The 61,308-nt window shown below is 38.1% G+C and overlaps 2 protein-coding genes across 6 annotated transcripts; both read left to right on the forward strand.

Moving 5' to 3' along the window:
• Window positions 1-464: 464 nt before the first annotated feature.
• Window positions 465-55,842, forward strand: LOC120412867 (tyrosine 3-monooxygenase). 5 transcript variants are annotated; one of them, XM_039573494.2, is made up of 8 exons: window positions 465-833; window positions 46,362-46,473; window positions 46,661-46,708; window positions 47,262-47,327; window positions 49,287-49,776; window positions 49,854-50,186; window positions 51,537-51,663; window positions 53,949-55,842. In XM_039573494.2, the coding sequence occupies exons 1-8, from the start codon at window positions 732-734 to the stop codon at window positions 54,348-54,350; spliced, it is 1,680 nt and encodes a 559-aa protein (XP_039429428.1). In that variant the 5' UTR covers window positions 465-731; the 3' UTR covers window positions 54,351-55,842. The 5 variants fall into 5 exon arrangements, with proteins under 5 accessions (XP_039429428.1, XP_039429429.1, XP_039429431.1 ...); XM_039573495.2 differs by having other exon boundaries at window positions 47,265-47,327; XM_039573496.2 differs by lacking the exon at window positions 465-833 and adding an exon at window positions 40,863-41,456.
• LOC120412868 (uncharacterized) lies at window positions 19,315-21,010 on the forward strand. The gene is made up of 2 exons (XM_052710826.1): window positions 19,315-20,665; window positions 20,724-21,010. Exon 1 carries the CDS (start codon window positions 19,395-19,397, stop codon window positions 20,568-20,570), a length of 1,176 nt encoding a protein of 391 aa, XP_052566786.1. The 5' UTR covers window positions 19,315-19,394; the 3' UTR covers window positions 20,571-20,665; window positions 20,724-21,010.
• Window positions 55,843-61,308: the final 5,466 nt, after the last annotated feature.

Below are 61,308 nucleotides of genomic sequence, written 5' to 3' on the forward strand. Positions count from 1 at the left end.
ATTCAACTGATTTTTTAATGAACCCAAACATGTTAAAAATAATTTTAATCGCAGGGGAATGCATTTTAAACTGATTTCAACTGATTGTAAGTGCATTGCCATTGAAATTTTGAAGTTTTATGTAAAAATATTTTTCTTTTGTAATCAATAATAATAATTACTTATTAAAAATATCTTAATTGCATTTATTTAATCGCAATCTCAAATTGCATCGAATAAAGAGTAGTAATTTTAGTAATTTTAAAATTGTAATTTTTATAATAAGTTTTTTTTAAATAATTTGATGTTAATTTATTTATTCGCTGTTTTTAATTTGCTTCTGTGCCCTTTTTGGATGTGCCTATACTGAAAGCAATCTGCCATAAAACCTATCGTTCCCCCTGAAACAAAAGAATCCAATCAAACAATGCCGCTGTTGAGGTCATCCCAACTCTCAAGGCGCTGACCTCTTATCTCCGCGTCGAAGGCCACGGTCACTTGCGTTCCTCGTTGCAACCGGAAAAGACGTGCGTGCGTTGGTCATCCACCCCGACCAGTGAGTCTGTGTGTGTGTTTGTGTGTGTCCCCGAACTTGTAGCCGATCCCTTTCGTGTGTCGTGTGGTGCCCGCAAGTCCCGATCCTGGTGATCTACATTGGTGCTGGTTCCTCGGACAACTGACGATACTTCCCGACTGTCAACCAAAGGTCTCCTCGCGGTACCCGTTGCGTGCAGATTAATAACCAGCGTTTCATGGAAGCCAAGCTGAACCTGTTCAGTGTCCTGAAAACCATCTTCAAAATGCACACCGAGCCGCAACAGGTCATCCAGATCTTGCTGAACTGCGAGGAAGAGGTAAGTTGCATGCGCTTTTTTAAAAAAAATGGCGATGACGCCATCTTGTTGGTCTTGAACTCGATCAAGGTCATGCCTTAGAACGCGTTCTTTTACGCTTGAAATCGCTTGCATTCGTTTCGAACTGGCATAAAATTGTGTCGTCCAGCTCTAGATCCGCATACAACGCTTGATTTTGCCTCTTTTTCACACTCATAAACGTACTCCACCTGTCAGCGCCAGACGGAACCGTTCTCCACATGGAAGAACCGGTCCAGTGGTGCGATATGGAAATCGATATCCGGAATGACACTTGACCTCACGTGCGGAACAAACTCCCCTCTCGCTTACCAGTGCCAGTTCTCCGGTCGACAGTAATTGATGACCATTAACGGGGTGTGCAAAAAGCACTCCGTTCAGACGTTCCCTCTTCTCCCCCCCTCTGCTTTTGACTCCGATTTTGAGTCGGATTGCTCGGTCACCACATGTGAACCGGAAAACAATGCAGTAGGCAGCGGCTTTCCTTTTGTTCTGGGATCGACGCAGAGTCCCGTGCATGTGTGTGATGTGGTACTCGAGTCGATGATGGTTCGGTAAGCGGTTTAGCTGTCGATTTCTAACATCAACTGCATCGGCCAAATTGAATCTCGAGATTTAAAATATTAACAAAATTTGCGTATTTCAATTACAAAAATTTTGGTCATCGCTGAAATTATTAAGTTATCGCAGTTTTAGTGAAAAAAGTCGATTTTTCCCGTTTTCGTCATTTTCCCATCTTTGCGCGTGGCGCGTCAAAAAACCCAGTTTTTATTTTCAAAAAATCGTATATCAGAGTATTGAAAACATAACTTCACCATTCTTTGATATGTCATGTAAAACTTTACGAGGAATCTGATAACAATATTTTCAGACATAGGCTCTTTAGTCCCGAGACCTTCAAAACAGCATTTTAAGTTTTCATACGACCTTTTCAAATGTTAAGCTAGATTTTTGGAACTTCTTACTATTTTTCACAAATAGCCAAACTAATCACCTTTCTTTTGCACTTAAGACAGCTAAAATCGGATGAAATGGCGCGGAGTTATGATTTTTTGAAAAAAGTGTTTTTTTGCGAAAATCGACGAAAATTGCCATTTTTCGGACCACCCTAACACGGCGTAGGTCACCCTAATGGCCAAACAAAAAAATACGGGTCTAATTATTTCGGCCAAGAAAACCCCAGAAAAATGTTTAGCCCGATCGGAGAACTCTTTTTTTCGAATCATGCTGTTTTCGTGGGGAATTGCTGCATTTCTAGATTTTTTTTAATGCGGTGCTATAAACATATGAAACACAATAGCTTATAGGGCATTTAAAAAATTTCTAGATTTCATCAATTGCTAAACCACAAACAAATTTTTATTTACATTCAGTCTGCCAATTTTTTTTTTGTTATTGAGCTTAAATGAGCTTTGACATAGATTATCATTGAATATTTAAAACTACATGTAAAACATGTAGTAAAAGGAGGGCTGAGAAAAGTTGCTCCTATGGTTTTGGGAATAACTTAGCTAACTAACTCTATTTATTACTTTTCAAAAAAGCAACATTATCTAGAGATCTGTCCACATTAGAGGGTGACGAGCGGGAATTTCCGGGAAAAATTTACCGGGAAATCGACCATTTTTTGACCTCTCAATTCCCGGGAAATTCGGTCGAGACTCCCGGGAAATTTTAAACATATAAACATCGAAGCAAAATCATATAAACTATAGTCAAGATCAAGATCAAGAATAAAAAAGTTTAAATCATGTTTTATTGCGGCTACCAAGAGATCTTCAATAAAGCTACAAATTTGATTAGCTTTAGAATAAGTTCTATTAGATCTCTTGAGAGTATCTGGAGAGTCCGTTAAAAATCAACAGCAATTCTGTTTGGCTCTAGAACTCTCCTGAAATACGCTCTTGACAACCTCCTAAAATGGTCCATTTTACACTTATTGCTGCTTTAACTCTTCTTTATTGCTGCTTTCAGGATAAAGCGGTTTTTTGCTCGAATCTTTCCAGAGACTTTTAAAATATTCTTCCAGAGTGCATTAAAACGTAAATTGTTACTTGGGTAATCAGAAAAACATTTGAAAAATTCAAAAATGTTTAGAACATTAAATGTTCAATCTTCGATGTTCAAGTTCGAATAAACCAATGCCTCTCTTATCTTCTCATTCACACAGTGTAAATTTTAACTTGTCAAAAATTCCAATAACTATTATTGAGAGAAAAAAATGTGGACCCCAAAATTTACCAAACAAATATTAGGCAGTTACACCCAGAAATGACATCAAATGTTTAGTTTTCAAATATTTTATCTTTTTTAAATTATTTCTAAGAGGAAAAAGCTTGTTCAAGTTCGATTTCCATATCATCTCTCGAGCATATCAATCCGCATAATCTATTTCCTGATAACTGAAATATCAATGAATATTTACAGTCAACCTTAAAAATTACAAAAAAAAAAAATCAGTTTAATTTGCTGTTTTGAGTCGTTGTTTTTCATTTTGCTGAATTCCCGATACTGGGAAATTATATACAGTCATGCCTCGGTTTAGCACCGCATATGGGGGATGCAAAACCGAGGCGTGCATAACCGAGGCACAGAGCTTATGGGATTTTGGCTATATGGGAGACATTGGCTTTAATCGTACGAAAAATCATGCAAACATCAAAAAATTATAGTGTTTTGAAATCGGGATGATGTCAGCTATCCATTAAAATTATTATTCAATGAAAATTATCACAAAAATACGTATTTTTCCTGTATTTCGAAAATGTATTTTTTTCTCTAAAGAAACCAAAAATAAATTGTTATTGCAATATGGGTATCAAATGATCAGGTTTTTTTTTACATTTTGGATGTAATAACAACATTTTTAGAAAATACTCCAAATTTTCACAAAACTACGTCTTTTTGAAAAAAAACTCCAAATTTCAATTTTTACAATATGGGTATCAAACGATCGGGATTTTTTCAAACATTTCGAATGTAATAACAACATTTTTAGAAAATACTCTAATTTTTCACAAAACTACGTATTTTCGAATAAAATACTGAAAATTTCCGTTTTTACAATGTGGTATCAAACGTTTGGGATTTTTTCATACATTTCGAAAGTTATTAAAAAAATGAAAATACTCAAAATTTTCACAAAACTACGTATTTTTGAAAAAAAAATGATTTGATTATTTGATACCCATATTGTAAAAACTGAAATTTTGAAAAGTTTTACAAAAATACGTAGTTTTGTGAAAATTTTGAGTATTTTCAAAAAATATTGGTATTACATTCGAAATGTTTGAAAAAATCCCGATCGTTTGATACCCACATTGTAAAAACGGAAATTTTGAGTATTTTATTCGAAAATACGTAGTTTTGTGAAAAATTTGAGTATTTCTAAAAATGTTGTCATTATATTTGAAATGTATGCAAAAATCCTGATCGTTTGATACCCATATTGTAAAAATTGAAATTTTGAGTATTTTTTCGAAAAAACGTAGTTTTGTGAAAATTTGGAGTATTTTCTAAAAATGTTGTTATTATATCCGAAACGTATGAAAAAAACTGATCATTTGATACCCATATTCCAACAACAATATATTTTTGGATTCTTTAGAGAAAACAATGCATTTTCAAAATACAGGAAAAATACGTATTTTTGTGAAAATTTTCATGAAATTATAATTTTAATGGATAACTGACATCATCCCGATTCCAAAACACTATAATTTTTTGATGTTTGCATGATTTTTATATGATTAAAGCCAATGTCTCCCATATAACCAAAACCCCATAAGCTCTGTGCTTCAGTTAAGCACTGGGCCGTGCTTAACCGAGGCAGCTGAACGGTGCCAAACCGGGGCAGTGCAAAACCGAGGCGTGCAAAACCGAGGCATGACTGTATAAGCTGTATTAGCTGCATTAGTTTTTTTTTACAAAAATCTAATAATAAGTTTGTGCAAATTTTGAAAAATCACTAAGTGCGAATGAAGATTCGTAAACATTTTAAACTACAATTTTGCTCAAGAAACGATTTTTTATTTGCAAATTCAGAAAAAAACAAAAGGTAACCATAAGTTACCAAATTGTGCAAATACTTACTAAAAAGTTCAAGTCTTGAGTTTTCTTTTGAAAAAGTCCTATTAACAAAATTTGAATTTTTTGCTTTTTGGATGTTTTTGAATACCCCTGGCTCAAGGTGGTTCTAAAAACACCCAAAAAGCAAAAAAAAAAAAATAAAAAAAAATGTTTATAGGACCTTTTCAAAAAAAATCTAGAAGTGCATCTTAGATCATCCGCATTAAAAATTCCACCCAAGCTCCTAGTGAGTGTACGAAAAAACCAAACCGCATTGATTTTCCGCCAAACTGAGCAGACAGCGCAGTGCAGTGTGTGTGTGTGTGTCTGTGGCAGTATGTTTTGAGGTTAAGTTCAATGCAATGCAATGCATTTGCACTTGCCGGACGGTGGCACTACATGCCCGCGCCGGTACAAGTTGGACGTGCTATGTTCCGGTGGCTAACGTCTGCGTTGTAGCTTTTTTCATTCATTGATGCTATCGGCTGATAGTTGAAATTTAAGCTGGCTTTTGTCTGGTTTGTTAGACGATGTTCCAAGAAGAAACATGTGATGTTGAAGAAGTCATGTGTTGTTGAACAATTTTTGACATAAGAACAGTAACATTTCGTAGAAACGTGACTCAAAAAATGGGTTTAATCCCGCTTGATTAAAACTCTTCTTCCAAAAACAGGCATCAGCTCAACTTGGACACTGACCTTCCTCAGGCATCGCACGTCAGGCTCAGATCTCTCGGCCATGCAAATGGTGTCTTTTCCGCAAAACTTCCCACTTGACCCCCGGTGCACAGACTGCGCGTGTATCACTGTCTAGCCTGCACGTTAGGGTGTCTAAGCGAAAAACGATCCCAAACTAGAGTTGAATCGGTTAGAATTAACTTTTTGGTGTTCAAGGATGAAATTGGTGAACATTTCTATTCTATACAAACTTTGACCTCGAGCATCATTGGGGTTGTTTTGATCAATTTTGCTCATATCTGGCCCAGAAACCTATAGAATTATTTTTCCGTAATCTGGTCACCCTAATGCACGTTTACCGGACAGGTGCAGCGATTCTCATATTTAAACACACCTTTTCAACGTTTTCTTATTACTCTCATTACAATTATCATGCGATCGCTTTAAAAAGTATTGGGGCTGTTGAAAAAAATTAAATTCTTCCTGAACTCCGCTCCCCTTCTCCAACTGCACCGGTAATTGTCCCACTTTACCCCAACCAATCAACCAGCCGAGCCCACCGTGGCGGGTCAATCGTGAACCGCTCGAAAACCATTTTTCAATTAATTGCGAACCGATCTTTTTTGGCGACCGGTCTAACACATTTCAGTCTGCTCCGTTTTTTTTTGCCTCAAATTGCGGCGTTTATTGATGAGCCCGTTTGTTGTTGATGCTCACACAAATGAACGCAACATTTGTACACACACGCACACGTCGGCGTTTACGGTTTGGCAAAATCTTTCCGCAAAACAACGGATTTGACCGGTTTGACCACCAGTTCAATCGTTGTGACGGAAGAGTTAAATGGTAAATATTGATCTTTAATAAATTTAAAAGAAATCAGAAAAAATGTAACGAATATGAACATTCAAATAAAATGATTGATATTTGAGTCAAATACATCAAGAAATATCCAATAAATTCTGCAAACATTCTAAAACGCAAACCCCACCGTGCACACATCAAGCTCTGTCGGCTTGATCGCACAAATCAGCTAATAAAGACCTGTCATACCAACCAAAGAAGAAACAGTAAACGAAGAAAAAGAACAAAAGTATAGGAAATCAAAAAAAAAAAAAAAGAACATCGCCATCAAATCGCGCAGCAGTGTCTTTGTGGCTCCGCTCGGCAAAGTGATTCCATTTCAGAGAATTGACTTTGAAATTTGACTTCAGTGCGCGGAGCTTAGCGGCAGTGAAGGTCTCCTTCGGTTGGCAGTACAAAGAAACAGGTAGCGGATCAGTAATATTGCTCGCGTTTTTCAAAGTGATCACCGTGAGTCAGCTAGAACTGAGCGCCTCGCCAGGACCAGGATGGGTTCTTACGTTAATTTACACATTATTGGCGGAGGAAAAACGTTCTTTTTTTTGGTAGATTTTTGCAGGGGAATATTGACATATTTGTACCAGATTTAGATATAACTACAGTTACACGGAGAAAAATGAGTTCCGTTAATCGTGAATAAGCATTCATGAAAATGGGAACCACGAACAAAGTGTTCAAATACCATGGTACGTTTTTGAAAAAGGTTTTTTCTCCGTTTAGGTGCAATTAGAATCAATTATTTTTTAAGGCCATTGACCAGATTTCAATATAAGATTTTTTTTATGTGGGAAATAACATTGTTGTTTTGTTGATCTCTCCGTTTTTTTATATGGATGAAACTCCTGCAAAAAAAACATTTTGCATCATTTTTTTCCTTACAAGTCTCCAAACAGTTCTCAGGGGTATGTAAATTTATGAAAATCTGTATCTTGAGAAGCGATTTGGTGTCTTAAACGAAGCAGAAATGATTAGGACCTTTCGGAAAGCAATAGCTGCACTGGAAAAAAAACCGTTTTTTATTACTTAAAGTTGAATTTCCAAAATAAGTATTTTATAATTTTTGAAACTTTTTGATATGTCTAGTTCCCGAGATGGGAATTTTTGAATAAATTGTGCTTTTTTAATGTTGAGAAAATCATTTTCAAAACACGTATCGAATTTGCAATCAAAAAATACCCTAATTGAACTTAGAAAAATTGGCCCTTTTGAAATGTTAGTCTTGATTTAAAAAAATATTGTTTTCAAAAAGATCGGACAATTTCACGAATGTTTCATATTTTTACATTGAAAATCGGACCATTAGTTGCTGAGATATCGACATTAGAAAAAAAGTGGGTTGTTTGGGTGAGACTTAGAAGACATCAACTTTCCTGTAACTAAAGGTCATATCAACAATGTTCAAAAAAATAATAAAATAAAGAGCATTGTCTCAGCCTTTCAAAAAAAAATTTTTTTTTTCAAAATTGGCCAAATATGGACACTAATTTTAAAAAATGAATAGTTGCGACTATTTTCACAAAAGTTAGCTAAAAATGGATTTAACTTGAAAACGGTGCACTTTATCATTTATCTTTTTTTGATAGCAAATTCAACTTTACTTCAAATAATGTAGTTTACAAATTTTTGCGACCAATATTTCGATTTTTTGAAATTATTAGTAGTGATTAAAAAAATCATAGCTGAGTCAAAGATTTTCTAAACATCCTCGAAATTTCTCATAAAAAAAACAAAAAGTGTTTTTTTTTTTTGCAAATCAAGTTTTAGTGACAAAAAAAGAGAAATAAAAATCACCAAAAATTGTTAACAGTGTTTTTTTTTCAGTGTAGTCCTTATTCTTACCTGCAACTTTCCCCAAGACAGCTGCCAATTGGTATGGAAAAATATATGCACAAACAAATGATGCAAAATGGCTTCTTTGGGCATACAGAAGGCACCAACAAAGTTTCAGCCAAATTAAAAATACAAAAAAAACGGATGACCGAAATCCCAGTGAATTTCTCAGAAGAGTTATACATAGATAGTTTTCCTCAGTTCATACTTTGAAAATATTTTTATTGAAAAGATCAGAAAATTTCACATTTTTCAGTATTGAAAGTCAAAACAATAGTTTTCAATATATCGTCAGTTAAAAACTTCAGACTTGACACTTAGACTTAGAGAAACTTATTTTAATTGATTAAAAAAATTGAGAGGCTTTATTTTAGAAACTGAATATCCGAATTTCAAAGTCTCCAAATTTTCTCAGTTTTTGAAAAACATTGTTCAGGGTAAGCTTTTATTTCATAAAGTATTTTTCAAGAAACAAAAAACTAAATTTCTAAAACTTGTTATAAGTTTAACGTTACTTTAATTCAAAAATGATGAACGTTATCAAAAATTCGGTTAAAGTACTTTTCGATTGCAAATTTGAATAAGCCTTTAAAACAAATTAAATTGAATCTTTTTCAAAAATTCTCTGGAACAAGATTTTGCACAATCATGGACTATGGCTCAACAGATGTTTAAAAAATCTAAATTAGAAAATATGTACTTTTAAAATCCAACTATGTGACAAATGAGCAGTTCTCTCAGATTTCGGTCATTAGATATTTTTTGTTTTTTTTTAATCCGACTGAAACTTTTATGGTGCCTTCGGTATGCCCAAAGAAGCCATTTTGCATCATTAATTTGTCCATATAATTTTCCATACAAATTTGGCAGCTGGCCATACAAAAATGATGTATGAACATTAAAAAATCTGTATCTTTTGAAGGAATTTTTGATCGATTTTGTATCTTCGGCAATGTTGTAGGCATGGATATGGACTACACTGGAAAAAAATGATACACGGTAAAAAAATGTTGGTGATTTTTTATTTAACTTTTTGTCACTAAAACTTAATTTGCAAAAAAAACTCTATTTTTAATATTTTTTATTTTTTGATATGTTTTAGAGAACATCAAATGCCAACTTTTCAGAAATTTCCAGGTTGTGCAAAAAATCTTTGAGCGAGTTATAAATTTTTTAATTAATCGTGATTTTTTCAAAAAATCGAAAAATTGATCGCAAAAATGTTTTATTTCTTTTTTCGATGTAAATCCAAATTTGCAATGAAAAAGTACTTTAGTGAAATTTTGATAAAGTGCACCGTTTTCAAGTAAAATTCATTTTTAGGTGACTTTTTTAAAAATAGTCGCAGTTTTTAATTTTTTAAAATTAATGCACATGTTTGCCCACTTTTGAAAAAAAATATTTTTGGAAAGCTGAGAAAATTTTCTATAGTTTGCACTTTTGAACTTTGTTGATACGACCCTTAGTTGCTGAGATATTGCCATGCAAAGGTTTAAAAACAGGAAAATTGATGCTTTCTAAGTCCCACCCAAACAACACACCATTTTCTGATGTCGATATCTCAGCAACTAATGGTCCGATATTCAATGTTAAAATATGAAACATTCGTGAATTTTTTTTTAAACCAAGACTAACGTTTCAAATGGGCCAAACATTCAATATTACGCCCTTTAAAAATGTTAGTCTTGGTTTAAAAATTTTGAAAATATTTTTTTCGAAAAGATCGGAAAATTTCACGAATGTTTTATATTTTAACTAGAGGTGGGCAAAACCGCTCTGTTTTAGGAGCCGCTCATTTTCGTTTGCTCTTTAAAAAGAGCCGCTCTTTTGAACGGCTCTTTTGCTCTTTTTGAAAATTTGAATGAAAATGTCTTTTTTTTTTCAAGAATCGTGTGATTTTATAAGTTATTTCACATTGGACTTTTATAAACTAGGCCGTACCAAATATTTTTTAAAGTTTAAGTCCCTCAACTCTGGCTAAAGTCGCAAAAAAAAAAATGAATAACAAGGCATGGTATAAACATTTTAATAAAAAAAAGATTTTTAAAATGCATTTAAACATTCCCAGTTGTATTAAAATCATAAGTTTTCAAAATAATATATATTTTTTTTAAGCCGAAAAAAATTGCATTACTGTGCAACGGAATTTCACAAAAATTCAAAAAAAATTTATCGATCCCAAAATGCTTTTAAATTTGTTTTCAGTTGATAAGACTTCTATTTCCATGAAAATTTGGAAGTTTTTTGAAAAAAATATTGTTTTGCCCCCTGATTTTGTGGACCCATTTTGAAGGGGAGGGGTGACATAAACTTTGAAAATTATTTGTAACGGCCATATTTGATAAAAAATAAAACTGAAAAAAGAAGATGCCCTTGAAAACCATAGGTCTTGGTGGTCTCTATGCTAAGATTTCTACTCAAAACTAATAATTCGAGTAATTGAATGTTATCCAAACTTAAATCTTGGATGCTGGAAAAAATGCTTGTAATTTTAAAATTGCGTTTATTTCTGCAACAATGCACAAATGCTGTTATTTTATTTGGAGAAAATATTCTGTGAACTCTTATCTACATTCTGATTTAATAAATAAAGTCAATAAACGCTAAAGTTTAATAAGACAAAATGATTATTTTTTTCCAAAATCTCTCAAATGTTCAGTAGATTTTTGGTAATATTCGACAAATCATGCTATATGAAGTGCTAAAATTTGTATTCCGGTATTATTTTAATGTACACTCAGTTAAACAATGAAAAGTTGATTTTATTTTGTAAATAAAATTATTAATCATTTGGGATTAATTTTAATAAATTCTCAAAAACAAATTTAAAACAACATTTTTTAGAAATTATATAAATTATATTTAAAACAAAAATCATGCCATGTTGAAACGGTTTTTCAAAAGACCGGAGTTTAAAAAATAACCGTGGTTCTTTTTTGTGAGTCACGGTTCGTTCGCTCTTTTCAGTGAACCGGCTCTTTGAGCGGTTCGCTCTTTTTTTGCCCACCTCTAATTTTAACATTGAAAATCGGACCATTAGTTGCTGAGATATCGACATCAGAAAATGGCGTGTTGTTTGGGTGGGACTAAGAAAACATCAATTTTCCCGAATTTTCCTGTTTTTAAACCTTTGCATGGCAATTTCTCAGCAACTAAGGGTCGTATCAACAAAGCAAAATATAATGAATTTTCTCAGCTTTTCAAAAATATTTTTTCCAAAGGTGGGCAAACATGTGCACTAATTTAAAAAAAATGAAAAACTGCGACTCTTTTCAAAAAAGTCACCTAAAAATTGATTTAACTTGAAAACGGTGCACTTTATCAAAATTTCACTGAAGTACTTTTTTATTGCAAATTTGATTTTACATCGAAAAATGAAGTTAAAAAATTTTGCCGATCAATTTTTCGATTTTTTGAAAAAATCAGTATTGATGCAAACATTCATAACTCGCTCAAAGAATTTTTGCACAACCTGGAAATTTTTGAAAAGTTGGCATTTGATGTTTAAAATTTATATGTTTTAAAGAAAATTAATAATAGCGTTTTTTTTTTGCAAATCAAGTTTAAGTAACAAAAAGTGAAATAAAAAATCACCAAAATTTTCTTTACCGTGTATCTTTTTTTTCAGTGTAGTCCATATCCATACCTACAACTTTGCCGAAGACACCAAATCGATCAATAAATTCCTTCAAAAGGTACAGATTTTTGAATGTTCATACATCATTTTTGTATGGCCAGCTGCCAAATTTGTATGGAAAATTATATGGACAAATTAATGATTCAAAATGGCTTCTTTGGGCATACCGAAGGTGCCAAAAAAGTTTCAGTTTCGGATTAAAAAATACAAAAAATAAAATTTAAGAAAAAAACTAACTTAATCCACCTATGTGGTTGGAGCCTTCCTCACAACAATGGCTGTACACAAGTTTCATCTATTTTTTAGATCCGGCTTCAAAAAAGTACATCAATATCACTTAAGAGGCCATAACCAACGATGGGTCGGATGATGGATCCGGACATAGTTTACATACAGTTAAGTGAGATCCAAATATATGTGAAAACACATTTTTATACATAACTTTTGAACTACTTATCGAAACTTCAATCTGTATAAAACTCGATCTATGGGACCCTAAACCAAGTCGAATGCAACAAGTTCGGGTCAAATCGGTTCAGCCAGTGCCGAGAAACATGAGCTAGTTTGTTGGTCACATACATACATACACACACACATACACACAGACATTTGTTGAGTTTTCGATTCTGTGTCGATATGTATACATAAAGGTGGGTCTACGACGTTTTTATACGAAGTTCATTTTTAGAGCAGGATTATAGCCTTAACTCAGTGAGGAAGGCAAAAGACCGATTTTGTAGAGAATTGCTCAAATGATTAATAAAGGGAAGTAAATTTTATTTTAAGTTTTTTTCAGTTTTCTTTCCGAGTCGAGTCGCGGAACGGCTGGATCAATTTTGACTTGAATTAAAATTTATAATTTTTTGGTGCAATCATTGATGTCCTACACCGCAAAAAAAAGAGTTAAAAGGCCTGGATGTATATCATATTGGTTCATATATGCATTTATCCTTTCCATTCTTCATCAGACTGACGGCCGAGTGGGCTAAGGCGCCAGTCCTAAATGTTGGTGATGGGGTTGGCAATAATTGATAAATTAAGATTTCCATAACTTTACAAAGAATAAGAAAAAAATATCATGACGTGTACTAAACTATTTTTGTCAACATGTAGAAGGAATTTTTGTAACAAAATTTTATATCTTTGAAGGAAAAACCATGTCACCGATGGCCGACGTCTCGTTTAAGGTCTTTTTGTAAACGATTGATTATCATCGATCTTCGGACAGTGTATCAACGATGCTTAGTTACACCAAATGAACAATAAAAAGTCAATTCAAACCATTTGGCAAAGTATTCAAAATAGCTTCTGCTTCACTATCTGTTGCTGAAGCAGATGACCATACGAGCAAGCCCCCCGGTGAGCTAGATCGTTCGTTGATCTCTCCCCCGGGCCAGAACGTGTCAGCGCTGATGACACAACCGAAGAAAGGAGAAACTGTCAAGAATTAGGAGCACGGCAAGTCATTCCCGTTCAGTGAGACTAGAGTGCGGTTTAGAAATTGTTAAATTGATGCCTATTAAAGCGACCTGTACTGGTCGACTTGGTAAGAATTTGAGCTAGATTAGGAACCTTTAAATAGTCTAATATTGTTGTCCTAATAGCTTCTTTAGCCACCCCCCACAAAGATTAATTCGAAGAATTGCGGCTTTAGAACATAGAACACAACTGTAAGTAGTTTAAAAACTAATTAGTCCAAAAATCGACTGAAATTGAACTCCTACAGGCATTTCCCACAATTAAATAAACTGTGCCACACAGTGAACCCTACACAAGATCAAGGACTAAATATGTAAGTTCACCAACATAATCATTTGAACTCAAACTTTAATAAATCTTGATAGCTTTTAGCTAATTCCGTCAAAAGCGAGTTTGCTTAAAAGGGTCCGAACAGATCTGGGTTCACACCTGTTGCAACACAACTAAAAGATATTTATCGCGATGTCTGACCTACCGAGGAAGAGTGAGGTCAAGATCCTCACTATAATTGACCCGCAATTTGGCCAACGCTGTTCTTTATGCCCCCAAGTAATCGCCACTGACGTCCATGTGGTCATGTGCCAGGAGTGCAAGCACTGGATTCACTTCAGTTGTGCGCAGGTCGACATGAGCGTTACCGGACGAAACTTCGTATGCGTTCTTTGCAACCTGGACGATACCAAGTCAACATCGGCGATTTCTGTTTGCACTACGACCTCTTCAACAAAGGCCCGAGCCGCACTGCAACTCCGTCGTCTAGAAGAAGAGAAGGAGATACAGGAACGCCTGCTGAAGGAAAGGCATGAGATGAACAAACGATTGCAGGACAAAGCGAATCAAGAGGAAAGGGAAAGGGAGTTTCAGGTGCTTCAAGAGAAGGCACGGCTAGAAAGTGACTTCCTCGAGAAAAAATACGCTGTCTTGGAAGAAGGAGCCAGTATCAGCGGTGGCAAAAGCGTGCGCAGCGGCCGCACCGGCATAAGTAATCGAAGTCTTCCTAGCTCAGTTGGCCAATGGTTGGCGAACCAGACTCAAGAAGAGGGCGCCGTGGGAGGAATCAATACAGTAACATCCACGTCGAGTAATGGCACCGTGCCTAAGCTACCAACTTCGGAGGCTACTGCAGATGCGCTGACCAACGTGACAGCGGTTCCCCGTATTCCGTCCTATGAGTTTCCGCCAACAAGTACTTCCCTGGTACCCAAGCTTGAAGCAGATACGCCTCCCTCCACAATTACCCAAGAAAACCTGGAGGCCAGGAAACAACAAATTCAGCAGCATTTGGACGAGTACCTAGCACTTCTTGATTGCTTTCAGCAGCAGAAAATAAACAACTCTGCAACAGAAAAACTAACGGACGCAGCTGCCAAGACGCCTGCTCTTGCGCCGGTTGTATCTGTCACAGCGGCTGCGTCGTCGAGCCACCAACTTCCGCCTGCTCCTGCGCCATTCACGGCTGTCACAGCGGCGGCATCGTCGAGCCAACAACTCCCGCCTGCTCCTGCGCCGTCCGCGGCTGTCACAGCGGCTGCGTCGTCGAGCCACCAACTTCCGCCTGCTCCTGCGCCATTCACGGCTGTCACAGCGGCGGCATCGTCGAGCCAACAACTCCCGCCTGCTCCTGCGCCGTCCGCGGCTGTCACAGCGGCTGCGTCGTCGAGCCACCAACTTCCGCCTGCTCCTGCGCCATTCACGGCTGTCACAGCGGCGGCATCGTCGAGCCAACAACTCCCGCCTGCTCCTGCGCCGTCCGCGGCTGTCACAGCGGCTGCATCGTCGAGCCACCAACTTCCGCCTGCTCCTGCGCCATTTGCGGCTGTCACAGCGGCTGCATCAATTCCACCTCCTACGTCTTTGCGTTTTTCGGCACCACTCTTGGATTTCATGACCACCTCGCATGGATCCGCACCGATTTCGAACGGATACTCACCATTCCTTACAACACCACCAGCTGTAACACTCCCATCCCTGTCGGGAGGTGTACATGTACATTCGCTGACCCGCGGTTTCACCATTCCCGATGTTACGAGCGTGTCCAGCCACCAAGGATCGATTACTACACCTGTGGTTACGCAGGTGCCGCCGAGTGGGACCCAAGGTTTCGTGTACGGACCAAACAGTCAGCAACTCGCTGCTCGACACGTTGTACCGAAAGAACTCCCTAAGTTTAGTGGTGATCCCCTTGACTGGCCCGTATTCTACAGCAGCTATTGTAATTCGACCCAGATGTGTGGATTCTCCGAGGCAGAAAATTTGATGCGACTGGAACGTTGTCTGATAGGCCGTGCTAGGGAGATGGTTCACAGCTGTCTTCTTCACCCGTCCCTCGTACCACAACTCTTGGCCACATTGTACACACTCTATGGTCGACCTGAACTGATCGTGAACTGCCTTTTGGACAAAGTACGTGCCACCCCCGCTCCGAAGGCGGAACGCTTGGAAAGTCTGATCGGGTTTGGACTTGCTGTTCAAAACATGTGTGCTCAATTGATGTCACTCGGATTGGAATCTCATCTTTGCAATCCAACTTTGTTGAGCGAATTAGAAGCCAAGTTGCCAGCAGGAGTGGCGCTAGATTGGGCGCTCCATCAGCGACATTTGAAGACCGTAGATTTACGGACGTTTGGAGACTACATGAGCACCATCGTCGTAGCAGCGAGCAAGGTTGTGCCCTACGGAAGCACTTGTCTGAAGTTCGAGAAGTTGAAGCCCAAGGATAAAGCCTACATCAATACCCACAGCCGAGATGAAGGTTACGACCAATCCGCCGAAAAGGGTACCGAGACTGGGAACAACCCTGTCGCCCATCCGAGGACTTGCCTGATGTGTAAAAAAGTGGGACACAGGCTGAAAGACTGCCGCGTGTTTAGTGGACTCGAATTGGCCGAACGCTGGCGGCAAATTCAAGAGACGAACCTTTGTCGACGGTGCCTATCGGGACACGGCAAATGGCCATGCAAAGCAACGGTTTGCGGATTTGAGGGGTGCGAAGGACGCCATCACAAGCTACTACATCCTGGAAATCCACAGTTACCAGCTAAAAACGAGGAATTTTCAACAAACCCAGCAACATTGGCAGTTCACCGGAGCGGACGGTCTACGCTGTTTCGCGTTTTGCCGATTATGCTGCACGGACCGGAAACATCTGTTGAAGCTCTAGCGTTTCTCGACGATGGCTCGGGCTTGACACTCGTTGAAGCTGACTTGGTGAGGCAACTGGGGATCACCGGCGAAACCAACCCGCTGTGTCTACAGTGGACAAGCAACATAACGAGATCGGAAGCGGATTCACAACGGGTTGACCTGAACATCTCAAACGCCAGCGGAAAGAAGTTCAAACTGGAAGGCGCTCAAACCGTGTCCAGTCTCAACCTTCCTCGCCAATCACTGGACTTCAAAGAAATGGCCAAAAAGTACCCACATCTCCAAAATCTGCCCGTAAAAAGCTACCAGAATGAACTTCCACGCGTTCTGATCGGTTTGGATAACACGCACTTGCTGACGACCCTGAAACGACGAGAAGGACAACCACAAGAACCAGTGGCCACCAAGACTAGGCTGGGGTGGACGATTTACGGTTCCGTGGAGGGCTGGCACGAATCACAAACGCACCGCCTTCTGCATATTTGTGCGGAACAAACCGATCAGGATTTACACGACGCAGTTAACGATTTCTTCTCCTTGGAAAACGTCGGCGTGGCTGCTGTACCTAACTTGGAGTCATCAGAAGACCGACGCGCTCGAGACATCATGCTGGAGACAACGAAGCGTACGCCGTCGGGGAGGTTCGAGACAGGCTTGTTGTGGCGGTTCGATAATTTCGAGTTCCCGGACAGTCGCCCTATGGCTGAGCGACGTTTGAAATGTTTGGAACGACGTTTAAGTACCAAACCAGAACTGTACGCGAACGTGAAGCAACAGATCATCGACTATCAGACGAAAGGGTATGCCCACAAAGCAACGGAGGATGAACTAAGTTCGGCAGACCCTCGGCGAGTCTGGTATCTGCCCTTAGGAGTGGTCCTCAACCCGAATAAGCCAGGAAAAGTTCGTTTGGTTTGGGACGCCGCCGCCAAAGTACGCGGTGTGTCATTAAACTCCATGCTTCTCAAAGGCCCGGACCTTTTGATTCCTCTTTTTGCTGCATTGTTCCGTTTTCGGCAGTTCCAGTTCGCCGTAACGGCGGACATTAAAGAGATGTTCCACCAGGTTTTGATCCGTCCGCAAGATCGATCGGCTCAGAGATTCCTTTTCCGTGACGATCCCGCAAAGCCGATGGATACGTATGTAATGGACGTGGCGACTTTCGGAGCAACGTGCTCACCAAGCTCAGTGCAGAACGTCAAAAATCTAAACGCCGAGGAGTGGAGTCTGGAATATCCGGAAGCTGCAAAAGCCATCACCGACGGTCACTATATGGACGATTATCTGGACAGCCTGCACACAGAGAATGAAACCGTTCAACTCGCACAAGAAGTAAAAGCGCTACACGCCAAGGCTGGGTTTGAACTTCGAAACTGGCTCTCAAACTCAGAGGCGGTTCTTCGACGGGTCGGGGAACCCGGTACGCAGATGCCAAAAAACTTTTTTGATGACAAGGTAAACGGCAGCGAAAGAGTGTTGGGAATGATCTGGGTGCCAAGAGAAGACGTTTTCACCTTTAAGGGCAAGTTCCAAGGCGCACTCCTACCTCTGATCAGCGGCCAAGTCGTCCCCACCAAACGAGAGGCGCTACGACTGGTGATGAGCATTTTCGATCCCCACGGCCTCGTGGCAAATATTGTTGTCCATGGAAAAGTCTTGCTACAAGATATGTGGAGAGAAAAAATCGGCTGGGACGAAAAGATTTCGTCGGAACTGTTCGATAAATGGCAACGGTGGGTCAAAGAGGTTCGTAATCTTGACAAGGTCAAGATCCCCAGGTGCTACTTTTCGGGCTACTCTGCTAAAAGCTTGAAAACACTTGAAATGCACACCTTCGTCGATGCCAGCGAGACAGCCTGCGCCGCCACCGTCTATTTTCGGATCGTTGACCGTAGCCAGGTGCGTTGTATTCTGGTGACCGCAAAGACCAAAGTGGCACCCCTGAAAGCCCTCACCGTACCCCGTCTGGAGATACAAGCTGGTGTTCTTGGGACAAGGTTGATGAGAGCAGTGGAGGAGCACCACTCCTTGAACATTCGCAGTCGTACCATTCACACTGACTCGTCTACTGCGCTCTCCTGGATACAATCAGACCAACGAAGATACTCGCGTTTCGTCGCGTTTCGGGTTAGCGAGATTCTCAACGACAGCGAGATAAGTGAATGGCGATGGGTTCCTTCTCGCATGAATGTAGCAGATGACGCGACAAAATGGGGAACTGGACCGAACCTCAGCGGCAACGGTAGGTGGTTCCGCGGCCCAGCGTTCCTGTATGAAGCAGAGGGGGATTGGCCATGCGCACCGCTACCTCCTCCTAACACCCAAGAAGAACAACGCGCCAGCTTCCTGCATCATCGGGTGTCGTTGGGACCAATGATCAAGTACGAAAGGTTCTCCGACTGGCGGAAACTACTCAAGGCGATGGCGTACGTTTTACGATTCGTGAAAAGGTGCAGAACGAAATGTGTGGTGGAGAACCGCGGTATCGTTTCCCGAGAAGAACTTCAACAAGCTGAATTAGTTGTCCTGAAAGCGGTCCAGTTGGAAGTATATCCCGACGAAGTCGTCACCCTGGAGCGCGACGATCCAAACTTGCAAGTGGAGAAAAGCAGCCAAATCTGGAAGCTGACACCTTTCATCGATGAGTTCGGCCTGTTGAGAATGGATGGACGCGTTGGAGCTGCTTCGGTACCCTACGATGCGAAATACCCGATCATCCTGCCCAAATCACATCACGTTACGGAGCTGTTACTGACACGATATCACCAACGATTCGGCCACGGAAATGGGGAAACCGTTGTCAATGAAGTCCGGCAGAAATTCTGCATCTCAAATTTACGTAGCATGGTTCAAAAGACGGCAAGAAAGTGTCAGTGGTGCAAAGTGTACAAGGCATCCCCGTCGGCACCTCGCATGGCTCCTCTACCGGTGGCTCGACTAACCTCTCACGTCCGCCCTTTCACATTTGCTGGCGTCGATCTTTGCGGACCCTTCCTAATTCGACACGGCCGTAGTTTGGTGAAGCGATGGGTCATGCTATTTACTTGTCTGACTGTGCGAGCCGTTCACCTGGAAATAGTGTACACTTTGTCCGCCGAGTCGTGCAAGCTGGGTTTCCGACGGTTCATCGCCCTACGGGGTTCCCCTCAAGAAATATACAGCGATTGCGGAACTAACTTTCAAGGACTGAGCAATGAACTGAAGGCGGAAATTGCAGCGATCGATCAAGAACTTGCGACAACATTTACGAACACCAACACGAAGTGGCACTTCAACCCCCCAGCAGCGCCCCATATGGGTGGCGTGTGGGAACGCATGGTGCGTTCGGTAAAGACGGCTTTGTCCACTATTTCTACTTGCAGGAACCCAGATGGCGAAACATTCGAGACGTTTCTAGCGGAGGCGATGGCCATCGTCAATTCCAGGCCGTTGACACACGTTCCGCTTCAAGCTGTTGACGAAGAGGCCTTAACCCCCAACCACTTTTTGATGCTCAGCTCGACCGGCGTTTCGCAACCAACTCAACCAACCACAGATTTACAATCGTCATTGAGGTCAAACTGGAATCATCTTCAGTTCCTGCTGGACCACTACTGGGCGAGATGGATCAAGGAATATCTCCCGGCTATCAACCAACGTCGAAAGTGGTTTGCTGAGTCGAGACCGATATCCGTTGGAGACTTGGTCATGGTCGTGAACGAAGGAATCCGTAACAGCTGGACCAGAGGAAGGGTGGTGGCAGTGCTTCCTGGAAAAGACGGTAGGATTCGCAGCGCGAGAGTTCAGACATCGGCTGGAGTGCTGACACGCCCGGTGGTTCGATTGGCATTGCTCGAGGTACGAAATGGAGGTACAGCTGGACCAGGTGACCAGCAATACGGGTCGGGGATTGTTGCTGAAGCAGATGACCATACGAGCAAGCCCCCCGGTGAGCTAGATCGTTCGTTGATCTCTCCCCCGGGCCAGAACGTGTCAGCGCTGATGACACAACCGAAGAAAGGAGAAACTGTCAAGAATTAGGAGCACGGCAAGTCATTCCCGTTCAGTGAGACTAGAGTGCGGTTTAGAAATTGTTAAATTGATGCCTATTAAAGCGACCTGTACTGGTCGACTTGGTAAGAATTTGAGCTAGATTAGGAACCTTTAAATAGTCTAATATTGTTGTCCTAATAGCTTCTTTAGCCACCCCCCACAAAGATTAATTCGAAGAATTGCGGCTTTAGAACATAGAACACAACTGTAAGTAGTTTAAAAACTAATTAGTCCAAAAATCGACTGAAATTGAACTCCTACAGGCATTTCCCACAATTAAATAAACTGTGCCACACAGTGAACCCTACACAAGATCAAGGACTAAATATGTAAGTTCACCAACATAATCATTTGAACTCAAACTTTAATAAATCTTGATAGCTTTTAGCTAATTCCGTCAAAAGCGAGTTTGCTTAAAAGAGTCCGAACAGATCTGGGTTCACACCTGTTGCAACACTATCCTTTACGGATTGTTGTTCACAACTTTGTAGCCAAGAACTTTGGCGCCTCCTTCGCCACAGATTTCGGTCTCGTTACGTGAATTACCACGCACCGTTGGGCACGTGTCTGCGGGTTCCGGCAGATCCGGTAGCTTGAGCCCGCTGAGAACCCTTCATTAAATCCGTGTGTGCGCATTATGAACCCTTCAACGCTAAATGAAGCGTATCAAGCTTCCATTCTTGTGGAATTGTGGTTGCAGAAAATGTTGTGTCATCTTTTCCGGTAAACATTGCTTAGCTTTGGGAATTTCTTGGGAAATAGTTTGTAATAATTTGACTGTTTAAAGGAAAAGAACCGATGATCTCGATTGGACATTCCCTACCAAACTCAGACGTCCCAAACTCGATCAAACTGCCTCGAATTGGACGGAACTTCCCAGCCGTTTATCTGCGGCAAAAAAATCCACTTGACTGCTTAATCACCATGCCGATTGGTCATTTCACGTGATGTTTATAGCACTTTTTTTTGCTGTTGTTGTTACTTAAGCTCTCTTGAAAGACGCGACACCGGCTCCGATGTGGGATGGCCTGCCAGCAATGTGACGCTGCACTTATCAACCGGTGTAAATCAGTGCGAAAAATTCCGGCGCGGGACAGGGTCGGCACAAGTCACTGAAAAGACTCGAACCTTCCCAAGCGACGAACCCGTCAAATAGTTGCGGGGATTTGCGTTCGGCTTCGTCTGGGCGGCGGGCAGTACATACTGAGGGTGTAAGTTTCATTTAATTTTTCAAACTGTTTTTTTTTTCTAACAAACGCGTTTTGCTATAAACTGTTTTCGGCTTTGAACTTTCAGCATGTTGTGAAATTCGATTTTCACTGTGCCGGTTTTAATTTCGGGTGGCGCCTCGGGGCTGAATCTGATAAGGCGCAAGACTCGTCTGAATTTGTTTTGATTGGGTGATAAAGCTTGCGAAATACACGTAAAAAGTGGGTAAAGCTCAAGAATACTAATTTAGTTGAAGTCAACAACTGAAGATTTTTTTTGTTGTTAAACATTAAAGATATTTTTAAGCCCGAGATCAAACGCTTCTTCGTGGTACACCTTTTAGTCCAAAGTCCTGAAGAGATGGATAATCCGAAAGTGGCGTTAATTACACTGCAAAACCACCGGCCGGCTGGGAACTCCCCAAGAGTCCAAAGAGCCCAGCCCGCAGCAGCGTCCAACGGTCATGTGACGTGCGGCCCCAAAACCAGTTTTGCGATTCGCACAGTCCAACGCAGTAATGCACACCCGCGATCAACATGATGTTGAAGGAACCAAAAAAAACATGTTAGCCGGGGGGTTTCTAGAGCCAAGTGACTCATCGTAAGCTATTTTTACAAAGATAATGAAAAAATCTTTTAGATTTGACCAATTCTATTCTGAATTTAAAAATGTTGTAAATATATTCAATTGGCTGAAACAAGTCATGGAACAAGCCTTGATGTTTCCTCTACACTGAAATTCAATTTCAGTTGATAAATATTCAGATCAAATTCAAATGTCTACGCAATAATAACCTTAAAATATCCCCGTCATAACTCGAGTTAAATTTCCTCAATTAAATTGATAAATGGAAAGGTTATTTCAACCGCAAAAAAAACAAACACTCACTAAACGACATTCTAGAGAAGGCTTCCCACGTGCAAATCTAAACCCGATGCTCTCCATCTGTTAGTTTAGTGACTGACCGTATAGTTAATTTCCACTCCACGCACTGCGAACCCCGTCGAGCGAGTGTCAAAACAATTTGACTCATTCATTGAAACTCATTGACAAGGAAAAGTACTACTGTGGAAAAATTTCTCCTTGCGCGTTTCATTGATAAACGCGTGGTTACTAATTCAGTTTAACTTTCAGCAAAGTCACACCGTAACCCGCGCGGCAACAATTATTATAATTTGACGTAATTTAGTACCCAATTATGCCAGGGAAAAACGGAAAACCGACGAATGGGAAAAGCTTTGAGAACATTCGATCCTTTGCCTTAAATGAATGGCGAGCTCAATGGTGAATGAAAATGAATCTGGCGATCGATATCGCAGCGGGCTGATTATGAAACTTTTGTTTTCCGTTAACATTTGTGAACGATCTTTGTACACATGTGAAGCACGCGATTTTTCTCTGAATGGCGTTGTTTACTGGAAAGATTGTTGAGAAAAAAAAGCATGGTTGTTAAGGTTGAGTTTGTTTTGATCGATATTTCAAGCATTTGTTTTAAATTTGAGTTTACGTTGAACTAAACTCCTACCAAAACAAAACTCTTCAACACAACAAAATTATTTTATCATTTTTTTTATTATTTTACAACAAATCTAATTTTTGGATTTTTTCTTCTAATCTTTCTTGCTTAAAATGGTAATATTTTAATCTTAAGGCATTCCAATTTTAAATTTTAAAAGTTTCTCATCTTTAAATCATTACATTTCTTATCCTCGAATTTCAAGATCTCAAATCTTCTTATCGTCAATTCTCAATTTTTCAAATCATCAAATATTAAAATCTTCAAATCTTCAAATCTTCAAATCTTCAAATCTTCAAATCTTCAAATCTTCAAATCTTCAAATCTTCAAATCTTCAAATCTTCAAATCTTCAAATCTTCAAATCTTCAAATCTTCAAATCTTCAAATCTTCAAATTTTCAAATCTTCAAATCTTCAAATCTTCAAATCTTCAAATCTTCAAATCTTCAAATCTTCAAATCTTCAAATCTTCAAATCTTCAAATCTTCAAATCTTCAAATCTTCAAATCTTCAAATCTTCAAATCTTCAAATCTTCAAATCTTCAAATCTTCAAATCATCAAATATTAAAATCTTCAAATCTTCAAATCTTCAAATCTTCAAATCTTCAAATCTTCAAATCTTCAAATCTTCAAATCTTCAAATCTTCAAATCTTCAAATCTTCAAATCTTCAAATCTTCAAATCTTCAAATCTTCAAATCTTCAAATCTTCAAATCTTCAAATCTTCAAATCTTCAAATCTTCAAATCTTCAAATCTTCAAATCTTCAAATCTTCAAATCTTCAAATCTTCAAATCTTCAAATCTTCAAATCTTCAAATCTTCAAATCTTCAAATCTTCAAATCTTCAAATCTTCAAATCTTCAAATCTTCAAATCTTCAAATCTTCAAATCTTCAAATCTTCAAATCTTCAAATCTTCAAATCTTCAAATCTTCAAATCTTCAAATCTTCAAATCTTCAAATCTTCAAATCTTCAAATCTTCAAATCTTCAAATCTTCAAATCTTCAAATTTTCAAATCTTCAAATTTTCAAATCTTCAAATCTTCTTTTTCGAAGCCTCGAGTATCCGATGTTTCGATTATCCGAAGATTTGTATGGGGCTCTGGATAATCAAATCATCAAAAAAAAAAACGTTACTTAATCCACCTTTAGGTGGTTGGTGCCTTCCTCATATTCATAAAGTCAATACATTCAGTAAAAATAGCAACATTCCCCCTTAACATGTTTAACAAATCAACTTTATTACTGATTTCTTTTGATATGGTTCGCAGACCATCAATATTTCTGGCTCATCGGCAAGGTCTGATAAAAAAAAAACCTATCCAACGATAGTTCGCATGGAAGATTCAGACAATATTTACATCACAATATCTGAAATCAACCCTCTAAAAAGTGTATAAATAACACTTAAGTGCCAATAACTTTTAATAGGGTTGTCAGATCCTTGATGTTTTAAGCTCATTTGAAAGCTCTTTCGATTATCTAACTAACGATGTGTCGCATGATGGACCCGGACATCATTTTCATTGAAATATCTGAGATCCGGCCTCCAAAAAGTGTATAAATAACACTTAAGTGCTAATAACTTTTGATAGGGTTATCAGATCTTCAATGTTTTGGGCTCATTGGAAAGGTCTTTTTAATACCTTTCTGAAAATGTATAACATGACAGGGTTTCTTACAAAAACCACCCTTTTTACAATCTTCCGGACATACGCCAAAATCGTTTTTTTAGCATAACTTTTGAAGTACTTTGGGAGTCTCGTGGCGCAGGGGTAGCGGCTTCGGCTGCCGATCCCGATGATGCTATGAGACGCGGGTTCGATTCCCGCCTTATCCACTGAGCTTCTATCGGATGGTGAAGTAAAACGTCGGTCCCGGTTTCTCCTGTCTCGTCAGAGGCGCTGGAGCAGAAATCCCACGTTAGAGGAAGGCCATGCCCCGGGGGGCGTAGTGCCAATAGTTTCGTTTTTTTTTTTTTGAAGTACTTTACTAAACTTCATAATTTTCAATAGGGACTTATGGTACCCCAAAACGAATCGAATGAGACCAAAACGGTCCAAATCGGTTAAGCCAGTGCTGAGATAATCGAGTGCATATTTTTTGGTGCACAGACCCACATCCCTACACACACACACACACACACACACAGACATTTGCTCAGAATTTGATTCTGAGTCGATACACCCAAAGTTAAAGAACGAGGGGATTGTCCTCACGAAAAGAAACGTGAGGAAAGTGCTATATTGCAAGAGTATAGTCCTCTCGCGTGTTCATTCGTTCATTGGAACAGTTCATCCTATGTGTGGCTTATATGGACAAAAGACCGCCACGTAGTCACCGAACCATGGTGACCCATACGGCAAAGGCACGGTTCAATATGCCGAAGGTCTTGGGTTCGAGTCTCGGTACCGGTACTTTTTTTTTTATAGATGAACTTTTTTGGAAAATGAACCATGAGTAAAGTACTCTCGGTAATGTCGGGATTTATCCTCTCAGTCCGCACACAGTACCATTTTACTACCGAATCGTGCTCTTTATCCTCTTGCATGCCGATGCCCAGTTCTGGGTGTAGGTATACGTGAAGGTGGGTCTACGAGGTCAAATTAAGAAGTTCATTTTTCGAGTGATTTTATAGCCTTTCCTCAGTAAGGTGAGGAAGGCAAAACGTATTTTTTTTATTTTATGCATTTACCATCAAATTTGAGTTAAGCGAATCAATTTTGGTCATATTCGAATAGTTGATTGCCTATTTAATTCAAAAAAAGCATTTTTTTTTTCAATGTTTCATCACTGTTATTTTGGGATTTAAAAATTCAAATCAAAGCTGAAAAAAATCAAAATCACGTAGTTAACAAAAACATTTTTTTGTGATTCAAATGTTCGAAGTTTCGATATACTTCTTTTTTGAACTCAACTCATTAAATTTGTAAATCTTTAAATTTCAAGTCTTGAAATCGCTAAATTCACAAATTAGTTTTCAAAATTGCAAATCATCAAATCTTCAACTTATTTTAATTTTAAAATTAAAAATCAACAAATATATATTTTTTTTATTTTAAATATTCAAATCTTCTAATTTTGCTGCCTGGAATGGTGACGGAAATATGTTTTTCAATGTATTTGAGTAAAATTTGACGCCCAATTTGATGGCGAGCTCAAAATCTCAAAAACACGTAAACGTATACGCATACATGCGAAAAAAAAAATACAAAAATAGTTTTATAACCGCTGCCATTTTTCGTTACTCGACTGTGGAAAATCGTGGGACATTTATTTAATAGAGAAATTTATTATACTTTATTCATCTGGTTCAGGGAAATTTTTTAATCGTTTTTCGTGTTAGAACTTCACCTTTTTTCTGACTTGGAAGTTATTTTTTTTTATTTACCAATTTTCTACAACATTCATAAAAAGGGTGAATATTATAATGTTAAAAAAAACTCTTTTTCAGTGAAACAAAAAAAAATCACTTCTTAACTTCTTATTTTGATTTAGCTAAACTTTGTGAGAACCTTTCCAATGACAAAAAGAGAGATTTTGTTGTCATTGGCTCCAATTGGCTCCACCCGGGCAGACGGTAATAACAAAATTCATGTCATTTCAATAACAAATACTGTTAAAATAACAGAAAGTGTTATGGAATCTTCTTGAAAAATCAATTTTTGCATAAGGATTTAATAACAGTTTATGTTATCATTACAAAATTTGTTATTAGTCTGATATTGGTTGAAAGCCAAAACAACTTTGGAATAACATTTTTTGCTATGGAAGAATATCTCCAACTGTTATTGGGATGATCGGATTAGTTGTTAAAACAACAAAGATTTGTTCGTAGAATCATTAAAAATGTTATTAGTCTGTTATTACAATAACAATCCAATAACAAAAAAAATCATAACGACGAATATCAAATCTTATTATAAATAACATAAAATGTTATTTGCCTAGTATTTTCAAATATCAAAAAATGTTATTCCCAAGTTATTTCCGTCTGCTCGGGCATACAATTTTGGCAACCTTCCATACAAAAATGACACGCAAATTTGTACACCCAAAGTTAAAGAACGAGGGGATAGTCCTCACGAAAAGAAACGTGAGGAAAGTGCTATATTGCGAGAGTATAATCCTCTCGCGTGTTCATTCGTTCATTGGAACAGTTCATCCTATGAGTGGCTTATATGGACAAACGACCGCCACTTAGTTACCGAACCATGGTGGCCCATACGGCAAAGGCACGGTTCAATATGCCGAAGGTCTTGGGTTCGAGTCCCGGTACCAGTACTTTTTTTTATAGATGAACTTTTTTGGAAAATGAACCATGAGTAAAGTACTCGCGTTAATTTCGGGATTTATCCTCTCAGTCCGCACTCAGTACCATTTTACTACCGAATCGTGCTCTTTATCCTCTCGTATGCCGATGCCAAGTTCTGGGTGTATAAATCCGTTAAAATTGTTGTATCTTTGGCAAAGTAGGAACTTTATTAGGACTTTTCAGAAAGAACCGGTACGTGGAATTTGAAGTCAATTTGAAAATTCTTTTTTTTCATGAAAAAATAATTATTAAAATCCGTATTTTTTAGCAATTTTGAGTCATAGAGAAGCACGGACAGCCGAGTTATGTTTTTTTAATCGAGTTTAAAGCTGTCTAAGTGTTTTTTTAATAGTATGCATTTCATAAAAAATAAACTGTTTTATTTGGTTTCAAATTTAAAAAATCAAGTGATTGAAAAATTAGGACAATTTTGTGAAATAAGCCAAAAACATTGCATAATATTTTTCGATGCTGCTCCCAAGTTGCATCATACGAAATAATCTCACGTCGACAAAGTCCACCACACAAAAGTAGCCAACAAGTGTGGCGGTCAATTTTGCACTTGAACTCATCAACCCGTCGTTGGTTGATTCCCTCTCATTGATCATTGATATTCATAGAGCCATCCCTAATTACGCTGATTACTCAACAGCAGCACCAGCACTAGCAGTGTTGCCAAACAACAGCTCGCCGAACGTGTACGCGCATCCTCCTCGTCAAGACACCTAAAGAGTGGTCTCAAGAGTGACTTGTCTGACACATTTTAAATTTGGTCACAACAAGTGCTCGATATCACGTATCGCCACGCTGGAATGACTTTTATTCACGTTTTAACCAGCTCAATGTCAAACCATGTTGTGTAGTTAGTATGTAGACTAAAAACTCCGGCACACAGGTGACTGACCTGGCGTGATTTTTTTTCGTGTGTGTATGTGTGTGTGTGTGTGTTGTTTAGTTAAGCTGAACCGTAATTAAGCTGTTGAACTCGGTCAACCTCCAAACTCTGCAGCTCTGCTGCTACATTTCCGGTTAAAGTGCGCGCGACGACGACTTGGCTATTTGCACGTCGCTGGATTTGACGACGTCCAAGTCGGACTTGGTAGCGCGGAATCGGTTGCACCTGTTTTTTTTTGTTTATCAACTCCGCCGGGTGGAAAAATGGCTCACCTCGCGAGAACTGCGCACTCGCGCAGGTCGAGAATGCTAATGTCCTGGACCAGATGATATCCCGGTCGAGATGCTGGGAACAGGTGCAGCAGCAGCAAGCACAATCAGAAGTTGATCTATTTAAATTTCAATTAGGCCGGTGAAGCACTTCGACTTGTAGATTTTAAATTGAACGCGGTGCACGCAATTTCGAGCTGATTTTATTTTTTTCTATGAAATGAATGTAAATACGGTTGATGAGGTTATGTAAAACTTTTGAAAAATAATCACAATCTGTTATCAACCCAAATCGCTTCAAACACGTGCTAGGGTTCAGGTTATGGGTGGGACAAAACTCGCTGAAAGTGGGTCAATATATTTTCTAGTTTCACGTACAAATCTGTCTGATTGTAGCACTCGAAACAAGTGGATAATTGGACGCCAAATTATTGTTGCGAGGTCAGTTTGGCGTGCCGTTCAGCAAATTCAGCGTAGGTTAGCTTGAATTAACTTTTAGATACGTTTAAAAGCACAAATCCTTAATTTTTCTCAGGGGCCATCCATAAATCACGTGGATACTTTTTTGGAAATCTCATAAACCTACCAACCCCCTCCTCCCCGAGTAGACGGAAATAACTTGGGAATAACATTTTTTGATATTTGAAAATACTAGGCCAATAACATTTTACGTTATTTATAACAAGATTTGTTATTCGTCGTTATGATTTTTTTGTTATTGGAATGTTATTGTAATAACAGACTAATAACATTTTTAGTTATTCTTCGAACAAATCTTTGTTATTAATTTTGTTATTTTAACAACTAATCCGATCATCCCAATAACAGTTGGAGTTATTCTTCCATAACAAAAAAAGTTATTCCAAAGTTGTTTTGGCTTTCAACCAATACCAGACCAATAACAAATTTTGTTATGATAACATAAACCGTTATCAAACCATTATGCAGAAATAGATTTTTCAGGAAGATTCCATAACACTTTTTGTTATTTTAACAGAATTTGTTATTGAAATGGCATGAATTTTGTTATTACCGTCTGCCCGGGTCCCCCGTTCGTGGACAACTTTCCATACCCGAACAGACGGTAATAACTAAATTCATGCCATTTCAATAACAACTACTGTTAAAATAACAGAAAGTGTTATGGAATAATCTTGAAAAATCCATTTTTGCATAAGAGTTCAATAACAGTTTATGTTATCATAACAAAATTTGTTATTGGTCTGATATTGGTTAAAAGCCAAAACAACTTTGGAATAACATTTTTTATTATGGAAGAATAACTCCAAACGTTATTGGGATGATCGGATTAGTTGTTAAAATAACAAAAAATAATAACAAAGATTTGTTCGAAAAATAACGTAAAATGTTATTAGTCTGTTATTACAATAACAATCCAATAACAAAAAAATCATAACGGCGAATAACAAATCTTGTTATAAATAACATAAAATGTTATTGGCCTAGTATTTTCTAATAACAAAGAATGTTATTCCCAAGTTATTTCCGTCTGCTCGGGTACTAAAAAAAAACTTTTTTGTATAGAGCGCGGACAATAAGGTCAAGGGAGGATAAAAATTACAAGCCGAGAAACCAATATTCAAAAAAAAATTGTTGTAAAATCCTACACAAGTTATAAAAAATCCCTGATTCAGCCAAAATAAAATTGGTTTATGAAAAACTATACATAAAATTTTCACAATTATTAAAAATATACCATAACATAATATATCAACCAATTAATAATAACTGTAGTGTAACTTGTGTAATCCATGTAATTGAATGTCGTTTGTAGTGTTAATGTTGTAGTTAAGCATGAATCCCTTAATCGGAAATTTTCCACTGGGATTCATTAGCTAATAAATGTGTCACGTCCTCCACACACCTTTCTTGTTTTGTAAACCGCGCTTTGAATAAAAATGTAAACGTCTCAGCCCTGTTAAAATTAGTTTATTTGTTTATGTGCTGCATATTAGAGGGCTGTTGACAGTAAGGACCCGCATAAAAGAGAACTTTAAAAAAACTTTTTGTTAAATGGTTTTCTCACCATTTCAGAGATCATAACCACTATTTAAAAAATGGTAAGAAAACCTTAAAAATACCATATCGGAAATGGTACCCAACCATTTTTCATAAAGTTCGACCATCTGAGATGAGGGTGGTTAGCAACGGTAACCTTAAAAATCTACGAACAACGTTTCGTCAGATTACCATTTGTGTAATGGTAAAAATAATGTTAATTTTCGCGTGGAAGCGACCTTTTTCCTCCGGTTTTTACTGTTTCAGAAATGGTTTTTAAATGGTATTTTAAGGTTTTTCTTACAATTTTTAACCTTGCTGCTACTGTTTTACAAATGGTTCGTAAATGGTTTTTTAGGGTTTTTCTTGCTATTTTTACCGAGCGCTACTATTATAGAAATAGTTTTCATATAGTTATTTAAGGTTAATTCTATAATTTTCTCCCGGTTCCACTATTTGAGAAATAGTTTTCAAATGGTTTTTAATAGTTTTTCTAGCATGTTTTACCTACCTAATTTCTACAGAATTGTTCACTTTTTGACGGATGGTTCACAACAATAATATTAAAACTTTTTTGGCTTTAATTCTAGTTGATTGCCGATTCTGTTCGGTTGATCATACTGCCAAAGTCGTCCAAACCTGAAAAAAAATAAGAAAAAAAAAATCACAAAGTATCGAGTAGAATGTAACATTCAAATACGTGTACTTATCTGATGATTCAAATGATTTCCTTGATTAATGCCAATCGTGCGTTCGCTTCGATTTTGTTTTGTCGGTCGGCTGCCGCCGAATCCTCCAGCACCAGCTGTTCCGTTGTTTCAAGTTCTCCACGGCGCTGAAATGATCAACAAGAAAAATGAAAACAAAGTCTGGTAAATCAAATGATTTGTTTGAAAATTATACCTGCGCACAAAACGTAGACAACAACCAGCCGCACAAACGTTTCACTTCAGACTGTTTTTGCCTGCGCCAGCCTGCAACGAGTGCAGGTAACGAGCATAGCGAGAGAAATGAAACGAGAGAGCGCGCAAAGCAGAGTAATAATATTCTGCCTGGTGCGCTCTTTCGTTTCTCTTCTCTCGCTACGCTCGTTACCTGCTCTCGCAAATATGCCGTGAATCCAAATTTATCAACTGTTGAAAAATGTTTCGAAATAAAGTAACAATTATCACAAACATGATATGCTTAAAATTGAATCGTCAACGAAACTCAAAGGAATTGTAGCGCATCAAAAGGAACCGACATTTTCGAGCCTTTTTGTTCTTGAGCTCCTTCGTTTGTTTTCTCTTTTTGTTGGTTTAGATTCTGTCAATTAAAATTGGTAAACTTCGGATTGGCTTTCTTTGGCAGCTCAAATGTGGGTAAAATCCAGGGCCAAGTAAGCCAAATGATGTCCACATAATTTGGTACTACTGGTGCAGCTGTACGACGAACACTTCACCGTAAAGTGAATGCCTTTACCATATGGTTCACAAACTCTCCGCCAAAGTTGTAATTCTTCGCTTTTATCAGCCCCACCATCGTTGAGTAGATCGTACACTTTTCCGGCAACTTAATCAGACAAAATTTTGTTCCGGAAGTTTCCCAAATCCGACTCCAGCACAAACCCAACCCCTTATGAAGCTACAGACAAAAAAGTTTGATTCTTTCATTTGAAAACAAAACTTAGTCAAATTTGGTAAACGCTTTTTTGCAAATTCTAACTATTTTTCAAATGGGTATTTAATGTTTCTATATGGTAATCGTGAATCAATATGAACCATTTGAACTTAAAAATCACCTTATAGTTTAGGGTAACCATTTGAGTAAACATCCTCAAATAGTTTTTTAAAGTCATCAAGAAAATTGTTTACCATTACAAACATTAAAATAACTGTATTACTTATGGTGACCATTTGCCAAATAGTTATCAAGGTCCGCCAAATAACATTATTACAAATGGTGACCATAAATCATAAGGTTGTTTTAAGGTCCTCACTAGAATTCATATAGTTTTCGTTTATCCGGGGAGTCCATAACCAGGGGGCTCAAATTGAGCTCTTTGGTATGGGGAAGTGTGGTGGGCAAAAAAAATAAAAATAAAAAAAAAAACAAAATAAACGAAACCAAAACAAAAAATGAAATTTGATTATTTGTCCGATTGATGCATAAAAAGCTTGAACATATTTGAAACGGCCTCAAATCGTTGCAGGTATATTTTTAAAGTTTAATTTGTCCTAAAAAGCATAAAATTTTCTAATTTTCATTAAATTCCATTGCTTCAATCAAAATTGACATTGGATCATCTGAATTATTATTTTTCAAATAAATATTTTTATTTTTCATTTAATTGAAAATATAAGTGTCTTCAGCCAAAAAAAAAATGTCAAAATGTGGGGTCATGACTGTTGTATATAAAATGCTTACAAAATTATTTATAGTCTCCCTTGATGGTAATGTTTTTTGAGGCATAACAATTTTGATACAAAACTTACACAAAATTTCTATATTTTTTGGTTTTGTTCATTCATTTAAAATAATTTCTAACATTTGATCGGAGTAACTTTTAATCAAGCTCTTGAAAGTATGTCATTTTTTGTTCTCGAATATTTAAATAAAAAAGAGTTAAAAAATTACCAAATAATTTAACAAATACTTTACTTACAGATTTATAGGTTAAAATAACAAAATTTAAACGTAATTTTTTTGCTTTCTATTTTTTGAATTCTAAGACCACAATTCGGAAAAATATACATATTTTTATATTTTGCAAATTTTGAACAGAAAAAAATCATTTTGTTTTGCTTTTTTAACAATGTTGTTAATTGCAATTCCGTTTTAAAAATACTTATCTTTTCTGTCATTCTATGGCGTACTTATCATAACCAAAAACAATGATGCTGAAATAGTAGTTTATGCAACCAGTTTGAAAAAGGATGGTTTTTCAGCACGAGTCGTGCATTTACCCAACGAGCTGAATAAATACGACAAATGCTGAAAAAAAAATAAGTTTTGCAACGAGTTCCATACCAATTTTTGTGCAACTCCGAAAACTCCCATTGAATGAAATTGTCCATGTATTTAGTGAATCCACAGTTTAAGTTGAAAAAAAAAATTTAAAATACAAGTGCTTAAAGTTCAAGTTTTCAGCATCCATTTTATTTCTGAAAAGTAGAACTTTTCAGCAGATTTTTTTTTAAAGTGATTCTGTTTTAGTCAATGAATCTTTTAAATTAAAAAAAATGTTGAAAAGTGTTCCTTTTCAAAACAAGTGCTGAAAAGTTCAACTTTTCAGCACCCATTTCAGTGCTGCATTACGATCCTGCATTAGTTTTTTGTTGTCAACACACTTGGACACATTTGGAAAAACAAGAATAGTTTGTTGCAATTCGTTGCAAAACTATATTTTTCAGCAGTCATCATATTTATCCAAAAAGCCTCTACGACTCATGCTAAGAAAAACATGATTTGCAAACTAGTATTATGTTTAAAAAAAACCCCTTTAAAAGCACAACTACAAGATTAAAGGTTTACATAATCGCTAAAAGTGATCTAAAGAGCATGTTTTATGAACAAATTAAATGATAAGTGCTAATTCCAGACTTTATTCTGTTGTTTTCAACCTCATTGGCCACCATTACGCGAGAGAAAAAAAAATAACTTGCACGCCAGTTACCAGTCACTGATCCGATCTGTTCAGGCATCAATTAACGAACTATTCAAAGCAGTGGAACCTGTGGAACGAGTTCGCGCTCCCCGAAGAACGCGCAAAGTTCTACTTTCATAAGATTCTCGCCGATCTGTTCTACTCCACAATTGTACTTTGCACTGTTGAGCACACCCCTTTTTTGCCGCATAACTGTCCCCCAATTTGGTGACGTGACATTGAAAAATCAGCAAAAAATAAAAGAACAGTAGGTTCGTTCACGACGTTCTCCCACCAGGACTCGTTTCCGTTCTGTTCTCTGCATTCTTTAATTCGCCGCGACTTAACTCGAAGGACATCTCGAATGGCACTCGAAAGTGTTTTGGCTCGTTTGCGGGGACTAGACTTGTTGGTGACTATACTTTAGTGCCCGTCTGGGGCAATATTTTGCCCGCTCGTCCCTGATCCAGACGGCCGGTCGACCTTCGACTTTGCACGGTGTTTTGGTGGAGCCACCTGTTACCTGGATCGTTCTCGTCTTTCAACCGAACAAAGCTGGTGCGATTCCGCCGGAAGTTCTTCGACCTGTTTCGAGAGCTATTTCCGGCGCTACAACACCTCTCCTGGTGGAAATCCCGAACCAGTCTCCAGCTCAAAGTGACGCACAAAGCGAGCACAAATCCAGACCAGACTCAGGTGATTCCTCCAGCAGAAACCAAAGCCAAAACAGAAAGAAACGAGCAGACCGTTGACGAGCCACGCGCGGTGTTTCCCCGGCGAACTTGTTATCCCAAATGAGGTGCGTCGTCACAGCCCCGAGAGGCAACACACGAAGAAACGATGAAACAGCCACGGCAACAAACAGAGAGCAGCAGAGAGGGCGGCTAAGCAACAAGCACGACTAAATGTGTTGCGACGACGACGACGGTTGGCAAGAGTGCGTCAACCAGACCCTGGCAGGCAGTTCTGATTTGGATACATTTTGTTGGGACCGCCGGCGCGGCGGGACTTGGGCTTGGGAAGGAGGGCGGACCGATTATGACAGAGGGAGTCGTGATGACTAGTCGGGAGGAGGACAAGGAGGTAGACAGACGATGACAATGTCAGTGCGAATTACAAGATACAATATTATTTGGAAAGGGGGCATTGGGTTGAAATGGGCCAACTATTTCTTTATTCAAAATGTTGCTATTTATCGCAATTCTGTCAAAAATCTTTGAAAAGATTCAAAATTTATTCTTTAAATATCCATGACAAAACATTGCATAATTTGTTAAAAATCAAAAAGGCTAGTATAATTTTTATCAGACCCTCAACAAGAAAAACGCTATAAAATTTAATTAGTCAACGATTGATTTTATCCGTTTTACCAATGAATTATGAATGAATTATTTTGTACTCTGGTTTTATAAGTAATTTTAAAAGAATGAGGAACAAAGATTTAAAACTAAATTTTAACCACCTTGCTTAAAGATTATAATTGAACAACTGAAATAACTGATTTTTATTATCAATTCCAGACCTTTTTAAAGTACAATTTGTAACTATTAAATTATTATAAAAGAATGAACCTAAACAAAAACTAAAGCTTGATTGAACCTCTGAAGTCATTTTTTTGTAGGTTGTTTTTCCCTGGTTTGAGTAAGCCAACTTAAGTTATTTTTGAACCATTTTTTCTACTTTTTCTTTTCCTTTGTCGTGTTTTGTTTTTTTTTTTCAGACCATCAATTTTTATTATGAGCTTTTATAAGCTTTCAAGTTTTACCTGTTGGGGTCCAAATTTTTATGCTGTAACTGTCTTGAAAAACTCGTGTAGGCCTCCTGAAACATTTTAATACTTGGGTTGCAATGCAACAACAACAACATGATGATAACAACAACCACAACAACATGATGATAACATGATGTTAATTTTTAAATCGAAACAGGAAAGCAAAAAAAACGTCGAATTAAGGTGAAAAAAATCTTATCCAAAATATTAACTTTAATTAGGAAACCCGGTTTAATCAAAACAACGCAACTTCTTCTTGTAGCAAACATACAAGCAAAAGCCGTGCACTTTGAATAACGTGAATAAACATTTCATATCTGAGCTAAATATACTGCTATGAAAATATACCTGCCGTAACTGTTTTGCAATTCATCAGTACACCTGTTGACAGTAAAATAATTGTTACGTGGCTAAATGCCAGCTGCACTATTTTGGTCACTTTAAATAAATTCAATAAAACTTCATATGGGCGCAATGTAAGTACTGAATTATTAACTAGTATTATTAAAAACCAAAACACTTTTAATTACGAACCATATTTTGAGCCACAGTCATGCCCCGGTTTTGCACTTCCCAGTGCCTTTTTTCGAAAAATACTCCAAATTTAAGTTTTCAACGACATGGGTATCAAATTATCAGGATTTGTTGATACATTTCGAAAGTATTAACATTTTTTATAAATACTCAAAAAAAATTATAAAAAATACAAAACAAAATCAGTTGTTCACAATAAGGGTACAAAATGGTCGGGGTTTTTCATAAATTTTGAAAGTAATACCACAAGTTTTTGAAAATTTCACTAAACCACGTATTCTCGAAAAAGTACTAAAAATTTCAGTTTTTTTTTTGCAAAATGGGTATCAAATGATCGGGATTTTTTTTATACATATTGAAATATTGAATTTTTTTCTGAAGATATTAAAATTTTTCACAAAACTACGTATTTTAGAAAAAAATACAAAATTTTGTTCTTACAATTTTGACATCAAATGATCATAACCATCAAAATGTATGAAAAAAACCTGATTTTTTTTCACGAAAATATGTAGTTCTTCAAAAAAAATATTATCTTTAAACGTTTGCGTTATAACTTTCAAAGTGTATGAAAAAATCCTTATCATTTGAAACCTTTATTGTAAAAAACTGAAATTTTGATTATTTTTCGTAAAAACGTAAATTTTAGTAAAATTTGAGAATTATCAAAAACATCTGTTCTAACTATCAAAACGTATGAAAAAATCCCGACCCATATTGTAAAAAACTGCAATTTGGAGTATTTTTTCAAAAATTCGTAGTTTTGTGAAAATTTTGAGTATTTCCAAAATTTTGCGTATTTTCTTTTTTTGTCAAGCTCTGTGCTTCAGTTATGCACGCCTCGGTTTTGCATTCCCCATATGGTGTGCTAAACCGAGGCATGACTGTATGTAATGAATATAAGGCTCAGTTGTTTGACAATCATAAGTACCTACATTCAATTCAATTCGAATAAATTTCGTTTCTTTGATGAATGATAAAGTTATAAAGGATCATTTGAAGCTCACACCAAAGTTTTGAAATTCGTTTCAGCTGTAAATCATAGCCAAATTTTTATGTATTATGGCTGTCCCGGGCAGACGGTAATAACAAAATTCATGCCATTTCAATAACAAATACTGTTAAAATAACAAAAAGCGTTATGGAATATTCTTGCAAAATCCATTTTCGCATAAGAGTTTAATAACAATTTATGTTATTATAACAAAATTTGTTATTGGTCTGATATTGGTGATAAGCCAAAACAACTTTGGAATAACATTTTTTGTTATGGAAAAATAACTCCAACTGTTACTGGGATGATCGGATTAGTTGTTAAAATAACAAAAAAGAATAACAAAGATTTGTTCGAAAAATAACTCAAAATGTTATAAATTTGTTATTACAATAACAATCCAATAACAAAAAAATCATAACGGCGAATAACAAATCATGTAATAAATAACAAAAAATGTTATTGACCTAGTATTTTCTAATACCAAAAAATGTTATTCCCAAGTTATTTCCGTCTGCTCGGGGTAAAAGAAAACATACTTGATCATTAGTTTACAAAATTCTAAGTTAAATAGTAGTGCGAAAGTTAAATCAGATTAAGAAGTGGTACAGATTATAAAACTTAAAATTTGCATTTCAATATGTAGCAGTTTTATTTTTTAAATTCAACAATTACAAAAAAAACTTTATTAACAGGCCTATTTAAATGCTAATGCCATGACTCAGCAACGAAACGTAAATCGGTGGCGCTGGAGATAAAATCTTAATAGCCATGATTTTTTCAATAGAAATGAGTTTAAATTGAACGAAAAGCAGACTGCATTTTTCCAATACCTTGAAATTATTCACTATGAATAGATATAATTAGTTTTTAATTTTTTTTATTTTTTTTCTTTTTTGTTAAAATGACTACAAAAACTTTGTTACGTTTTAAAACTGGATGTATTTAAAATGCTAGAATGTTTTGCCTTCCTCACCTTACTAAGGAAAGGCTATAAAATCACTCGAAAAATGAACTTCTTAATTCGACCTCGTTGACCTACCTTCACGTATACCTATCGACTCAGAATCAAATTCTGAGCAAATGTCTGTGCGTGTGTATGTCTGTAAGTCCGTGCACTCGATTATCTCCGGACTGGCTGAACCGATTTGGGCCGTTTTGTTTAGTATTTCAAAAGTTATGCTAAAAAAACGATTCTGGCTAAAGTTTGAAAGATTGTAAAAAGGGTGGTTTTTGTAAGAAAACATCATACATTTTTAAAAAGGTATTTGAAAGACCTTTCTATTGAGCCCAAAACATTGAAGATCTGATAACCCTATCAAAAGTTATGAGCACTTTAGTGTCATTTGTACACTTTTTAGAGGCCGGATCTCAAATATGTTGATAAAAAAGTTGTCCGGATCTATCATGCGACCCATTGTTGGATAGGTAATCAAAAGACCTTTCCAACAAGCCCAAAAGATTGAAGATCTGATAACCCTATCAAAAGTTATGAGCACCTAAGTGTCATTTGTACACATTTTAGAGGCCGGATCTCAAATATTTTGATGAAAAAGTTGTTCGGATCTATCCGGAGATCTGGCTCCCGGGATTTTGTTGATTTGAAACTCCCGGTAGGTGTTGTTCTAATATTACGTCCAATGATTTTTGGGATTCTAGACCCCATACTCCATGTAGATATGTTGTAAGAAGTAAAATTTAGATAAAATTTGTAGGTTTGACATTCTTACTACAGAAACAAATATGTACATAATTGTGAGGAAGGCACAAACCATCATCGGTGGATTAAGAAACGTTTTTATTATGAAAATGTTTAGCAAAGTTTTACCTCTTTATTATTTTATTAACTTCTTTGTATGGATATTATGAATAAAAATCTTGTCATTGCCAATATTTGAAATAGTTTATAAGCAATTTCATTTAATAAATCTATTTTTATCTAATCTAATCTAATCAAACGCAGTCAGCCAATCTTTCGAAGCTATCCTGGAGAAATCCTAAGGTTAGATTACACCAAGCTTATTTAATTGTCTATGTTATTGAATTGCGAAGCTGTAATATAGTCCACACTCGTATATCCGAAGCTTCGATTATCCGAAATTCGATTATTCAAATATTTCTTAGAAAAGGATAATTTTTTTGAGTTGAATGTATTTTTCCATATTTTATCACCGCCATTTCGGCCACAATTCTTTTTTTTTTTTATTTAATTATTACTTAGAGCAGTTTTGAAGATAAAACCTCTCTTAATCAAAGCAGTGCAGATTAAACATTTTAGAACTGGCGTACGTAAATTGGTTGCAGCCATCAAATCAATATAAAGAGATACCAACCGAATGTTTGGAATATCCATACTCAAACTCGTAATCACGCGAAAATCTGCAAGTCACCAAAAATGGTTTTAATTGTCTTCTCATGACCACCCACTCTCAAACCGTTCGAAAATTTCTCCCATCACACACTGCCATTTGACGTCAATTCCCTAAAGGTGATCCCCCAATCTGGGTATTACCCCACATGGTTTTAAAGTGCCTGCACGCACGGTCATCCCCTCCAAAACCATGACTAGAGGTCAACCACGTTGTTCAAACCACGCGCGCACAATTTTGCGACCTGGAAATTCCCATTTTTCTCCACACTCCCCTTCCTTCGGAGGTCCCGCGGCAGAGGGCGACACGACCACGTAATTTCCCATGTGCGAAAGAAAAGCAGCAGCCCCCCAAAAACACAACACACACACACACATTCGGGTAGAGAATTGGCGAAAATCGGCAAAACAAGTGCCACCGCCGCGAGAGAGAACCGAGACCGAAGCAACGCGAGAGAGAGCGAGTGTGTTGCGTGCGACAACAAAAGTGTTGCAGAGCGCGCGTCGCGCGCAACAAGTGGTCGGTCAGTTGGTTGGTCAGTTTGTTGATTGTTTTGAAGTTTGAGTCGCGCGCGAAGGCATCACGTGCTGGGGCACCCGCAGAACGTTCTAGGAGTTTGCGCGCGCGAGAGCGCGCGGCGCGACTTTGGGCTCTCCGAGCGTGTCGCGCGACACCGGCGGTGTCACGCCCGGTAGAGGGGCCTCGGTGGCCCGTCGGCACCTGGCAGGTATTTAAACTGATAGCGAGCTAAACGTATCATGCATTCATTGGTTTGCTTGCTTTTTGCAAAGTAACACAGAGGAAGAAGCTGTAGTTCGTAATTATCGCTCGCTCAAAGGAGTTTTGAAGCAGTTGTACTGAAAACTAAAACAAAGTTACAAAACGTCCCTTCAACATTGAAGGAAGTTTCAACCAGCAGTGAATTTAAGTGATTTTTTTGGTCGGACAAACGGAGCTCCCCAGTCACAGCCCCGTGGTCAATCAACGCCAATCAAGGATATTCATCTGCGAGCGAATTAGACGAGCACGAGCCGCCCTCCCCCTTCAGCAATTTCGCAAGTGTTGTTGTTTCTGAAATAACAAGTGTGAAAGGCGCGTACTTTGCAAAACCGAAGGAAAACAAACGAGTCAGCTAGCGTTAAAAAAGTAGCAACTCGAAAGGAACATTTCAGCGCGTTTTGAAAATAAAAGAGGCAAAAAAGTGTTAAACAAAAAGTTTGAAGTGCTTCATCTTCAAGATCTTGTACCAGCAGCAACAAGTTTAAATCAACACACAACACACATACGCAAAAATGATTGCCGCTGCCCAGAAGAACCGCGAAATGTTCGCCATCAAGAAGTCGTACAGCATTGAGGTAAATATCGTGGGGGAGATGCTAGTGTGAAGTTTGGTGAAGTTTAGTGAAGTTGGGGAACATGAGTAAAAATTCTTAAAATTCAAAACGGTTTTTTTTTCTCAGCAAAGTGATTTCATTGTCTAACTAAGTTATGTGAATTTGTAAAAAATGTGTAAAAAGTTTATTTCAGTGTTAAATTTTGATTTTTTGACATTGAACTTTCTATAGTTAATTAATTTTAGTGACTCAATTTTGAATTGAAAAACTTGCAAATATTACATTTTGCGAGTCTTTCCTTAAAAATTTAAATATTTCAAACCAGGAATTTTATTCAAAAAAAAGGTTGAAAATGTACTATTCTTATTTTGAAAAACCACAAGCTTGCGAAATTATAAGTTATTTTGATTAATTTACTGTTTGAGAATCAAAAAATTGCTAATTGTAAAAATGTGACAAAGGATTTAATTATTTGGCATAAATCATAAACTCAGCACAAAACGCAAAAAAAAACTAAAAACTTACAAATTCATTACCATTTTTACCGGAAAAGAAATTTAAATTCCTGTAATAGATGAAGACACAGTTTTGTTATAAAAATTGCACATTTTTGAATTTATATATTTTGAAGACTCAATTTGAAATTGAACAATACATCAAATATTATATTTTGTGACTAACTGTGACTAAAATTAAAATCAAAAGAAAATGAATTAATTAAAAATAATTTTAAATAATTCTTAACCTTATGGCATTATCAATTGATTTGATGATTTTTATTCATTTAATTCCAAACATTTAAAAAATACAGATTATCAAAATGTGGAAAAGCATTTCTTAATGGCTTGGCATAAATCAAAAATCAAAAACTAAAAAAAATTAACTTACTTGCTAACAAATTTCATACCTTTTTACTGAAAAGGAATTTTGAATTCTAGTAATTGAGAAAGACACAGATTTGTTTAAAAATAAGATTATTTAAAAATTAAATTTTCAACCAAATAACAATCAAATTAAAATGATTTTTACGAAAATCACAAGTTTATGACATTATAAGTAACTTTGAAGATTTTGATTTGAGGTCCTCAAATTGAGGATCAAAAACTGCAAATTATACAAATCTAAAAAATGTAATTCAAAATGATTTGGCATGAATAAAAAAAAAGTGAACAAAAAATCTTAATTGCTTACAATTTTTCAAGCTTTTTACTGAAAAGGAAATTCAAAGTCCAAAAGTGCCTAAAGTCATAGTTTTGAATATTTTAAAATTTGTTTTTGTTTTAGGTTAGAAAATATAAAACTTTGTGACCTATTTTGTCAACAAAGTACAGTTTCAAATTAAATACTTCTTTACCGAAAAGGAAATTTGAACTCAATCAATAGACAGTCAAGATACAGTTTTATTTCATAAGTTCATTTACTAAAATTACAGCTATTAAATGATCAATTTGCTTCAAATTTCATTTTTGATACATTCTTTTTGGCTTATGAATAGAGTTAGTGAGTATTCACGATTTCATGGTCAGCGTGAAATTCGTTGAATTTGAATATTTACGTGAAATTAATTAATAGAAAAACAAATCCCTAGAATTTTTAGCTTTTCTTGGATAATTTACTAATTTAAATCATTTTTTCATTCTCTGTAATTAGAAATAAAAACATTCTTACTTGGTTTAGTCAAGAATAAATGATTAAGTTTTCTTACTAATAATATTTTTGATCTTTAAAGTCAGCATTTTTTGGAACATTTCAAATTATTTCTGAGTCCTGTTTAATTTTTACGATTTTTGATGATGTTCCTGCTGAAATTATCAAATTTTTGGTTTGAAGAATCATTGGAACTTATTATTTCTGTTCTTTTTATGCTAAAAGATTTCAAAAATCTAAAAAAATGAATATATTTGATTTTTTTTTTGTTTTCTGATCAATTTGAAATGTTTTTTTTATAAAGGAAAATTAAAACTTTTTTAAATATTTCCATTGGGCTAAATGTCGAAGGAGATTCAAGTAATTTTGATCATTTTGGCTAGACAAGACAGTTAAATTATGGTTCTTTTAACATATTTTATGTTCCGTGGAAATCCCTTGAAATTTAGCGTTCTAAAATCAAGATCCCCGTGAAATTTGCAATTTGTAATAAGAAATATTCCAAGCGAGTTTTTTTTTAAAGGAATTGAACTGTTATTTTTCACAAAGATTCATGAAGTTTTGTTTTCGTGAAAAATGACATATTTTGTTAGTATTAAGGTTATTTCTAAAGTAGTAACCAATTGGAGATTCATTAAGTGCAACTTCATTTGTTTGTCGTTATATTGGAAATAATTCAACAAATTGATTAATTATAGTTAAGTAGCCGTATTGGCTTCTGAAAGTTTTTTTTAACAATCTGAAGATACAAAAAAATATATCTAAAATTAAATTTAATTCAAATTTAATATATGTGATTTCACAAACCGCTGATTTGAAAGAATTTCTCAATTATGACTGTCGCTAGAAATTACTACAAATCTGTCTAATTCCACTAATAGGATCAATTAACCCTATCAATCACCAATCACTCTCAATTTGGCATTCAATTACTGGAAGTAGAATTCCATTAGAGTTGATCACTCTCCACCAAGATCGCGCTCCCATTCACAATTTCCGCGGAAAATTCCCTTTCTCCAATCTCAACCCTCCTAAGGGCTCCGATCTAAGCCACTTAGATATCACACAGGGGGGAGAGAGGAAGGTGAAGTTAACACCTAAGTGTGAGTGTGTGTGTATGCGCGCAACAAAAGAATTCGCTGACCGCAAACTACTTCCTACTCGATCGCTGCGCGATCGCCCGATCAAACGCGACTCATTAATCAACACTCGGTTCTCGCGGAGGTCCAGATCAGAACCCAACCCCCTCCCTCCCCAGTCCCGACTCGCGAAAAAAAAGCGAAACTATTTCCTTTGTTCTCCGGTGCGCACCTGTTGAACACGCGAGACACTTGCGAGATCATAATCTTCGCTACAATGTCGAACTTTATATAATCACGCGACTGTGCAACAACCGCAGCGGATTCCCGGAGATCCGAGTGGTTGTGGTATCAATTAACGAGTTCCAGATCTTCCAGCGCGGCTTCATGGCCAGTTTGGCGCGCAATAGCTTAAAATAATGAAAAGAAGTGAGCTAATCGCCGTTGATCCAAATCGATTGGAGAGGTTCGATCAACAACACACTTGAGCAGATCGCGCTGCACCTTAAGTTGCGATCGCCGGTTTCCCACGGACATGCAAACATGATCGCGTGCCGCAACCGCCACCGTACAAAACGAGCTAATGTATGGAAATTAGCGCTACCGCGCGGCGTTGCTACCGCACGGAAACGCGGCAGCATTTAGTTCAGTGATCTGTTCAAGATCAAGCTGATCCTGCAGCGATTCTGGGTCACTTCGTCGAGTGAGTCACGATCTTTCTTCAGAACAAACAAGTAGCAACGCTAGACATCCCCTAATGGAGTCGGCCACGCATCCCCAAAGATCTCCATCAACTCCGCAAACAAGGTAGCTTTGTCACGTCACTTTGGCACTGTTTGTTCCTGCTCTGGCGGACACTCCTTTCACCCCGGCGCGTAACTCGTGCAAGGTCCCCCCGCAAAACAGGTCCGCTGAACTCACGTTGACGTTGGCATTGAATTTGGACAAGTGATCGAACCTGTCGCAGTTAGAACCGATGAGGTGGCACAAAAACCAGGTGCGCAGTCCTTGACGGTAATGAGCGCCTCCTCTGGAGCTGTGTAGAACGTCGTTGAAGTCGTCGTCGGTGACGACGACGAACGATGATGATCAGCGATCTTGGGGCAGGTTACACATTCCTCGTTTACAAGACCGCCGCTGTAAAACTGCCTTTTCAGCGCGCGAACGGCGACGACCGGGTCTGTGTTATGTACTCGCATACAGGTAGAGTTTGTTCCGATTTCAATGTCAATAACACCGGCCAGCTAACGACGCAGTTCGAGCATGTCGGCTGGCGAGCTTGAACTTGACGCCTCCGCGGCCGGTTATCGGCGATCCCAAAACGGGTTTCGGGGATTTCCCAAACTAAATTCGACAGGTTGTTCTTGGACGTTGGTCAACCGCAACGCGCCGTTCCGGCGATAAACCCTGCACCAGGACATGGATTCGGAATCGATTCGACACACACGCGATCGCTCGACCGCAACTCTTGACCACATAAATCGTGTGTGCTCTAATTGAGCGGTGAAGGACACTTCCGCGTTGAACTCCCGCGCGGTTCGCCCGCAAAACTAGAGCAGCGATCCGACCAAGTGGTCTTGTCCGCGTACGGACGGATGGTGCAACGCGCCATGGTCTCTGTTTATAGCCGCGGACAATGCTGGCGTTGCCAGTTTTCGCAACCTGCAGCGGGAGTGTGGATCAACTCGTCGAAAGGGTCGTTTCGCCGAAAGTTGTCGCGAAGAAACGCGCTAGAACTTGCTGCGGTAGGGCTATAAAATGCATCGTGCGCGCAGTGCGCGCGCGACTGGAAATGTCCACTTTTGGAGGACTCGTCGTTAGAGGCACACACACGTGTGTGGCCCCGCGAGTTGAAGCCAAGTAGCGCAAGTCGTTTGCATTGAGCAGGTCTTCAACGCTGCGATGTAGAACTTAGAGGGGGAGGGATTCTGTTTGCAAACAGTCGTTTTTGAACTCGATCAATATCGAGTGCTGGCAGTTGACGGGCTTCGCCCGAACGTTCATTTGCTCGATCGAGGTTCCAGTTAGTCTCTGGAACGCGAGTTACGGCAATCAAGTTCAAAAGTGTTGTAGGGACCTCCAGAAGCCTAATTTATATCATGGTAGACTTCACAAATTGCTTTCCATCGAGTTCAACGCCAAGATCACGGACCAACTCTTCGATAACGCCGCTAACCTTCGCCTTTTCCCTTCTCCACAGAACGGATACCCATCCCGGCGCCGTTCTCTGGTTGACGACGCCCGTTTCGAGACCATCGTCGTCAAGCAGACCAAGCAGACCGTTCTAGACGAGGCCCGAGTCAAGGCCAACGGTAAGTAGTTCAACCTGATCAATGTCACCTCCCCGCTGTAGATAACGTACACGCGTTACGTGTGTTTTTTTTTCTGTGGTAATTGTAGTCATTAAATTTTTCGGTTTTACTTTTGTTCTTTTTTCCCCCCATCCCCCTCCAACTTATAATTTATCCCGGTGTAACCTTCGACGATCGGCGTTCGCAGATTCCGACAGTTTGGAAGTCCAACAGGTCCCAGACCAGCATCCACAAGGTAATTTGAAAGTTGTCCCCCCACCTGAAATCAAGCAGCCAACCAGCGAAACCAGGAACAGCAACCACGACACGATCGTAGGATTAATGATCCTTGCCCGGGGTTGACCTCCAAGCGCTAGAAGTGATCGCGGTGTTCTAAACTTGAACTCGGTTTCGGTTGATCGCCGGCCAGGGTCGCGTGCGCGCGTTTACTTCCGACAACACGTTTGAGTTGTGCCTTCCACTCGAGTTTTTTTTTTTTGTTACGATCCTAGATTTGCGCCTCCGTTGAGGTTCGCTGAGCTTTATTGCATCCTTTAACGAGTTGGGCAACTTTAAGTTGTTCAAAAAATTCGATTGCCACATTTCCCTTTTTCAAGCTTGAGCTGTTGTTGCTGCTGTTTCGTTGCTTGCACATTTCCACCCCCTTTGGTATGTTTTATTTAGTCGTTTTACTGATTTTGGTTCTGTTTTTTTATTTGCTTTTATTTTTTGGTTTCCCTCCCCGCCCCCTTTGCACGTACACACCCCTACCTGCATTGTTGTTGTTGGCTTGGTGTTGTGCTTTGAAGCAGTTGACGATCTTCCGTACGATCCGGAGGAGATTGTATCCAACGGCGCTCAGGACGATGAAACCGGTAAGTTTTAGTTAGTAAGTTGGATGAGACATTCAGGAAATCAATCTTTAAGATCTTCACGCAAAATTTGACAGTTTAAGGTCCCTTCAATCATTTGGAACCATGGGGACATCAAACAAAGCACTACCTAAGTTTACAGGCGACTTTGTAGGTTAAATACTCTACGAACTCCCCTGTAGTCAATGGTGGTGTTCAAATTGATGTCCTCAACATTTCTAACGGTAATTTGGCCCTCGGGCAAGCCTCCTGTTCAAGCGTAATGAATTTCAATCAAAACGTACTCGATATTGATCGAGTTCAAAACTTAGGTCGTTCCATAACCCGACAATTTCAACCCCCTCAAAATCTCAAAAATCGCTCAGTTCTTTAAGAAACACTTTTCCCCACCATAATTCCACACAAAAGCCACGACCATCGCCGCAAATCGTCACCCCATCAAGCGTGTAATGGGTCGAGGAAAATCGTCCTCACCCCCTTCCCCCGTCGCGCAAATGTATCACTTTTTCTTCCGGTTCCAAAACGCCAAAGAGCTTTTCTCGGTTCTTTCGATGAATGAAAGTTCCCACACACGCCCACAAATGCTCGCCGCCTAGGATTCATTGAATCTAATTCCCGAGCTTAGAAAGGGGTTTGAGATCGTTGCTACACTCTTTCTTTGACTTGGTGACTGCGTTCTAGCGCAAAGGGGTCATAAGTTATGACGGATGATGTCGGCTTTGCCGAGGGGAGCGCGACCATTTTTAAGCGTGAAAATTTGAAAAAAAATACGCATTTGATCAATTTAGTTAAGGTAATTTATTGATTCGGTGAAATGACCCATTTAATGAGACGGCCTTATTTCTCAATACAGGAATGATTTTCAAAGCTTCCAAATGTCAATATAACAGTTCTGTTTAGTTCCAACCTAGAACTTGCTTTTTTCTCACTTTTGAGCACTTTTCGGTGAAATGACCCATTTTGCGGATTTCCCAAAAAAAAATGATTTGTTTTTTTTTGCGATTATGATATACTAGCATAGACAAAATTGAATCTTCAGTTGTCACTGTTGAACCAAAATTTCTAAAAGTTGAGTAATTTTTGTCAAATTTTGATCGCCTTATTTAAAGAAAATTGTATGATTCGGTGAAATGACCCATTTAATAAGACTTGGTCGTTTTCCTTCAAATTAGTAACTCAAACATTTTTCAAATGTCACTGTAACAGTTCTGTTTTAATATTTTAATAAATAATTTTTGGAAGAGTTGCAACCTTAAATTTTCACTGTTTCTCTTATATCAACACTTTTCGGTGAAACGACCCGTTTTCAAAGTCTTTAAAAAAATTATGATCCGGATAAAGTACAGTGAGTTACAACTTGTTTGAATTCTATTTAGACCCACTTTCAAGAGCTCACAGATCTATATTAATCTAAGCATTGAAAGGTATCAAATTTTGATAGCAAATATTACAAATGTTAAGGAGTTTTCGGTGAAACGACCCATTTTCAGGATCTCTCAAATCATTTGTGATCCGGATATTGTACAGAGTTTTAAACAATGACTTTCAAGAAATTTAACTCAAAACATGAATTGTCTCTTATTTTGAAACTTTTCGGTGAAACGACCCATTTCAAGAGCTCACAAATCTGATTAAATTTCTGTATTGTGTAGAGAATTGAAAGGTATCAAATTTAACAAATGTTGGGGAATTTTAGTAAGAAATACAGTTTTCGGTGAAATGACCCACTTTCTAGAGCTCACAGATCTGTTTCAATCTGAGCACTGAAAGGTATCAAATTTTGATAGCAAATATTACAAATGTTAAGAAGTTTCAAGGAACACAGTTTTCGGTAAAACGACCCATTTTATATGCTTACAGATCTGTTTGACTATAGATTGTGGAGCATATTACAAATGTTGAGGAGTTTCAGTCAGGAACACAGTTTTCGGTGAAATGACCCTCCTCTTTTTCCCGTTACAGACGCTGGCCTCACCGAGGAGGAGGTGGTACTCCAGAATGCCGCTTCCGAGTCGCCCGAGGCCGAAAAGGAGGTGGTCCGTGCCGCGGTCGTGGTCCATCTGCGCGACGGCATGGGCTCCCTCGGACGTATCCTGAAGGCGGTCGAGACGTTCCACGGTACCGTCGTGCACCTGGAGTCGCGCCAGTCGCGCTCCGACGGCGTCATGTTCGACGTGCTGATCAAGGTCGACATGGCCCGCGCCAACCTGCTCCAGCTGATCCGCTCCCTGCGGCAGACGGCCTCGTTCGGCAGTGTGGCCGTGCTGGCCGAGAACAACACCGTGAACGTGAAGGCGCCGTGGTTCCCGAAGCACGCCTCCGAGTTGGATAACTGCAACCACCTGATGACCAAGTACGAACCGGACCTGGACATGAACCATCCCGGATTCGCCGACCAGGTGTACCGCGCTCGCCGAAAGGAGATCGCCGAGATCGCATTCAGCTACAAGTAGTGAGTGACCCCTTTTCGCCACCATAGCTCGAGGAACTTCAAGAACTAACCGACGACCTTTTCTTCCCTCCTATTAGCGGAGACCCCATCCCGCACATCAACTACACCGAAACCGAGAACAAGACCTGGTCGGCGGTGTTCGCCCGCGTCAAGGACCTGATGCAGAAGCACGCCTGCTCCGAGTACGTGGCCGTGTTCCACAAGCTCGAGGAGGAGAAGATCTTCGTGAACGGGCGCATCCCGCAGCTGCAGGAGATGAGCGACTTCCTGCGCAAGAACACCGGCTTCACGCTGCGACCGGCCGCCGGTCTGCTGACCGCCCGCGACTTCCTGGCCTCGCTCGCGTTCCGCATCTTCCAGAGCACGCAGTACGTGCGACACATCAACTCGCCCTACCACACCCCCGAACCGTAAGTATTGACCGCGCTCCCCTTTTGTTAAAAAAAAATCTGCGAGGGATTTCCCACGAGAAATGCTTTTAATCCCATCATCCGTTGCGATCCGACCGGGGGGTGGGACACCAATTTATGGCCGTATTGTGGCAAAGCTTCGTTGACGTCACAGTCCTGAGAGAAAAGCTAATACGCCGCGACTTGAGTCGGAAAATGGGAGAAGAAAGCGCGTTATGATTGCTTGGGTGTTCCCATTCATATTCGTCGTTCTGTGGCGACTTTTCCGACGACTTTTTCCGGACTCTGGAGCAGAAGGAAGTGGTTGCTCACTTTTGCCTCTGTGCTAGCGGGAGTGAGCGATGGACCGTCGTGGGACCAAATGTTGGTACTTTTTCGGTGAAATGGCTTATTTAGTCAATGATCTCGAAAAGCTCTCTAAGTTCAATTTTTGATGAAATGACCCATTGCCCTAAATTTAATTAGACTCGAGTGAGCTTCACGATAACATTTTTCGGTGAAACGGCCTTTTTTGTTCAAACATCACGAAAGGATCTTCTAGTTAAAATTTTCGATAAAATGGCCCATTTCCCTTAACTGTTAAGAATCGAATGAGAATCACGATAAAATGTTGTTCAATTTTCGGTGAAATGACCTTTTTCGCTCAATCATCATAAAATGCTCTTTTAGTTCGAATTTTCGATGAAATGTCCCATTGCCTTCAACTGCATTCGAATCGAATGAGTTTCAAATTAGAATTTAGTAATTTTTCGGAGAAATGGCCCTTCAAACTTCTTCCATGATTGCTTCCATTCAAACATCTCATTTCAACTGAATCCAACATTCGGTGAAACGGCCCAAGTGGGCACCCCCCGACGGTACACACTCCATTTGCGACCTAGCCGACAAGTCACACAAAAAGGCGAAATAATAGAATAAAATGATTTTAACGGAAACGGTCTCTTACCCAGCTTTTGATGTGTTGTGAGCTAGTGGGGTGGGAGGTGAAAGTTCAAGCTTCCGGGAGAGCTGACGGAGAAATGACTTGAGGCAAGCAACAAGTGAACGTTGGAAGGCAGGACGCATAATTGCTCATTCCTCTGGGAAAAGTCCCAACTCGGTCTGTCAACACATTGTTCGTCAAAAGGGATACAAAACTCAATTAGTTCATCGTTAGTCGCACTTTGCGCAAAATGGCTCGTCCCGCTCGAAATCGATGCACTAATTGTGTTAGTCGCGTTCCCCGAAGGGGAAAACCGATTTCCCAGGCCCAATCAAAGCTGATCTCCGGTCCCTCGGGGGAAAAAAATCCCCTCAACGTTTTTTTCTCGCAAAAATATTAAATTTCTCCATTTTTTTGTTTCCTTTCAGCGATTGCATCCACGAGCTGCTGGGCCACATGCCACTGCTGGCGGACCCGAGCTTTGCGCAGTTCTCGCAAGAAATCGGATTAGCCTCGCTGGGAGCGTCGGATGAGGAAATCGAAAAGCTATCGACGGTAAGTTGCTCTTGGCCAACCACCCTTAAAGTGGGTTGTAACAGCGAACCACTTTTCGACGACCTACCCCGCCACCGCCACCTTGAGGTGGAAATCCGTTTACAAGATGAAAAGCGTTTTCATCCGAATGAGATGAGAGTTGAGTGTGTTGATTTGATGAATGGCATCCGTTGCGGTTGCTTTTCGGGTAATGGATGTAACTGACGAGGGCCGAGTGGTCAAGGAGGTTCAACAGTGAGCTACGCAGCGTTCTAGAAAACAATACATGACCTTTTTGTGCCTTAATAACTCTGCACATGATTTTTCGGTGAAATGGCTCAACTGAATTAAAAATTACTTTTCTTTGTGAGTTTCGGTGAAACGGCTGAATAATCCTTCTCGGAATAACTCTGCTCGTTAAATTCAAGTTAAAATATTTTTTCTCTCATGTTTTCGGTGAAATGGCTCAACTTTGCATTTTTTTTCTTTAAAATTACTTTTCACTATAAGTTTTTGTAAAACGGCTTAATTTTCCTTCGTCGAAACAATCTGCTCATAAAATTCAAGTCAAAACAAATCGTCTCATTTTTTTCGGTGAAATGGCTCAACTATGCCCTTCCTTCTTCAAAATTACTTTAAACTGTGAGTTTCGGTAAAACGGCTTAATGTTTCTCCCTGGAATAGCTCTGCTCATCAAATTTTAGACAAAACAACTCTTCTAATTTTTTTTCGGTGAAATGGCTCAACTGTGCCCTTTATTCTTCAAAATCACTTTTAACTGTGAAATTCGTTAAACAACTGAATGTTTCTTCCCAGAATAACTCTGCTCATCAATGTTTAGCCAAAACAACTCAACTTATTTTTTTCGGTGAACTGTGCCTTTTACTCTTCAAAATTACTTTTCACTGTGAGTTTCGGTGAAACGGCTGATTGTTTATCCCGGAATAAATCTGCTGATAAAATTTTAATCAAAACAATTCTTCTCATTTTTTTCGGTGAAATGGCTCAACTGTGGCCTTTATTCTTCAAAAGTACTTTCCACTGTGAGTTTCGGTGAAACGGCTGAATGTCCCTTCTCGGAATAACTCTGCTCATCAAATTATAGTCAAAACAATTCTTCTCATTTTTTTTCGGTGGAATGGCTTAACTGTGCCCTTTCTTCTTCAATTTTGGAGAAATGGCCTGTTCCTTTTGAATTCGGAATAATTTTGCTCATACAATTTTAGCTTAACTGCATTTTTCTGCATTTTCAACTTCAAACCAACTCGTCTCTTCTATTTCAATGAAATGGCCTGAATTTCAGTAAAATTGCTATATGAGCCATTTTCTTAATTTTCGAATAGTTGTGGTCATCAAGCTTCAGTAGAAAGGTCTTTTTGTGCCACTTAAATTTTCAGATCAAATCTTTTCAAATTTTCGGTGAAATGACCTATTTTCCTACTTTAGAACAACTCTTTACATTAAGTCTCTACAAAGTCCGAAGAACAATTTTTTATTCGGTGAAATTGCTCAACTTTGCCCCTTTTTTTTGTTAATTTCGGTGAAATGGCTTGTTCCTTTTGAGATCGGAAAAATTTTGCTCATCCAATTTTAGTAAAATTGATTTGTGCATTTTTAACATCAAACCAACTCTTCTCTTCTAATTCGATGAAATGGCTTGCAATTCGGTTAAGTAGCCCTTTGTGTCCTTTTTTTTCTAAATCAGAAGTATTCTGCTATTCAAATTTCAGTAAAATGGTCTAGTTTCACCGTTGAATACTTCCGAACAAATCTTCTTTAAATTTTCGGTGAAATGGCTTATTTTCTTTCTTCAGCACAACTCTTTATATTAAGTTTCTGTTGATTGTCCACTTAAATTAAAAAAAAACTGTTTCAAACCTCAGATCTCCCAAAGCTCATAAAAGTACAATGAACTCCACCAGCCCGCTTCTTCACCGTTTTCGGCCAAATGACCCGCTGCGCGCCCAATTACCGCAACTTCAAAACATCAAAACATGCGTACCAAAGCACACACGCAAAAAAAAAATGCCAAACGCCATCACGCAACATACACTCTCGTGCACTTGACTTTGAACGGCTAAACGCCGCGCCGGCTGAGAGCCGGTTGCTGACCTCCTGCTCAGCAACGTCTCGGCGGCGACTTGGTCACTAGGTTAATCGGGTATTCATGAGTCGTGCGCGGGGTGATTTACAGCTGTTGTACCGGATTTTCCACTAGGGTGGTCGTCGAGTTGGTTGGTTCGCCGAAAGGGTCGTTTCGTCGAAAATTATGATTAACATTAACAAAATCTTCTTTGTCCTTGCAGGTCTACTGGTTCACCGTGGAGTTCGGCCTGTGCAAGGAGAACAACGAGGTCAAGGCTTACGGCGCCGGGCTGCTGTCGGCGTACGGCGAGCTGCTGCACGCCATCAGCGACAAGCCCGAGCACCGCGCGTTCGAGCCGGCCAGCACGGCCGTCCAGCCCTACCAGGACCAGGAGTACCAGCCGATCTACTACGTCGCCGAGAGCTTCGAGGACGCCAAGGAGAAGTTCCGGCGCTGGGTGTCGACCATGTCGCGGCCGTTCGAGGTGCGCTTCAACCCCCACACCGAGCGCGTCGAGGTGCTCGACTCCGTCGACAAGCTCGACACCCTGGTGTCACAGCTCAACACCGAAATCCTGCACCTGACGAACGCGATCGCCAAGCTGCGACAACCGTTCTGCTAAGAAAAAAACAGATAAAAATGGAGAAGAGATAGACGCGAAACCAACGACGAAGAAAAAACGACAATATTTCTCACCTCTAACAAACTATTCCAACAACACAACCTTACGCGATCAGCCAAAAACTGCAAACAGGACTACAACAGTATTGCTACACCCCCTGGGACGCTAGGGGAGCGCACTCATCCATCAAGACCCCACCACCCAATCGTGGCACACAGCTTTCGTTCATATTATCCGGAGAATATGAACGCACCGTCGAAGCAGAACCGACCACCATCCCTGTTGAACGGGGATGTCTCGAAACACTTTCAGGCCCAACTTTTGGAATTCGATCAAAATTTCGCGTTCTGAGTGTGTAAATTTGTACTACCCAAAGCGAAGTTTCAACCAAGTTCCAACAAAACCGGGCCTCGCCCAACCCCCTTTCGGAACCTCGGAAGGTGTCTGTCTTCAAGCGCTACACTCCCCCCTCACCCTTGCTCACTGTTCCCTATTTGTACACACAACAACCGCACGTATCGTTCATTGTAGGAGTAGGAATATTGTTTTATACGAAAAGCCTATCTTTTATTTAAAGAGATCGTAATTTAAGTATTATTTACTATTTAAATTAGCGCGTAATACCATTTAAATTATTCCATTTTTAATTTTTTTTTCTGAGCTAGAACGTGTTGCAGCTTCTTCTCTTTTATGTTTTTCTCCCCCTACAACGAAACAATTGTCACCTACACATACCTCACACGCACACACACACACACCTAGCCAAAACCTGCGCGATCTTCCTGACTAGGGGGCCCGAAGGGGGACTCCGGTCCCAAGACCACGCCCGTCACAGCTACGGAAGAGTGACTGCTTCCTTTGACAAACCACCATCCCGCGTGGTACCGCAAGCCGGACGCCCCTCCCCAAAAGGCCTCTCAAAAGGGCGGGTCACGCTGCAGGACGACAGTGTGCGCGTGCGAGGGCCACGTGTGTGTTTTAAAGATCAAGCTGAAGAAAAAAAAAAGAAGAAACAAACAGCCAGCCTGCAACGAACATTCCTCGACTGTCATTAATCTCATGTTTGTTTTTTTTTATTTTATTTTTTTGTAAAGCAAAATATATTGTATTTATATTTATAGCTAAGCACTCACACACAACTCCCAAAAAACACACACACACACAACATCACGCAAAACATGACAAAAGTGAAAAAAATTTGCTACTATACTATCAGCTAAACAAAAAAACAGCAAACTATCAGTAGGTGTCAAAAGCAAACAACTTGTATGTATCTATCTATTGTGAGCAAAAGATAAGGAAGAGAAAAAAAACTTGAAAAACAAAAAACGTATGTGTCTGCGATATTGTATAAGATTTTAAGATGAGCGTTATTTTATCCTGACGATTGATTTTGTGTAATAAGTGACAGCAAGTGAACAAAACGAATGATGTAAAGAATCAAGATTGAGTCAAATAATCAGTAGAAAAGAAAAAAAAAACAAAAACCAAACCCACTTTGTTTTCTCTATCTATCTCACTCAACACCCCCCCAGTCCCCTTCCAAAATCACACCCTTTTTGTCACTGTCTTGCCATAAAAGAAATCAAACAAGTTTCGGTTGATCTTCGCTAAAAATCTCAAAATGCTCTTTCGGTCGTCCTGCCAGTGTTGCTATAGTTGAAATAAAAATGCTCAAGAGTGAAATGAAAAGCAAAACTGTTTACAAACGTATACCATCCCTAGAAAACAAAAAAGATGAAAACATGTGTAGAAATAAAACAAAACGAATCATTTACGCTGATTGTTGAGCCATTGTGTGGATGGAAAAAATTACGAAATAAAGTGGTTAAGCAAAAAAAAACGAAGTTTTTCATTTCTGTGGCATAATTAACGTTCTCACGCACAATACAATAGGAAAGTCTTGTGGCTGCAAAGACAATTCTAGTCAGTGATAAGTTATTGTGGACCTGAACCCTATTTAAAGCTGGACAAATCGAAACCTATGGAGAGTGGGCATCAGGAAACAGATGGCTTACCCAAAATAACTGCGCAGGCTAAACTCGAGTGGAAGCATGGAGTTGTAAGTCCCCAGAAACACATGCACTTTGAGTTTTTCAAAAATATTTGGACTGGGCCGAATGGTTTTTCTCCAAAGTTTTTATGGAGAATTATGGCGGTTCGTCGCTGTTGCGTACAAGCAAAAAAATGCATGCAATATGTGGGAGCAGCACAGCACTATTTATCCATACAAACTTTGGAGAAAAACCATTCATCCCAGTCTAAATATTTTTGAAAAATTCAAAGTGCACGTGTTTCTAAGGAGTTTAAACTTCAAGCTTCCCCTCGAGTTGAGCCTGCGTAGGAATTTTGATGGTCGGTGTTATCATACAAAACAAGCACTTGAAAAGAAGCAATGGTAGCAATTTTAGCTGTTGTGTTATTTTAAACATTTTTACAAGAGGGATTTTTGAAATAAGGATTTTTATGATATTCTTGGATATTATGATCATGTCTGTAACATACCTAATACCTTTAAACGAGAGTTTCCCCGAGAGCCGCTACGATCCAAAAAATTATAATAAAATAAAAAAAATGTTGGATTAGGTATTTTTTCGGTGAGAATTGATGTCTGCAGTTTTTTTGAAAAGGTCCAATAAACCAAATATTCAGTTTTTGTTTTTTTGGGTGTTTTTGAAACCGCCTTGAGTCAGGGGTATTAAAAAACACCCAAAAAGCAAAAACTGAAAATTTGGTTTATTGGACCTTTTAAAAAAACTCCAGATGTATCCTTTATTTGTCAACTATCAGAAGTTCAACGTGGATATTGTATACCGTAAACCAGGGTGACATTGATAGCTGGGGTGGTTTTGATAGGTTTGAGATATTTCCGTGAATTGATGAGTACAAAATAAATTCTTACATAATTTTTGAAAACTTCTACAACGGTTATTATGATAATAACCGTTGTAGAAGTTTTCATAAAATTCTGAAAAGTTTAAAACGTTAGTTAGCTATATAAGCATAAGCATAGGTGCCCACCCGCAGTTGCTACTCCGTTATTGACCAGGACCTCCAGAAGTTACATCCACGAGCCGTGGAAGATCAGTGGGAGCTATCTTTCCTCGCTTCGCAACTTCTCAAAGGCCCCTATCATGCTGATCAATACCGGCGCCGGCCACGACCAGTGGTAGGGTCACGGGGAAGTGGATAGGAATGTTAGTCCGATACTTGAGTGATAGAGACCGCCCAATCGACTGCTTCTCCGACAAAGTATCACATGAGTTTTGAGGGGGTTAGTAGATGGGTATGAGGTCAGGATTCACGAGTGGCAGTGATGTGACCATGAGCACTTTGTTTATCGGTTGAAAATTTTTAATCTTAGGCAGCAGACTGCGGAAAGATAAATAATTGATTATTTAGAAAGTTTTTTTAATCGAACGCGTGCCAACCGAGCAGTAGTGCTATGAGCTGGGCTTATCAGTATATTTTTACAATTTAGATAACGCGAGCAAATTTCAAAAATAGTGAATAAATGACGCTTTACTCTTCATAAAATCGATAGTTTGATGAGTTAATACTAAAACTGCCAGTTGGAATAACGATTCGATCATTTACGACGAAAATTATCGCGAAAAACAGGACTGCGCGTCCCCAGAAGCACTGCACTTATGAAGGCATTATTCAATTATTATGACCAATCACCCCATGCACACAAACAGCGACACAAAAGAAATGAAAAAAAGCATGCAAAAACCAGACAGCGCGTCCCCGTGGTCAGCGCACTAATTAAAACGTTAGTTAGCTATATTTATAAAAATGTCGATTTACAGAATAATTTTAATAATCTCTAACTGTAATAATTTGGACAATGAAAAAAAGATAGAAACGAAAAATGGATATCATTTAAAGATTCTTTGGACATTTTTCACTAGGAGAAGAGTAAATAATTACACTTTTTTGCATAAAAACTGTAGCAGTAACCTTAGTTATTGTACATTAAGAAGAAAACCTAAAATTTGCAAAATTTTATCATATTTTTTTTAACAAGAAAAACTGTGCCTATCAAAATCACCTCGAAATCCAAAATAAGACTTTCCAACACAACTATTAGTGTTACAACTTATTATCAGCAATTTCTTCTTCCACATTGAATTACAAAAAAATAGACTATCCCTCTATAGTCAAAAACCCTCGAAACACAAAAAAAAACTGAAAAAGTGTTTACATTTTTATTTGTGTAACTTCATTGGTTGTAAAAAATCATTCAAATTCATTTATTATTTATTTGTTTTTCATTCAAAATTTCATACAATTTTGCGGGATCGTAAAACATATAGGAATGCGCACTCACAAATGCTTAATGATTTGCTGCCTTTAGTAATGTTGCAAAATATGATTGAAAAGTTCGGGAAGAAATAAAGCCACCGTCAGAGTTTAGGCTTGTCAACATTTGAAACCACAGCTACCATTTTTGGGATGATTTGAATGATATTTGAAAAATATTATAATCAAGGTCATAAAAACTAAAATTAATTTTTAGTTCAAAATATGCATGTAATCTTTGTTTATCATATATTGGGAACGATTTGGTGTCTTCGGCAAAGTTTAATGTTATTATTCAAAGTGTTTAGAAAAAAATCTTTATAGGTTGAGTTCCTTTAAACACCTATTTTTTATTTTCATTTTTTTTATATGTTTGAGAAACCTACAGTTACATCTTTGGAGCAAATTCTCGTACTAAATTTATTTATTTATTTTTTTGAAAAGGAATTTGATTTATGGCAAATGAGCAGTTCTCTCAAATTTCGGTCATTCGATTTTTTTTGTATTTTTTAATCCGACTGAAACTTTTTTGGTGCCTTCGGTATGCCCAAAGAAGCCATTTTGCATCATTATGTTTGTTCATATAATTTTCCATACAAATTTGGCAGCTGGCCATACAAAAATGATGTATGTAAATTCAAAAATCTGTATCTTTTGAAGGAATTTTTTGATCGATTTGGTGTCTTCGGCAAAGTTGTAGGTATGGATATGGGCTACACTGAAGAAAAAATGATACATTGTAAAAAAAAATTTGGTGATTTTTATTTAACTTTTTGTAACTAAAACATGATTTGCAAAAAAAAAACACTCTTTTCATTTTTTTTATTTTTTGATATGTTTTAAAAGCCATCAAATGCCAACTTTTCAGAAATTTCCTGGTTGTGCAAAAAATCTTAGAGCGAGTTATGAATTTTTGAATCAATACTGATTTTTTCAAAAAATCGAAAAATTGGTTGCAAAAATTTTTCAACTTCATTTTTCGATGTAAAATCAAATTTGCAATCAAAAAGCACTTTAGTGCAATTTTGATAAAATGCACCGTTTTCAAGTTAAATCTATTTTTAGATGACTTTTTTGAAAATAGTCGAAGTTTTTCATTTTTTTAAATTAGTGCACATGTTTGCCCACTCTTGAAAAATATATTTTTGAAAAGCTGAGAAAATTCTCTATATTTTGCATTTTTGAACTTTGTTGATACGACCCTTAGTTGCTGAGATATTGCCATGCAAAGGTTTAAAAACAAGAAAATTGATGTTTTCTGAGTCCCACCCAAACAAAACACCATTTTATAATGTCTATATCTCAGCAACTAATGGTCCGATTTTTGATGTTAAAATATGAATCATTCGTGAAATTTTCCGATCTCTTCGAAAAAAATATTTTCAATTTTTTAAACCGAGACAGACATTTCAAAAAGGCCAAACATTCAATATTTCGCCCTTTTAAATGTTAGTCCTGGTTTAAAAATTTTGAAAATATTTTTTTCGAAAAGAACGGAAAATTTCACGAATGATTCATATTTTAACATCAAAAATCGGACCATTAGTTGCTGAGATATAGACATTATAAAATGGTGTTTTGTTTGGGTGGGACTCAGAAAACATCAATTTTCTTGTTTTTAAACCTTTGCATGGCAATATCTCAGCAACTAAGGGTCGTATCAACAAAGTTCAAAAATGCAAAATATGGAGAATTTTCTCAGCTTTTCAAAAATATATTTTTCAAGAGTGGGCAAACATGTGCACTTATTTAAAAAAATGAAAAATTTCGACTATTTTCAAAAAAGTCATCTAAAATAGATTTAACTTGAAAATGGTGCTTTTTATCAAAATTTAAAATTTTACATCGAAAAATGAAGTTGAAAAATTATTGCGACCAATTTTTCAATTTTTTGAAAAAAATAGTATTGATTCAAAAATTCATAACTCGCTCAAAGATTTTTTGCACAACCTGGAAATTTCTGAAAAGTTGGCATTTGCAAATCAAGTTTTAGTGACAAAAAGTTAAATAAAAAATCACCTAAATTTTTTTTACCGTGTATCATTTTTTTCAGTGTAGCCCATATCCATACCTACAACTTTGCCGAAAACACCAAATCGATCAAAAAATTCCTTCAAAAAATACAGATTTTTGAATTTTCATACATCATTTTTGTATGGCCAACTGCCAATTTGTATTCAAAATTATATGGACAAACTCATGATGCAAAATGACTTCTTTGGGCATACCGAAGGCACCAAAAAAGTTTCAGTCGGATTAAAAAATACCATAATTAAAATTTAAGAATAAAGACCGATTTCGTAGAGAATTGCTCAAATATCTTAAATCTTATCATAAAAAAAAAATATTTTTTTTTGTTATAAGGAGCATTTTTTTAAGTTAGTGTGGCATTTTAACAATGAAAAGCCCAACTTTTTCGTTTTTCTTATTCTGCCCGTGTTTAGGAGGTTATTTTAGCAACTTTTGATCAACTTAAAAACTTTTCTTCTCTTATTTTATGTTTTTCTTGTTTCATTTTTATTTTTTAACCTCCTATAACTATTTTCTGCCTTTTGAGTTTTTTTTATGTTTTTAAAGGCACTTTTACATTTTTTTGCTTGATTTTCACATTTTCTGCTATATAACGATACCATTGTCATTTAAACTGTTGAAA

This window comes from Culex pipiens, chromosome 3, assembly GCF_016801865.2.
Source record: "Culex pipiens pallens isolate TS chromosome 3, TS_CPP_V2, whole genome shotgun sequence".
Lineage (NCBI taxonomy): Eukaryota > Metazoa > Arthropoda > Insecta > Diptera > Culicidae > Culex > Culex pipiens.

Excerpts from the sequence above, each read along its gene's own strand:
- LOC120412867 (XM_039573494.2), top strand. The coding sequence starts at position 732 with ATGGAAGCCAAGCTGAACCTGTTCAGTGTCCTGAAAACCATCTTCAAA. Across the intron at positions 834-46,361 it reads TGCTGAACTGCGAGGAAGAG|AACGGATACCCATCCCGGCG; the intron begins GTAAGTTGCATG and ends CCTTCTCCACAG. Across the intron at positions 46,709-47,261 it reads CCCAGACCAGCATCCACAAG|CAGTTGACGATCTTCCGTAC; the intron begins GTAATTTGAAAG and ends TGTGCTTTGAAG.
- LOC120412868 (XM_052710826.1), top strand. The coding sequence starts at position 19,395 with ATGGTTCAAAAGACGGCAAGAAAGTGTCAGTGGTGCAAAGTGTACAAG.